We start from the raw sequence: 70,895 nt of genomic DNA on the forward strand, positions 1-70,895 counted from the left end.
AAGGTGAGGCTCAGCTTGCTGCTGCCTCACCGTGCGTCTCTTCCCCGTATTTGAATGCGAAAATTGAATGCGAAAATTCAGCGATTTTTAATAAAAAACAATCCAAATTGTTTAAGTTAAATGGAAAATTAGTTTATAGTTCAAACCATTTGATAAATATAACAATTAAATTTATTTGTTTATTATATATTTTATTTTTTCCATGATGACAGGTGAGGCTCTGCCTTCCCTGCCTCTCCTGACCGCACGTCACTGATATATATGTATATGTATATATATGTATATATATGTATATATATATATATATATATATATATATATATTTATATATATGTGTGTGTGTGTGTGTGTGTGTATATATGTATATGTATATATATATGTATATATACATATATTGGATTAAGTTTTGACATTCGGAAATTGAGCATATCACTAGATTTACATCTATTTAACTGATAAACCATTTAAATTAGATTTAAATATTTTTTTTTAATCAGTATAATTATTGTCCCTGTAACAAAGAGACTGTAAGGGATGATGAGAAAGGAATTCCTCCCTGTGTCTATTTAAAGATTGAGTTGTGGTCCCCTGGCTGCTTGAGGATACCTATGATAAATCACCACACTGCATGGAGCTCCTAATATGGCCTCGTCAGGAGACGCCATCACTGATAAGACTCTGACCCGCTGATTTCTATATTGCTCTCCACCACTCATTAACCCCCTCCCTTCATGTAACCCCAACCCAACTCAGACACAATAACATTCCAGGACCCTGAAACGCTCCTCCATATTTGGCAGAGAGGCTTTGTTTAAAAAGAGAACTCATGGTGAAACCCCCAACTGGTCACCATTCTATCTCAAGGTAAGGTGCAGGAACAATGGCTTACAGATCAACAACTGCCCTTAGATATTACAGCATTACCTGTGTTGCTGTGAGCGGCAGACTTGTCTCATCCATTCTTTCTTTCCTCAGGACCATTACACCTCAGTCTCCTCAGCAGGGATTGGTAAGGTAAGTGCATCTGAAAAATGAAAATGTGTTTGATTTAAAAACATTTTAGGGCAGGGGAAAGGAAAAACAATATATTACCAATGTAATAAATTCATTAAAAAAACTGACTATACACTGGCATTTGCATTCTTTATCCTGCAGTTGCCTTATAAGATAAACAGGCAACATAAGCGAATTTCAATTGAGATCCCTTTTTTCTGTAGACACGGTGAAAAATGGGTGACGCCGCCATGAGAGAGTTCGGGCCAGCAGCCACATACCTGAGAAAGTCAGACAGGGAGCGTCTGGAAGCCCAGACCCGTCCCTTTGACATGAAGAAGGAGTGCTTTGTTCCTGACACTGACGAGGAGTATGTGAAGGCTTCCGTCGTCAGCCGTGAGGGGGACAAAGTCACTGCTGAGACTGCGAAAGGGAAGGTCAGTGAGCTGGCAGGCACAGCTGCCTTGGATGCAACTGGTTTCCTAACTAAGACACAGTGGTAATGCAAGGGATTATTCAGGTCCATTTGTCCTTTGGTCATACGTTGCAGGGAAAGAAAAAAAAAGCCAGAGACTCAGAGGCATGACGAGCCTGTGCTTCTTCTTACAGTACATTCATAGAATAAGCACTTTTAAAGTAGCTAAAATTATGAATGATTAATAATTGTGTATTAATTCTGACTATTTCCATTTTCAGACTGTCACAGTGAAGGACTGTGATGTACACCCTCAGAACCCACCAAAGTTTGATAAAATTGAAGACATGGCGATGTTCACCTTCCTCCATGAACCCGCTGTGCTGTTTAACCTCAAAGAGCGTTATGCAGCATGGATGATCTATGTGAGTTGGAAGCTTAAAAAAAACATGATATGGCAAAAAAACATATACCCTTCATCTATAAACTGCATACTACATGCATATACCAGAGGCTAATACAATCTTTCCTTAAACAGTTTACTTAATTTTTCTCATTATCATAGACCTACTCTGGGCTGTTCTGTGTGACTGTCAACCCCTACAAGTGGCTGCCAGTCTACAATCAAGAAGTGGTTGTTGCCTATAGAGGAAAGAAGAGGAGTGAAGCTCCTCCTCATATCTTCTCCATCTCTGACAATGCTTACCAGTACATGCTAACTGGTAATTTGCCTTCAATTATCGTATAATCATAGAAATGTAAAGCTGAATTTTGCTAAAGAATCCTCCAATATCTAATTTCTTCTCTCTCCCAGACAGAGAAAATCAGTCAATTCTCATCACGTAAGTTATGTTCATTTGACTTTTTTTATACTTTGACTTGGAATTATATCATGCTGTGAGAACTTCAGAAAGTGGCATCGTACAGCCTTTCATGAAAGATGTTTTTGCTTATATTATATGTTAATGTCACATTGGACTAAAAGACCTGAACACAAACAATAACTTTTATCATGGTTTTAATGACAAAAAACTAAATAATTAAACAACAGTAAGTATATATTCTTTTGGGCAGTTTTAAACACAATGTGATTAAGTTACAAGCAGGAAATTTATACAATCACTACTGTAATAATTTGCGACTGTTTTTGTAGTTGCAACAGGCCAAACACAGAATAACAAACATTACAAAGGATAAATATTATAGTGAGTAGGATAATAACAGTCATCGTGGTGGCTATGTAACTTATTTTTTGTTGATTGATCAAAAGCCTGAAAAGGTGTGTGAACTGCATGTTGCCCATTTGTCTACTTATCAAAACAATTAATTTTGTGTCATCAGTGGAGAATCTGGTGCTGGGAAAACTGTCAACACCAAGAGAGTCATCCAGTACTTTGCCAGTATTGCAGCTGCTGGCGGGAAGAAGGATGCAGGCTCTGAGAAAAAGGTTAGAATGCATATACAATTGCTAAATAGACCCTTTAATGGCACACTGCATCATTTTCTTTAGTGCTTACAAGTTTCCATGAATGTTGCACTCCTGTATATTTTAGGGTACTCTAGAAGATCAAATCATCCAGGCTAACCCAGCTTTAGAGGCCTTTGGTAATGCCAAAACCATCAGGAATGACAACTCCTCTAGATTTGTGAGTATCTATCTGTAATGAAATAGCCCTTTGTGCCATTTCTATTTTAATGTTTTGTTGTCATACATTTTAGGGCAAATTCATCCGAATTCACTTTGCAGCCAGTGGAAAGCTGGCCTCAGCTGATATCGAGACATGTAAGCAGTCTTTTCTCTAAACTTTTCATCTTCGTGATGATCACCTTTCCACTTACATGATGCAAATGTCTTTACAGATCTGCTGGAAAAGTCCCGTGTCACCTATCAGCTTAAGGCTGAGAGAGATTATCACATCTTCTATCAGATTCTGTCTCAGAAGAAACCTGAGCTGCTTGGTAAATGAAATGAATTGATCTTTGGACCACTAACAACTAGCAGTTGTAATGTTGCTGAATCACTCTGTTTTTTTCTCTGTTTTGCTTTCCAGAGATGATGCTTATCACCAACAACCCCTATGACTACGCCTTCATCTCCCAAGGAGAGACGACAGTAGCCTCCATCAATGATGCTGAAGAGCTGATTGCCACTGATGTGAGTAGGGCTACAGAATCATGTATTCATATAGTAATTTCAACAGCCACTCACATGACAACTTAAAGTAAAATGTGTTAATGTGTGGCAAATTAAAATCCATCTGATTTAAAGATTCTAGATTTAAACCTTGTACAGTTTGCTGAAAAATATGTTAATAATGCAGTTGTTGAAATAGCCAGATCTATTGCTATTGTTCTAGCTTTCCACATGTTATTTTGTATCTAGCTGTATAGCATTATGAATCTTGATGACATTGATGTCACTTGATGTAAACCAGTATTGCTGTGTCCCTAGATGAGAGTGAAAACTATTTGCTTGGATTGGATTAAATGTCTGATGTCAAATGTCATTTATGGTTTGATGTGGAATCCTGTTGGGCTCAGAGAGCACATACATCTTATCTCTCGGATCTCTCCTGTTACTCTACTCTGTAGCCTGATATGATAAAAAAAGTTGATTACATAATATGATATATGATATATATGATACCCCTTTTCTCATTCAGGATGCCTTTGATGTTCTTGGCTTCACTCAAGAGGAGAAGAACGGCATTTATAAGCTGACTGGTGCCATCATGCATCATGGTAACATGAAGTTTAAGCAGAAGCAGCGAGAGGAGCAAGCAGAGGCAGATGGCACTGAAGGTGAGAGAAACTCTCTGAAGCCCTGGAATATGTTAAATTGGACATAAAACATCAGGATGTAAGGCATTTACCATGATATTAAGCTTTTTTGAGAGATTTCACATGTACATGTATTTTCTCAGATGCTGACAAAGTCGCATATCTGATGGGGCTGAACTCTGCTGACCTCATCAAAGGGCTCTGTCACCCAAGAGTCAAAGTAGGAAATGAGTGGGTCACCAAGGGACAAAATGTCCAGCAGGTAGGATTAGAACTTGAGAGTTGAATTCATTGCAGGGTGTCACTTAAAGTTAAATTGATGAAGTGGCACAACAAGGGGTATTTACTATAACTTTTACATTTTTATATTTTTCGTTAGGTGTACTATGCGATTGGTGCACTGTCTAAGTCGGTGTATGAGAAGATGTTTCTGTGGATGGTGGTGAGAATCAACCAGTCACTGGACACCAAGCAGCCCCGCCAGTACTTCATCGGTGTGCTGGACATTGCTGGATTTGAGATCTTTGATGTGCGTTTCTTATACTTATGTTTATATAATCTATACATTCTACAGGCAAAGATATTTATTCAGCTCCTTTGTTTTCAATAATGCAGGTAAACAAAGTTTTGACTTTGAAAATGACTTTAACTCTTGTTAATTTACATTACAGTTCAACACCTTTGAGCAGCTTTGCATCAACTTCACCAATGAAAAACTGCAACAGTTTTTCAACCACCACATGTTTGTGCTGGAGCAGGAAGAGTACAAGAAAGAGGGCATTGAATGGACTTTCATTGATTTTGGTATGGACTTGCAGGCCTGTATTGACCTGATTGAAAAGGTGAGAGACTATGTCATATTCTGCCATACATAAAGATTGATTTAAAATGCTATGATTTAAAAAAATATATGTTTTTGTCACCTCAGCCTATGGGTATCATGTCCATCCTTGAGGAAGAGTGCATGTTCCCAAAAGCCTCTGATGCCACCTTCAAAGCTAAGCTCTATGACAACCATCTGGGTAAATCAAATAACTTCCAGAAGCCCAGAATTGTCAAAGGGAAACCAGAGGCCCATTTTGCCCTGATGCACTACGCTGGAACTGTTGATTACAATATCAACAACTGGCTGGTGAAGAACAAGGATCCTCTGAATGAGACCGTTGTAGGACTATACCAGAAGTCTAATCTCAAGCTATTATCTTTCCTCTTTGTAAATTACGCTGGAGCAGAATCAGGTAAGAATAAACTGAATGTACTGCATTAACCTCCACTGAGAATTTCAACATTTTAGAAAATTTGTCATGACACTGAGTTATTTCTTCCTGTGTCTGTCAATGCAATCTAATAAATTATACACTGGTTTATTAGCTGATGGTGGAAAGGGCAAAGGAGGAAGCAAGAAGAAGGGTTCATCCTTCCAAACTGTGTCTGCTTTGCACAGGGTTAGTAAAAACACATAATTATGTGTGAATCGCTACCTCATAGGGAAACTATAGATTGTGATGTAGACTTAATTTTACATTGATATGCATCATAATAATCCCCTTAACTGGGTATTAAACACAGAATTGAATAACCTCCACAGGAGAACCTGAACAAGCTGATGACCAACTTGAGGTCTACTCACCCTCACTTTGTGCGCTGCATCATCCCCAATGAGACCAAGACTCCTGGGGCCATGGAGAATCCTCTGGTGATGCACCAGCTGCGCTGTAACGGTGTGCTGGAAGGCATCAGGATCTGCAGGAAGGGCTTCCCCAACAGGATCCTCTATGGAGATTTCAAACAAAGGTACTGTCTCATAAGACACATTTTTAGTCACATTTACAATGTAAATGTTGTTCTCTAAGATATTCTTTCTTTTTTTATTTTCCAGATATCGAATCCTAAATCCCGCTGCCATCCCCGAGGGCCAATTCATTGACAGTAAGAAAGGAGCTGAGAAACTTCTTGGCTCTCTGGATATTGACCACAACCAGTACAAGTTTGGACACACGAAGGTTAGTAATACAAGAGAAATTTCTAAAGCACATGTATTATGAATTTCAAATCTATATCCAGTATAAAATGGTAAAACAGTAGCACAAGTAAAAGAGTCATCAAGTCAGTAAAGCTAACTGACTTAAGAATAATGCCAGTTATACAGCAATATTTATCTTAGATTTGCAAACATTAGCTAGTATTTACCATTATATAAAGTGACTACTTAAACTAGACCACATAAGCCAGTAGCAACAATTGCACTGAGCAAGGGTACTTTTAAGTCCTGAGGAATTCAACTTTGAATGGATTTTGTCATTCCTTTTATGTAGATTGAAGCCAATACCTGCTGTTAATAGTCTTTTCATTTAAAACCAAATTGCGAAACACCCTGTAAAGTTTCAATATGAGCTTTATAGATTGATCACTGAGCATCCATCTGACATTTAATAATGATGATGAGATGTTACTGTGATAATGGTTTACAGGTATATTGTCATGAAGTAGTGGTACTTTGACAGGTCTAAAAAAATGGTGGAGCAGGCACGAGTTTCCATAAGCAATCAGATGTTTAAGGGTGTGTTTACATCCATTAATGCATAATTAGTTTCCATAATGACTGAGAGAGAGTTTTATGCATCTGGCACTTGGTGGATATTTACATGCTGTGCCATGCTCCTAAAGGTGTTCTTTAAGGCTGGTCTTCTTGGACAACTGGAGGAGATGCGAGATGACCGTTTGTCACTCATCATTACTGGAATCCAATCTAGAGCAAGAGGTCTGCTGGCAAGAGTGGAATTCCAGAAGATTGTGGAAAGGAGGTCAGATGAATTTAAAATAAAATAATACCAAGTAAATGATAATGATTGTTTGATATTGTTTTGTGTTAAGTGTTAGTAATAACTTTGGTTAATCTCCGACAGAGATGCATTGTTGGTGATCCAGTGGAACATCCGTGCCTTCATGGGGGTCAAGAATTGGCCCTGGATGAAGCTGTTCTTCAAGATAAAACCTCTGTTGAGATCTGCTGAGGCAGAAAAGGAGATGGCCAACATGAAGGAAGAATTCCTGAAGCTTAAAGAGGCTTACGCAAAATCTGAAGCTCGTAGAAAGGAGCTAGAGGAGAAAATGGTCACTCTTCTCCAAGAGAAGAATGATCTACAGCTCCAAGTCCAGGCTGTAAGTCCAATGACAGCATTCTTCATTTTTTGATGTCATTATTTTACCATACAGTATATGACACATCATGTATATTGCAACATATCACACCTTATCAAATTAATGACCATTTCCATTTAGGAGCAAGATAATCTTGCAGATGCTGAAGAAAGATGTGAGGGGCTGATCAAACACAAAATTCAGATGGAGGCAAAAGCCAAAGAGCTGACAGAAAGACTGGAGGACGAGGAGGAGATGAATGCTGAACTAACTGCTAAGAAGAGGAAGCTGGAGGATGAGTGCTCTGAGTTAAAGAAAGACATTGATGACTTAGAGTTAACTCTGGCTAAAGTGGAGAAAGAGAAGCATGCCACTGAGAATAAGGTACGACAATAACTTAACTATTTATATATTGCATGTTTCTAACCTTTACACTTAAAGAATTTTTAATACTTATTACTCATTTCACAGGTAAAGAACATGACTGAGGAGATGGCCGCTCTTGATGAAATCATTGCCAAGCTGACCAAGGAAAAGAAGGCCTTACAGGAAGCTCATCAGCAAACACTGGATGATCTGCAGAGTGAAGAAGACAAAGTCAACACTCTGACCAAGGCCAAGGCGAAGCTGGAGCAGCAAGTGGATGATGTAAGAATTCTTCTACTTGTTGTCTCCACCTTAGTTTAATATGTCTAGTAAGATCATATGTTCCCAGCATATTGGGGAAAATAGTTTCACTTTATGTAATGGTATTGTTAACAGCCATCGCCGGTGCAATCAATAATTTAACAGACTTACTTGCACAGTACAACAATTCAGAGATGATAATACTAGGTGACCTTAATCTCAACTGGTTGACATCTGATTCAGATTGTTTAAAAGAAATGTATAGTAATGTGAATCTGACACAGATAATTAATGAGCCAAGTAGACCTAATTTGAAGGATCCCTCAAAATCAACTTTAATAGACTTAATTATGTGCAACAGGAGTGAAAAAACAACTGCTTCTGGTGTTTTCAGCATCAGTATCAGTGACCACTGTCCTTTAGCCTGTGTCAGAAATGCTAAAATGAAAAAATCTCACTCTAAAATTATTATCAAAAGGAATTTCAAACAGTTCAACCTGGACCTGGCTATGCACCCTTTAAAAAGCTTAGGGTTAAAAACAGATCAAGCCCCTGGTTCTCCACTGAGTTATCATTGATGCTGAAGGCAAAAGACAAAGCCTGGGCCCAAGCAAGGTTTACTGGTGAAGTAGCTCATTGGTCAACATTTAGACAACTTAGAAATAAATGCACTTCCACATTAAGACTAAGATTAAAACTGATTTCTAGCTCCCTAACAGATCCATCTACATTTTGGAAAGCAGTTAATGTAAATAAAAACAAGTCCTGTGGATCTTTCCCTCCCTCCATCACACTCAATGACCACCTAAGGTCATAAACCCTCAGAAATTTATGATGCATTTAATGCTCTGCTGCTGCTGAAAACCAGTTCGATATGGTATATCCTGGCCTTGCTCATAACAGCCACCCATGACATCACTTGTCCTCAAACCATTCCTCTCTGTTTTCACTGCAGCCTCCTCCACCATTAAAGAGGCTCTTTAGAACATAGACCACAGGAAATCAACTGGTGAGGATGAAATAGATCCCTATTTCTTAAAACTTTGTGCTCCTTACATTGCAGACCACATTACATATCTGTTAAATCTCTCAATTTACTCTGGAGTCATACCCATAGTCTGGAAAAGTGCACATATAGTCACTCTTCATAAGAATGGTGATAAATCAAATCTTAATATCTATCGACCAATTTCCAAATTACCCGGTCTAGCAAAGGTCCTAGAATCTCTAGTCAATAATCGGCTCAAAGCATTCCTTTCACATAATGATGTGTTGAGTCAACCAAACATAGCACTACTACTGCAATTACATCAGTTACAAATGACATCATGTGTGCTATGGACAAGGTCAAATACTGTGCAGCCCTATTTGTCGACCTAACTAAAGCATTTGACACAGTTGACCATGCTCTGCTCCTACAAAGACTGAAAGATATCAGATTCAATTCCAATTACCTAAAATGGTTTCAAAACTATCTATCTTACCGACAGCAGTGTGTAAACCTCGAAAACTATCAATCTGCTTTTTTACCATTAACAAAGGGGGTTCCACAAGGCTCAATACTGGATCCTGTCCTGTTCACCATTTATATCAATAACATTACATCCTACATAACAGATTGTCGCGCCCCTCTCTAAGCAGATGACACAGTTCTGTACTGCACTTCCAACACTCCACACTCAGCAATTAAGATCCTCCAGCGAGCCTTTGACACTTTAGAACGGTCACTTCTCAACCTGAAATTACTCCTTAATCCAGATAAGACCAAATACATGGTATTTTCAAGAGCAAGAAACTTCACAGATGATGGTTTACATATCACCACACTATCAGGACACAATATTGACAGAGTTACAGAGTACAAATATCTAGGCATCTGGTTGGATCAAAAACTCTTAAATTTCACATTGATACACTGACAGGGAAATTAAAACAAAAATTAGGATACCTACACCAGAACAAAACCAATTTCCCCTTGCTCTGCAGGAAACAGCTCATCCAAGCAGTCTTTTAATCAGTTCTAGATTATGGTGACATCATCTTTAGACATGCCTCTGTCTGCACTCTAAAACCACTGGACTCAGGATTAACACTGAATTTGGTAAAACTGCTTTCATTTACTCTGCTGCATCATCCTGGAATAATTTATGTATTACATACATTCAAAACATTACATACATACATACAAACATTCAAACTCAACACAATCGTTTCCATGGACCAATTTAAAAATATGATTTCCAGCTAGTCTGCTTTTGAATGTAACTGTTTTTAACAATGTTTGTTTTTGTTGTTGTTTGTCTCTTGTTCCTCTGTGCTCTTGACATCATTGAAAATGAGGGCTTGCCCTCAATGATCCCCTTGAGATTTAAATAAAGGTTAAATAAAAAATAAAATTTCCCAGCTTGAAGGTTCACTGGAACAAGAGAAGAAGGTGCGTATGGATCTTGAGAGAGCTAAGAGGAAGCTGGAGGGAGACCTGAAATTAACTCAGGAGAGTGTAATGGACCTGGAGAATGACAAGCAACAACTTGAAGAGCATCTGAAAAAGTAAGAACATTATTCTACTATATACCCAATATGTCTCATACATGACACAGCTGTACAGATACAAGACGAATAGATGACCAGCTATTCTAATTCTAACTGTTGTTTTCATCACAGGAAAGATTTTGAACTTAGTCAGCTCAACAGTAAAATAGAAGATGAGCAGGCCATAACCATTCAGCTTCAAAAGAAACTGAAAGAGCTCCAGGTAATCACCATTTAAGTTTAATAATGTTTCAAAAATTGAAAAAACAACAACAAAACAAAAACTCTATTGTAAGTGGCAACTAAATAATTCTACCTTTAAAGGCCCGCATTGAGGAGCTGGAGGAAGAGCTGGAAGCAGAGCGAGCTGCCCGAGCCAAGGTGGAGAAGCAGAGAGCAGACTTGTCCAGAGAGCTGGAGGAGATCAGTGAAAGGCTAGAGGAGGCTGGTGGAGCAACAGCTGCCCAGATTGAAATGAACAAGAAGAGGGAGGCTGAGTTCCTGAAACTCCGCAGAGACCTTGAAGAGGCCACTCTGCAGCATGAAGCCACCGCTGCAACACTCAGGAAGAAACAAGCAGACAGTGTTGCTGACCTGGGAGAGCAGATTGACAACCTGCAGAGAGTTAAACAGAAACTGGAGAAGGAGAAGAGTGAGCTCAGACTGGAGCTGGATGATGTTGTCTCCAATATGGAACATATTGTGAAGATAAAGGTTGGCTAAACTGACGAACAATTTCTTTCTAAGTAGTTAGTAGTACACAGATGTTGGTATTTTGGGTAAAATGGGTGTATTTTATTTTAAATCTAGACAAATCTAGAGAAGACATGCAGGACTGTGGAAGATCAGATGAATGAATACAAGACCAAATTTGAAGAAGCTCAACGCTGCATCAATGACTATAATATGCAAAAAGCAAAACTCCAAACAGAAAATGGTATATTTTTTCCTTCAATACAAACTGATATCTACTTCTGTGTGTGATAGCTGAAAGTTTCCATGTATAAAATGTTTTTTAAAAAGTAAAAAACACCTTTTGCCTAAATACTAGGTGAGCTCTCAAGGCAGCTGGAGGAGAAAGATTCTCTGGTTTCTCAACTGACAAGAGGAAAAATGTCATACACTCAACAGATTGAAGACCTAAAGCGACAACTGGAAGAGGAGACCAAGGTGAAATAAATTTTCAGTGCACAGTGACAGCACTGGATGGTAAATTTGTAACAGATGTACAGTTTATTACAGTGTCACTTATTCATATAATTTTGTTTTGACAGGCAAAGAGTGCCCTGGCTCATGCAGTGCAGTCTTCTCGACATGACTGTGACCTGCTCAGGGAGCAGTATGAGGAGGAGCAGGAGGCTAAGGCTGAACTGCAGCGCAGCATGTCCAAGGCCAACTCTGAGGTGGCTCAGTGGAGAACTAAGTACGAAACTGATGCCATCCAGAGAACCGAGGAACTGGAGGAGGCAAAGTAAGACAGTTTGAGGTCCAAATTCATGATTTGCTTGTGTAAAGAGACATTTTACTTCGTCTAGCAGATCAGCTTTTTGTTTGTGTTATGTTCCTACTAAAATGTAAGACGAACAAAAAGTTTGTCTGTTAGATGATCAAGCAACCAGTCATATTAGTTGAATTTATAATAATTTATAAAGCAAGTACAACTGCAGGGGAATTAAATCATTTAAATGACTGCTTTCTAAAGGAAAAAGCTGGCTCAGCGCCTGCAGGAGGCTGAGGAGGCTGTTGAAGCTGTGAATGCTAAATGTTCCTCTCTGGAAAAGACCAAACACAGGCTGCAGAATGAGATTGAAGATCTCATGGTGGATGTGGAGAGGTCTAATGCTGCTGCTGCTGCTCTGGACAAGAAGCAAAGAAACTTTGACAAGGTGAAGTACTACATTTTAAGTAGTATTTAAGTAGCAGAAGGATCAATTGGCATTGCAGCCTCTGAACCTTTGGACCAGCAAAAATACCAAGAATCATTTTTTGGTTTGACCTCTTACCCTGATATTTCAATAATTAGGGGTTGTTGGAGACACAGTGGGTAGAATCTTAAAAAAATCTAACCTTGGTGCCACCCAGTGGTAGCATCGGTAAAAGATACACATGGCAGTATAACTCTCCATTACGCAAAATATGTCTATTTAACACCTATTGAGCTGGCTTAGTGTAAACCTTTTATGTTCTCCACCTCAGTGCACTGTTTTCAATAATGGGAGAAATTCATATAAGGACAACTCCCCCAAGCCTGTAGTACTTTTTTCATTCAGCTGGCACATGTACACTTATTGCTGGCCTTTCTATTCACTGCAGGTCCTGTCTGAGTGGAAGCAGAAGTATGAGGAGTCTCAGTGTGAGCTGGAGAGCTCCCAGAAGGAGGCCAGGGCTCTGAGCACTGAGCTCTTCAAACTGAAGAACTCTTATGAGGAGTCTCTGGATCATCTGGAGACAATGAAGAGAGAGAATAAGAACTTACAGGGTAAGGTGTACTGCCAGTTTCTGCAGACACACTTTACAAATTAAATTGTAAACCCATCTTAATCACAGTGCTTGACCTTCCACAGAGGAGATTTCTGATCTCACTGAGCAACTTGGTGAGGGTGGAAAGAGCATTCATGAACTGGAGAAATTACGGAAACAATTGGAACAGGAGAAGAATGAGATCCAGTCTGCCCTTGAGGAAGCTGAGGTGCAGGCATGCTTTGATGAATGAAACATTTTTTTAACAAAACTGTCTGTTTTTATCTATAACTGTACCATCCTGTCCACCAGGCCTCCCTGGAGCATGAAGAGGGTAAGATTCTAAGAGCCCAGCTAGAGTTTAATCAAGTTAAAGCTGATATTGAACGCAAACTAGCTGAGAAAGATGAGGAGATGGAGCAGTGCAAGAGGAACCTGCAGAGGACAATTGACACCCTGCAGAGCTCTCTTGAGGCAGAGTGTCGCAGCAGGAATGAGGCCCTGCGTCTGAAGAAGAAGATGGAGGGAGACCTCAATGAGATGGAGATCCAGCTCAGCCAGGCCAACAGGCAGGCAGCTGAGGCCCAGAAACAACTTAAATCTGTTCATGCACATCTGAAGGTAAACTAGAAAAAAATAGCTTTCTTTGTAAGATGTTTTTAATTCAAACTCATTATCAACATAAATATGGTTGTGGTCATCCAATTAAGGATTGCCAAATTCAGCTGGATGAGTCTGTTCGGTCCAATGAGGATATGAAGGAAAACATTGCCATTGTTGAGAGACGCAACAACCTGCTTCAGGCTGAACTGGAGGAGCTCAGGACAGCTCTGGAACAAACTGAGAGAGGTCGTAAACTTGCTGAGCAAGAGCTGCTGGATGTTAGTGAGAGGGTGCAGCTACTGCACTCACAGGTAAGACCTGATCATGTATTGCATCCACCACAGATGACTGACTGGTTTTCTTGGACATTACAAAGAACTCAAAAGCATGACTATTTCTATGTGGAGTAACAGTTAAACACATTTTCTAATTTTCTTAAATCTCACGTTTCAAAAATATGTAGAACACTGGCCTGATAAACCAGAAGAAGAAACTTGAGGCTGATGCATCCCAGCTTCAGACTGAAGTGGAGGAAGCAGTGCAGGAATGCAGAAATGCTGAGGAAAAGGCCAAGAAGGCCATTACTGATGCTGCCATGATGGCAGAGGAGCTGAAGAAAGAGCAGGACACCAGCGCTCACCTGGAGCGTATGAAGAAGAACATGGAGCAAACCATCAAAGACCTGCAGCACCGCCTGGATGAAGCTGAACAGATCGCCATGAAGGGAGGCAAGAAGCAGGTGCAGAAGCTCGAGGCCAGGGTAAGAGAAATGTTCCAATATACAAATATCACATGTAAAAATGGTGGTGACCAGCATTACTTTTGTATTTTTAAAGGTGCACTTCTTGTACTCCAAAACAAGCTGATAACCCTGATACATTACTGCCTTATACATTTGATAAGGGTTATAACAGCCTTTCTTGTACATCCAGCAGACACCGAACAACATTATTATCCAATCAAACTTTTGTTTCAAAACACTAAACAAATACAGTATGTTCATCAATCCTTGGCTTTTTAAATCTGGTTTGGGCTCCACCAAATCCTGAGCAAAAATAAATGTGTAATTAATTTGCTAGATGATCCAATTTATTCACCAAGTAGTCATTGACTTTGTGTTGATTGCTATAAAACCAAAACAGTGAACAAAAAAGCTCAGCAGAACTGCAGAGTTGATTGATAATTTTCTTAGAGTTTGCCCCCTTTCACATCTTACAGTTATTTCAATAAATGTTACAATATATTGAATTGAGTGAGAGGTTTGAGCTTAGCTCATTATGGATTGGTGAATTTCCAAAAAAATGATCTTTTGATGTTTTCAGGTGAGGGAGCTGGAGAATGAGGTGGAGTTGGAGCAGAAGAAGAGCAGTGAAGCAGTAAAAGGAATCCGTAAATATGAGAGACGCATCAAGGAGCTCACATACCAGGTTTATACCAGTATACAGTATATACAGAAATATATAAGCGTCATAAATATGCAAATTGAAATAATGCTTAATTAAACTTGAGAGTCTCTTTCCTATTCCTCTGATTTATTCAGACTGAGGAAGACCGCAAGAATAGCGTTCGTCTGCAGGATCTGGTTGACAAGCTCCAGCTGAAAGTTAAAGCCTACAAGAGAGCTGCTGAGGAGGCTGTAAGTGTGAGCTAGAAAAGTTGTCTCTGGTCTGTTATGGGTGTACAGCCTTCATTCATAATTTACTTCCCTTTGAAGAATGTTAACTGTGGCTTAAAAGTACTTTTTAATCCGTGATAGTTCATAGTAGCAGTTCATAGTATTAACATTATGCAGTCATACTTTGTCTATGCTATAATACAACCTTACATTAGCGGATTTGAGTTTTACCCAGGAAACATGTCAGCCTCCCCTTTGACTTGTTTTAGACCTAGCTGGTAAACTACAAACCACTGTAGAATTTTTTTAATAATGCAAAGGGACTGGTTCTACTGTAGCTGTTTCTGCCCTTTCAATTGCAGACCATGTGGCCTGAAGTCAAATTTCCTTGGTGGGTTGTCTCCTAATGTAAAGTTATATCATATTTTGGTCTGTGTTTTGTTGAATTTTGTAGGAAGAGCAGGCCAATACTCATCTGTCCAAGTTCCGTAAACTGCAGCATGAGCTGGATGAGGCTGAAGAGCGAGCTGACATAGCTGAGTCTCAGGTCAACAAGCTGCGTGCCAAGAGCCGTGATGTGGGCTCAAAGGTAAGAGGCTCCTTTAGATTTCAACACAACAGTTGATATACACTCCTATTGCCTTTATAAGCATTGCACACTATTTTATAAATCCTCATAATTTTCATAGAATTTCAATGTAATTCGTTTTAAGCATGTTTTATTCGTAATGCATAACCAGTAATTACAGAACTGCTCATCATTTTATTGGGAATAAATGAAACAGACCAGTCTTTGTATAGATCATTTTATTATCATTTTTTATTTTATTTTGTTTTATAAATGGATTTGGTAAGTTGTATTAGAGTAATTTAATAGGTTAGTAGTAATGCAATCTTTTTCACTCAGAAGACACCTTGATAATTTAAGTAAGTTAATCTCCAAAAAAGATTTAAATTTTAATGATTTTTAGTATTTTTATTTTTTGAGTTGGCAGTACTTATGAAAGAAAATGAGGACAGAGAGAGATGGAGAACAACATGCAACAAAGGTCCCCTCCTTGATCAGACTCAAACCAAGAATGGCTCATGATTAATGCTCAACCTCTTGCAATTCAGACATCAATAAATGCTGTCAACTAGTCCAATTTAGTTTATCTAAACAAAATAATATTCATAGTTCCAATTATAAAGACACAAAAAATGCCTTGATTCAGTTTCTTAGATCTTTTTAGAGCATTTACTTTGTGTTAGTATATGTACCCGCTTGTGGACAGTTTGTACTGTATTATTAGCCTTTATGCAGTGACTGGCGCATGCTACTGTAATGTTGTGTCTGTATACTGTCTATTTTAATATGATTTTTGAAGAATAGTAGCTATCCTTAAAAGAAAAATAACACTACATTGTTTGGATTCAACCAATCCTAGAAAAAAATATGAATTTCAAACATTTCAAGTTATTTGTTATAAGCTTATGTACTGTACAGTAAATTAATGCTGCTGATAAAATGAAGCTTATTCATGTACAATTACTGTCACTATCATTTACTTGCCCCATCTTGAATGTGAAATGTAATTTGTAACAAATTAATCATTTGCCACCCAATTCAGTACAAAATGTAGTTTCCATGTATACCTTGTGTGACACTAGTTGAGTCTTGAAGGTCCTCTGTCACTGATTTGTCTCTCTTCGTCTTTATCATTCTTCATCACAGAAAGGACTAGAAGAGGAGTGAAACTCACAGACAGCCACCTAAGACCTTTGGGATCCCCTGTGCTGTAGTCCCCTTCAAAGTACTCTAATTCTGTAGAATAAAGCAAAGTGCATTCAAATTAATGTGTAGATACTTCTTTTTTGGGGGGCAAAGGGTAGACCTGTCATATGCTTATGTCAATATGTTAAATTCAAAAGCTTTCACTTTATTACCAATGAAAAATATCACCCAGTTGATAGATGCATTTATCACCAATATATCAAATGTATGTCTGATGAAGACATGAGAAGGGTTAGCTAAAACACACACACACACACAAACACACGCACACACACACACACACATACACACACACACACACACACACACACACACACACACACACACACACACGCATTTCAACAAAAACTTACTTTAATAACAATGTGTGCAGCCAATCAATACCTGACATAGAACTTATTTAAGTAGCTTTCTATGGGTCACAAATGGAGAAGGGTTATTAATGTAAGTCTGCCACCTTGTGCTGACTTTCTATTGTTGCAGGGCTGTTTTTATTTTTTATTTTTTACTGTCAAGACACCCATGAATCTTGATAGTGTCATTACTTGCTAGTTAGATTGTATTATTTTGTAAGTATTTTTCTTTTTTCCACAGTACATTAACATGAATCCAACATATTAGCATAGATTAATAAAATAAAAAGAACACTTAATTAACACAACAATAACTAAATCATTATAATTAAAATAAATCATTCATAATATTCTACCCATTATTTCTTGTGCAATCAAGTGAGCAAGGTAACATAACCATATGCTTAATCACTGTGTGGCACATATCCATAATGGAAAACTTATCAGTTAACTAGGCATTATTGAAACATATTGACCAGTTATTTGTATTATAAAGTGGACAGACATTTTTATGAACCACAATGGATCATAACATAACTTATTATGCAAGAGACCCTGACACCACCAGAGAAATTGCAGAGGGTGAACAAACATTAGCACAAACATAACATCAGTGTAGGTTTAATATAAATATGGGATATATATATATATATATATATATATATATATATATATATATATAAAATATATATATATATATATATATATATATATATATATATATATATATATATATATATATATATATATATATATATAAATATATATACATATATATATATATATATATATATATATATATATATATATGATACATGATATATGATACATCAGGTTGATAATATATGGAACAATATTGGCATTTTTTTAATATTGTTAATCAGTTAGCAAAGGTCCTATAAAATGTAATTTTAAAGACACTGACATTGTGAATGTTTTGTAAAAACAAACAGTTGATGAATGCAGTCCAAAGTGACTTTACCAAGTCAAAACTGTAGAATAGATTTTAAATGAAAAACATCTTTCCTTTATGGTGTTGTATTAGATACTGCCATTAACAGAAATTATATTTATAGGTTTTTGCCAAATGTTCTGGGGTGTCATGATAGTCTGTGCAGAATGAACAGGCCTGAAAGTGTAGTAATAACACAAACACTGCTGTTGCAAGTTGTACAGTTCTAAAAATCTTTTTAAAGCTTCTGATATTGCCAGTATTATTGTATACCTGTTTTTTAGTCAATTGTCGTTTTCTTGCGTCTATCTTACTTTATTCTGTCTTGTGTCACCATACTGACACAAAAAACTCAGATTGTTCATATCCAATTCACGAACAAATGTCAAAAAGGCTTAGAAACAACAAAGTATGACATTTCTGAAAGAAGAGCCTATCTCTGTTTTACAGGTTTGAAAAATAGCAACTTTTTAGATGTAGCTGTAGTTGATGTCGTAGTAAGTAATATGAAACTAATGTGACTAAAATGTCTTAAGATACTTGGTCTGTGTCATCATCCATTCATTCAATAATTCAATTGGATCTGGCAAATGAAAAACGGGTGAGAATTTCATGTTTTCATCTATCTTTATCCAACAAAGATTAAAAATTCATTTGAATCGTTTTAAGGACCCCACTATAGTACAGGTGACACATTCTATCTCTACCTGTGTGTTCGGTTACATATTGGAATATTAGATTAGACACATACTTTAAAGGTGCAAAGAGCGATTCTGAAGAAAGATAGTTAATTGTTTAGCTGCATTCCCAGGTCGTCAAATACTTGGTACTTTGTAGGTTGGGCCGGCTAACCTAATCTATCATATTGCCCTTTAATGGTGATACAGCTGAGGAGAGGTTTTGATACAACTCATACATATTGTTCACCAACATCATTGCTCCAGCCACTTCCAGGTGTTGATAATTCAATATTATTGATAATTAAATTTCAGCAGTATTTTATCAGAATGATGTAATCTTCCCATGTCATTGTTCTACAAAATTCTGTCAGCCAAATTGTTGATTCAGAGCAGTGGAAAATAGTTCACTGATTTCAACAGTAGCTTACTAACCATTTCCCATACTGTATTCATATACATATATCAATTTTGTAAAAAATATATATTTGAATAATGACAAAATAATTTCAAACCATGCTGCCCAGCTGCATTATGTAACATGCAGTACACTTGTGCATGCAATCTTTATAAACTATAAACTGTTTTTTATAGTGAAACAGATTTAAAATGTGGCTTTTAATGAAAATACATGTAATTTAATCAGCATTGTTTCACACTAAATATGCCTGCTAGGTGAATATAGCTGATTTCGGCTTACCCTACCTCATTCTTCCGCAGCAGCAGGAGGGACTGAGGCTTCAGTTGTGCTACTGGCAAAGGGAGCCTGGTGATGGGTGGATATCAACTTGACACTCATCTCACACTGCATGTTGACCTTGATCTCACATGGTCTGTCCTTAAAGGGTTACAGTAATTTACACAGAGATTTTAAGATTATAAATACTTTGCAAAGTGTTATTTTTGTTATTCACATAGTAACACTGACTAAACTATGAAAGTTTTATTCTCTTCCTGCTGACCCTTTAAGACTTAAAAACCTTCTTACATTATTATCTTTGTGCTATAGGCTCCTGTGTGTCAACTACTTAAAATGAAGAACTGTTATGTTTAGAAATACTTTAGGATTAACAGACACCACCAACAATAGCATATCAAGGTGACACCATTAGTTCTTTCCATCAAAGATTTTAGCCACCAACAAATGGCCTCACCTTAGAGGAGTCTGGTTACAACTCTGTGCCCATACACCAAAAAGGGGATGAAATCCAGGAAGGGAACTCAAGGCAGATGGCAGAAGATTCCTGCAGCGATTTAGACAGCTGAAAATGAAAATGAGTCCAGCAATGTGAAAGCAAATTCTGATCAACTCACGCAAGGTCCATTGTAAAATTGGTCAGCAATCCTCATTTTACAAACAAAATTTGAAATTATGGCCTCATTTGCTAAGGGATGACAGTGGATAGCTGGCTATCTTCCAGAAAAAAAAGACAAAACCCCAATCCATTTTCTTTGTTTTCTCCTCGAAGCACTTGTATGTATTTTCGATTGATGTCTCATTAATTAGATTGAGTAAAGGCTATGGTCTCCCTACCACAGCCTTTTCAGATGGAAATCTATTTTTAAATCTGCATGGATTCGGACCACAAACAGATTACTATGAATTATCATATAACCCAATGGAATAAAAATGAAATGAAAAAAATCGATGAAACTTGTCCTCTAGAATAAAGGGGGGTTTCTTGGTAAATTTGCACCTGTTACCCCTCATCCATCATGACATTGGCGACTCTGCTCTTCAGCTATATTGCTGCCCTTCTCATTCAGAGAGAAAGAATTTCACAGGGTTATCTTTGTCCTCAAGGCCAAAAGAAAGGGAACAATGCCATGACGACACCATGAGACAAAGGGTGTAGACCTTGCTTGGCAGAACAGTGATGAGTGATAATTTAAAGTCCCTGACCTTAGCTCACTCAACAACAGCTGCAACACTTTATTGTCTCAGCAGAGGCTACAGAAATGCTTTCATCACCCTTCACATGACTGACCTTCCCTGAACTTTATCTTTTTGATTAGGAATCTTAACAAGTCCAGAGCTGTTCTCAAAGTAAAATGAAGAACAAATTAGTGTTATTAAGTCATTAATCTTTCTGTTCTATCACTGCTCTGTTTGGGATTTAGAACAGACACTGGGTTGAATAGAGCTGTAGAGAGAAAGTAAATAATAATGGAAAAGAAAGCGGATCCTGTTGATTCTCAGTAATGCTTTAACATTTTGTTTTCACATGTAAATATGAATTTAAATCGATAGTTCTAACCCCTTCCATGGTCGAATTTTTCCAGCTTTTCAGTAGTGGTTATCAAAAAATGCAGATGCTAGATAACTAAAACAGATTATTTGCCTAGGATCATCCTTCTTAAGTTGAAATATACAGTTTAACCATAATAGGAAATTAATTTGCCAGTTCATTAAATCTATCATAAACACAAGACATTGGTTTAAAGGGTATACAGTTAAAGGTAAGGTAAACATATAAACCCTTTAAAATGTCTAAATATTTAATGTTGAAAATTAAAGTATTTGTTTTGGTAAAAGTAACCAAAAGCTAAATATTGAAACTAAGAAATCACAGTCAACAGATCTAATTTAATCAAGTCAATAGGTAGTAAGACATAAACATAACATATATATTATAACCTGTTATGATTTGTATAAAAATAACATAAAAGTCACTTGATATCAAGCCTGTCCCTGATCCCCACCTCTTGCCCTCCCCTTTCTTTGTACCATGTATTGTCCTAGCCTTGTTTGTCACAAGGTGAAAGCAACAAATAGCAGCAGGACATTCTGCCCAATTAGAAGAACGCCTTTTTAATGTACCACCTTTCTCTAAAAATTCATCCCATATTTGGTGCATAAACAACCTTTATTAATGGATGGATGGCTGCTGTCAGCTATGGAGTTCATCACTTCACTTGATTAAAGGTTGAGACTGAAAGGTAAGCAAGACATTTATATCAGTGGTACGTAATAGAAATGTGACAGACATTTGCTGCCTTGGCTGTAACATGTTTTGGGGTAAAGTTTATTGATATACTTCACATGTATATCGTATTAATTGCAATGAAATAATGTTTTGCTTTGTTATTGGGTTTTAATAGCAAGACCCCGGTCACGTTTGGACTCCAAACCCAAGGTAAAAGCTGAAAGTCTTTAATCTTGACTATAGCACCTGCTACATCAGAAGAGACTTACACTAAATTGTTGCTATTTTATGTACAGTTTTTTTATGTGCAGCTTTATGTACATAAGGGGTCAAGGTCATTTGCATACAATAGAGAGTTTGCACAGATGATATTGTGAAAGTACTAGCTACCTTATCATTATTGCAGGTGTTAACCTAACACTGCTAATGCTAATGTAATGCATGAAAAGTGGTGACAAAAGTGTATTCAAAATAATTCTGATATCTATATCTGATCATCATTAATAGCTCACCGTTTGTAAATCCATAACAGGTTGAAAAATGGGCGATGCTGCCATGGCAGAGTTTGGGGCTGCCGCTTCTTTTCTGAGAAAGTCGGATAGGGAGCGTTTAGAAGCCCAAACCCGTCCCTTCGACATGAAGAAGGAGTGCTTTGTTCCTGACCCGGAGGTTGAGTATGTCAAAGCTACCATTACCAGTCGTGATGGTGACAAAGTCACAGCTGACACTGAATTTGGAAAGGTAAATTAATTGTAGGATTTGCAGGAGAGTACTAATGTACATGTTTCTACTGGGGCCTTTGGTTAAATTTGGTCAAGTGTGACTGTAAAATGTGTCATTTTTTTCCGTAGTCTGTCACAGTGAAGGAATGTGATGTACATCCTCAAAATCCACCAAAGTTTGATAAAATTGAAGACATGGCGATGTTCACCTTCCTCCATGAGCCCGCTGTGCTGTTTAACCTCAAAGAGCGTTATGCAGCATGGATGATCTATGTAAGGCAATAAAATGTGTACATAAAACCTTATCGACATTGATAAAGCACGTTAGTAAGCAACATGCTTATGACTAAGTAACACATGATGTTATCATCCTATTATCTGTACTCCTCTTACCATGCAGACCTACTCGGGGCTGTTCTGTGTGACTGTCAACCCCTACAAGGGGCTGCCAGTCTACAACCAGGACGTGGTTGTTGCCTATAGAGGAAAGAAGAGGAGTGAAGCTCCTCCTCATATCTTCTCCATCTCTGACAATGCCTACCAATACATGCTGTCAGGTAAATAATCTATTTCAGCCTTCATCTTGTTTAAATATTCAATTCTGACATCATCCCATTTTTTTTACTGATAATTTGAAAAATCACTCTCGCTGACAGATAGAGAAAACCAGTCAATCCTTATCACGTAAGTCACAGCCAACAAAAACTTCTTCAGTATCTACGGGTTATAGGTCTTGGCCTAAATATCTCTGTCTTTCTTCTGCTCAGTGGAGAATCCGGTGCTGGAAAGACTGTCAACACCAAGCGCGTCATTCAGTACTTTGCCAGTATCGCAGCTGCCCCAACCGGAAAGAAAGATCCAGCTGCTGAGAAGAAGGTCTGTATTACAGAATATATTTCTGAATATTTTACAAAGCGCAATTACACTGTTTTACTTCTTCACTACGCAGTTTTAATCTTATATACTTGGCACTGAACCTGCAGTTGTGTCTGTATTTAACAAAATCAGGGTACCCTGGAGGATCAAATCATTCAGGCTAACCCTGCTCTGGAGGCCTTTGGCAATGCCAAGACCATCAGGAATGACAACTCCTCCAGATTTGTGAGTGTCTGTGGAATTGCAAATGGTAATTTCTAAAGTGAAGTGAATCAACTGAACTAACATGAGCAGCTCTCTCCCTCTTAGGGTAAATTTATCCGCATTCATTTTGATAACCGAGGAAAGCTGGCCTCTGCTGATATTGAAACTTGTAAGTAACAAGGTTTATGTAACACATTTAAAGGTATCACCTGTCAACTTATCAGTTTACCACTATAACAACCTTTTTCTCTTACAGACCTTTTGGAAAAGTCTCGTGTGACTTACCAGCTCAAAGCTGAGAGGGACTACCACATTTTTTACCAGATCTTGTCTCAGCAAAAGCCTGAGCTTCTGGGTATATATCTGACATAAATGCTTTATTTCTCAAGAGCCATCAACACTGAGAGTTATTACTGTATTTGAACACAGTGGGTTATTTTGTAACACATTTTTTTTCATTCCCTCCTTAGAAATGTTGCTTATCACCAACAACCCCTATGACTACGGCTTCATCTCCCAAGGACAGACAACAGTAGCCTCCATCAATGATTCTGAAGAGCTGATGGCCACTGATGTGAGCTGAATCTTCAAATCCCAGTCAGTACAAATCAATTTTCATAATACCAAAAATGCATTTTGAGCTTTTTTTTCCCAGGATGCCTTTGATGTTCTTGGCTTCACTCAAGAGGAGAAGAACGGCATTTACAAGCTGACTGGTGCCATCATGCATCATGGTAACATGAAGTTTAAGCAGAAGCAGCGAGAGGAGCAAGCAGAGGCAGATGGCACTGAAGGTGAGAGATGGTTTTTGATTACAAAAAAAAAAAGAAAATACAGCTAAAGGAATCAGGGATATAGGAATGACACTGACATTGAAAGGCAGTGATGACACTGATGAATAAATACCACAATGTCAACAGATGCTGACAAAGTCGCATATCTGATGGGGCTGAACTCTGCTGACCTCATCAAAGGGCTCTGTCACCCAAGAGTCAAAGTAGGAAATGAGTGGGTCACCAAGGGACAAAATGTTGCCCAAGTAAGAGAAAAAGATTTTTTGTATTGATGTTCAAGTTTAAAAAAGGTGTAGTAAGATTTACTAGGATGTTTATTTGGATTTTCTTGTAAGGTGAACTATGCTATTGGTGCACTGTCTAAGTCGGTGTATGAGAGGATGTTTCTTTGGATGGTGGTGAGAATTAACCAATCCCTCGACACCAAGCAGCCCCGGCAGTACTTCATCGGTGTCCTGGACATTGCTGGATTTGAGATCTTTGAAGTGAGTTTAAAAATAACACACAATCTCAATGAAGTAGACTTTCTTTGATGTGAAATTATTAAGCCTGGTTGTACTGTGCACCATTTTATTACAGTTCAACACATTTGAGCAGCTTTGCATCAACTTCACCAATGAAAAACTGCAACAGTTTTTCAACCACCACATGTTTGTGCTGGAGCAGGAAGAGTACAAGAAAGAGGGCATTGAATGGACTTTTATAGATTTTGGTATGGACTTGCAGGCCTGTATTGACCTGATTGAAAAGGTAAAGTACTTAAAACTACTGTATCACTGTCATTTAAGTATGTTACTGCATTGTTCATTTCATTTTTAAAACAGTGCCATGACATTTGTCTTTATACTATGATGACCTTACAGCCTATGGGTATCATGTCGATCCTTGAAGAGGAGTGCATGTTCCCAAAAGCCTCTGATACCACCTTTAAAGCTAAACTCTATGACAACCATCTGGGGAAATCTGCCAACTTCCAGAAGCCCAGAATTGTCAAAGGGAAACCAGAGGCCCATTTTGCCCTGATGCACTACGCTGGAACTGTTGATTACAATATCAACAACTGGCTGGTGAAGAACAAGGATCCTCTGAATGAGACCGTTGTTGCACTGTATCAAAAATCTACCGTTAAGCTACTCACTACACTCTTTGCAAATTATGCTGGAGCTGATTCAGGTTTGTATTTAGAAAGGGGCTAGAATCTTAGTTTGAAATGATTATCAATGTAATATGTAGTACTGTTTAAAAAAAAAAAATGGTAAAGGTTGAACCATAAAATGAAGAAGCTTTTAATGTAAAAGCAAAATTTGACATGCATCCTTGTCATTTGTTTTTCTGAGTGTAATCTGTACAGTTTAAAACATTCTTAAACATATCTTTGATATATATATTCTTTTGAAAGTCTAATGATTCATATTTTATTTAGTTCAAGAGTCTGGTGGGAAGGGCAAAGGTGGTGGCTCCAAGAAGAAAGGCTCATCTTTCCAAACTGTATCAGCCTTACATAGGGTGAGATCAATATAATTCAAAGTGTGTGACACATAGCAAATTGACAGGTTCTTCGCAGACTTAAGACAATATCCTCAACCATATGTCATCATGCTGTTTATATTGATAATGGTACACTTAATGACAATGGCAAATGGCAACCAATTCTGTTATCTGGGGTGCACTCACAGGAGAACCTGAACAAGCTGATGACCAACTTGAGGTCTACTCACCCTCACTTTGTGCGCTGCATCATCCCCAATGAGACCAAGACTCCTGGGGCCATGGAAAATCCTCTGGTGATGCACCAGCTGCGCTGTAACGGTGTGCTGGAAGGCATCAGGATCTGCAGGAAGGGCTTCCCCAACAGGATCCTCTATGGAGATTTCAAACAAAGGTTTGCATGTGATGAAAAAAACACACATTTAAAACTAACAATGGGAACAAACGATTGACTCTGTCAAATACAGATGGGTGACAAATTAGAGGAAAATACATCAAGTCTCTAAGACTCGGGGCAACCATAACTGGCCAAAGCAGGTTTAAGTTGACTTGTCATAGATTGTCCAAGTTTTGGGCATTGTGCTGATGGGATGGACACCATTCTGCAACAAGATATGCCCTCATTTAGAGTTTGACAATGAAGACCACCGTCTGACATGCTGTTCCAAAATCTCCAAGGTGTTCAATTGGGTCTAGATCTGATAACTTTGAAGGCCATAGCATATGATTCACATCATTTTGATATTGACCAAACCATTCAGTAAGTCTTCATGCCCTTCATGCATTTGATATGTTTGTCCACTGATTTTTAATTTTTTTTTGAGTTTGCTATTTTATATAACATGAAACTAAAATCATTTCTTATCTGTGTTACAAAGATACCGAATTTTGAACCCAAATGCTATCCCTGAGGGACAGTTCATTGATAACAAAAAAGCTGCAGAGAAGCTTTTGGGCTCCTTGGATTTAGACCATAACCAGTACAGACTGGGGCACACCAAGGTAAGTATTGGTGAAATACATGTAATGTATACAATAGGTGGATAGCTGGATATCAATTTGTTCAGCTAATCCTACTTTCATTATCAATATCTTTGTGATAGTTCACACCTGCCTTCAGCCTGTGTGTGTTGTGCTTGCAAATGTTGATTTAAACTGTTGTCAAAAATCAGGTATTCTTTAAAGCTGGGCTGCTTGGTCTCCTGGAGGAGATGCGAGATGACCGTTTGGCTCTAATCATAACCAGGATCCAGGCGAGGTCAAGAGGTGTTTTGGCAAGAATTGAATTCCAGAAGATTGTTGAACGCAGGTACATGCATTAACTAATGCCTGAGGCATACAGTAGGAGATAAAGATTCAACATGTGCATTAAATAACAAGCAGAGCACATGAATAAAATGGACTCAAAATACAGACTTAGTGTCTAGGAAATACATACTTGTATTATTTGAGTCAATATCTTTATCAATCAATACCCACAGGGATGCACTACTAGTGATCCAGTGGAACATCCGTGCCTTCATGGGGGTCAAGAATTGGCCCTGGATGAAGATGTATTTCAAGATTAAACCTCTATTAAAGTCAGCAGAAACTGAGAAGGAGATGGCCAACATGAAGGAAGAATTCCTGAAGCTTAAAGAGGCTTATGCAAAATCTGAAGCCCGCAGGAAGGAACTAGAAGAAAAAATGGTCACTCTGCTCCAAGAGAAGAATGATCTACAGCTCCAAGTCCAGGCTGCAAGTCTAAGCATTGTTATTTTAATGTCATAAAATTAAAGTACATACCGTATAAATATTTATAAATAACAGAGACATTTATTGTGTATATTGCTGGTGATGATATGTTATCAAATTAATGACCATTTCAATTTAGGAGCAAGATAATCTTGCAGATGCTGAAGAAAGATGTGAGGGGCTGATCAAAAACAAAATTCAGATGGAGGCAAAAGCCAAAGAGCTGACAGAAAGACTGGAGGACGAGGAGGAGATGAATGCTGAGCTAACTGCTAAGAAGAGGAAGCTGGAGGATGAGTGCTCTGAGTTAAAGAAAGACATTGATGATTTAGAGTTAACTCTGGCTAAAGTGGAGAAAGAGAAGCATGCCACAGAGAACAAGGTAACAAAAGACAAAACTTGACTGTGCAATCACTCCATGTGTCCCAATGACCATTTGTCCTTGATAAAAATAAACCTCTGCTGGCCATAGGTTAAGAACCTGACTGAGGAGTTGGCAGCTTTGGAAGAAATCATTGCCAAGTTGACCAAGGAAAAGAAGGCCTTACAGGAAGCTCATCAGCAAACACTGGATGATCTGCAGAGTGAAGAAGACAAAGTCAACTCTCTGACCAAGGCCAAGGCGAAGCTGGAGCAGCAAGTGGATGATGTAAGAAAAATAGCAAATGAGAGTGTGTTTGCATGTTTTAAAAATAATTAAGAAATGTAATATTCAATATATATATATATAAATACAATATATATTTAATATTATATTTAATGTATATAATAAATTCAACTGAAATTCTTTTAATCACACCCATCACAGCTTGAAGGATCGCTTGAGCAAGAGAAGAAAGTGCGTATGGACCTTGAGCGAGCAAAGCGGAAGCTTGAGGGAGACCTAAAGTTAGCTCAAGAGAGTATCATGGACCTGGAAAATGACAAGCAGCAACTTGAAGAGAGGCTGAAAAAGTAAAATCAAACCTGCTCTGGTAAAAGCACATATGTATTCAAAACTTTGTGTCAGTTGGTACATTTCACATCTTTCTATCCACAGAAAAGATTTTGAAATCAGCCAACTCAATGGCAAAATAGAAGATGAACAAGCAATGAGTTCCCAGCTCCAGAAAAAACTGAAGGAGTTGCAGGTAATGAAAATAAGATGAAGAAGTAGGGATGTGATATTTAATTAATACAACAACCTGTAGGTATTTAATGCAAAAATTCACTTTTATTTCAAAGGCCCGCATTGAGGAGCTGGAGGAAGAGCTGGAAGCAGAGCGAGCTGCCCGAGCCAAGGTGGAGAAGCAGAGAGCAGACTTAGCCAGAGAGCTGGAGGAGATCAGTGAAAGGCTGGAGGAGGCTGGTGGAGCAACATCTGCTCAGATTGAGATGAACAAGAAGAGGGAGGCTGAGTTCCTGAAACTCCGCAGAGACCTTGAAGAGGCCACTCTGCAGCATGAAGCCACCGCTGCAACACTCAGGAAGAAACAAGCTGACAGTGTTGCTGACCTGGGAGAGCAGATTGACAACCTGCAGAGAGTTAAACAGAAACTGGAGAAGGAGAAGAGTGAGCTCAGACTGGAGCTGGATGATGTTGTCTCCAATATGGAACATATTGTGAAAGCTAAGGTAAAATACTTAAACTAAAAAATAACTTAAAAGTTACTTAAAATAAACTGTATAAATGTTTTTCTATTAGTAAAGTAGTTTATGTGCTATTGTTAATATTATTTGTTTTCAGAATAATTTGGAGAAAATGTGCAGGTCTCTGGAAGACCACATGAATGAATATAAAACAAAGTCGGAGGAGGGACAGCGTACCATCAATGACTTCACCATGCAGAAAGCAAAGCTTCAAACTGAGAATGGTATGCATTTGATTTGAAAAGTATTTTGTTCGGGACATACATACATTTTATTTTTATTCTTTTATCAAAACTAGGTGAACTTACAAGACAGCTTGAGGAAAAGGATTCTCTGGTGTCTCAACTCACCAGAGGAAAACAATCCTACACTCAGCAAATTGAAGACCTAAAGAGACAACTGGAGGAGGAAGTCAAGGTAGCAAACACATTCCAATGAGATGCTCATTAAGGGCAGATGAAATGTTGATACATGAGAGGCATTGAGATATGCTTTCATTTCAGGCCAAGAATGCATTAGCCCATGCAGTGCAGTCTGCTCGTCATGACTGTGACCTGCTCAGGGAGCAGTTTGAGGAGGAGCAGGAGGCAAAGACTGATCTGCAGCGCAGCATGTCCAAGGCCAACTCTGAGGTGGCTCAGTGGAGAACTAAGTATGAAACTGATGCCATCCAGAGAACCGAGGAACTGGAGGAGGCAAAGTGAGTAAAATATGTTTTGGTTCAAACAACACTGCATAGTTTAAAAGCAATAAACCCTCATAAATTCACCATAAATCATTACAATAGAATAACAAAAGTATAATAATTCTTACTCAAAATTCAGAAAGAAGCTGGCTCAGCGTCTGCAGGATGCTGAGGAGGCTGTTGAAGCTGTGAACGCTAAATGTTCCTCTCTGGAAAAGACCAAACACAGGCTGCAGAATGAGATTGAAGATCTCATGGTGGATGTGGAAAGGTCTAATGCTGCTGCTGCTGCACTGGACAAGAGGCAAAGAAACTTTGACAAGGTTGGATTTAAAATGCAGACTGTAAGGTGATTTTCATCTCTTAGATATAGATCAGATACTTGATATAAATGTGAACTGTTTCTTAGATTCTGTCAGAATGGAAACAGAAGTACGAGGAGTCTCAAACAGAGCTGGAAAGTTCTCAGAAAGAAGCCAGGTCTCTGGGCACTGAGCTCTTCAAACTGAAGAATTCCTATGAAGAATCTCTGGAACATCTGGAGACCATGAAGAGAGAGAATAAGAATCTGCAGGGTAAGGGTAACACCAGCTTTACAGTATACTGCAGAATTTGCTCTACTGACTAAACCATTGATAATATTGCCCTTTTTGTTCCTCAGAGGAAATTTCTGACCTCACTGAGCAAATTGGTGAGGGTGGAAAGAGCATTCATGAGCTTGAGAAGATTCGAAAACAGTTGGAGCAGGAGAAGTCTGAGATACAACAAGCCCTGGAGGAAGCAGAGGTATGTTGAATGTTCTGATGATGGACTCTGCTTTTGTAATATTGAAATAACTAGCTATCTATTTGATTTTCAATCTTCATGGCAGGCCTCACTGGAACATGAGGAAGGGAAGATTCTTAGAGTTCAGCTTGAGTTCAACCAGGTTAAGGCTGAAATTGAGCGCAAGCTGGCTGAGAAAGATGAAGAGATGGAGCAAACGAAGAGAAACCAACAGCGAATTGTGGACACTCTTCAGAGCTCTCTTGAAGCTGAGACTCGCAGCAGGAATGAGGCCCTGCGTCTGAAGAAGAAGATGGAGGGAGACCTCAATGAGATGGAGGTCCAGCTCAGCCAGGCCAACAGGCAGGCAGCTGAGGCCCAGAAACAACTTAAATCTGTTCATGCACATCTGAAGGTATGTACTTTATCAAAAAAGGGACACCTTTGACATATATCATCAATTGATTTAACCTGATTTACAATAAATATCGCACTCTTCCTCAGGATGCTCAGCTCCAGCTTGATGACTCTCTGCGAGCCAATGATGATATGAAGGAAAACATTGCCATGGTTGAAAGGCGCAACAACCTGCTTCAGGCTGAAGTGGAGGAGCTCAGGACAGCTCTGGAGCAAACTGAGAGAAGTCGCAAACTTGCTGAGCAAGAGCTGCTGGATGTTAGTGAGAGGGTGCAGCTACTGCACTCACAGGTAAGACGCAGTAATTATCGATAAATTCTGGCATGTTTGTTTTAGATTAACTTTTTTTTACAATTACAGTTCTTCTCTATTTATGTCAAACTAGAATACTAGCCTGTTAAACCAAAAGAAGAAGCTGGAGGCAGATGCATCCCAGCTTCAGACTGAAGTGGAGGAAGCAGTGCAGGAATGCAGAAATGCTGAGGAAAAGGCCAAGAAGGCCATTACTGATGCTGCCATGATGGCAGAGGAGCTGAAGAAAGAGCAGGACACCAGCGCTCACCTGGAGCGTATGAAGAAGAACATGGAGCAAACCATCAAAGACCTGCAGCACCGCCTGGATGAAGCTGAACAGATTGCCATGAAGGGAGGCAAGAAGCAGGTGCAGAAGCTCGAGGCCAGGGTGAGTATAAGTTGGCTCTTTGGCTCTTTGCATGATTTAAATATGGAAAGCAAATAGCTGTTCGATGTCAAGTTGGCTGAATTTTGTTGTCAATGCATCCTTCATCCTGCAGGTCAGGGAACTTGAAAATGAGGTGGAAGGCGAACAAAAAAAGGCCAGTGATGCTGTAAAGGGAGTAAGAAAGTATGAAAGACGTATCAAGGAGCTTACCTATCAGGTAACTACTATCACATCACAAATCTGGCAAAATAGGCCAGATTCACAACAAATGTGACACTCTTTCAGGATGATCACCTCAAGGTTGATGAGATAAAGTAATCAATTATCTGTAGATTACCTTTGGCTAGAGTTAAAGGTCAGAGTATTACATTCAGAATCAAAATACATGCATTTTTTATTGTTTTTGCACGATTTAGACTGAAGAAGACCGTAAAAATCTAGCACGTCTTCAAGATTTGGTGGACAAGCTGCAGCTAAAGGTCAAGTCCTTTAAGAGGACTGCTGAGGAGGCTGTGAGTACTGCTAAATTCAAATGCCAATCTTGTATCTCACCAGTGAAAATAAGCATTTTCTGAGCAGATATAATGTGTAACACATGTGGTGTGTCTGTTCTACAGGAAGAACAGGCTAACAGCAATCTTACAAAGTTCCGTAAGCTTCAACACGAGCTTGATGAAGCTGAAGAGAGAGCTGATATTGCAGAGTCTCAGGTCAACAAGCTACGTGTCAAGAGCCGTGATGTGGGGACAAAGGTCAGCATACACATATTGCACATACATTTAAAAAAGAGAGATCATCTGATTCTTTGCTGTGTCCACACACAGAAAAAACTGTTGCCTAGCAGTGCCAATCATCTTGCTTCTATACTGTTCAACAATGTGGCACTAGTTTTCCACTGATATCTCCGTTGTCTTCTCGCATCTTTTATTACCACAATTAGAAAACTCCTATTGAGGGGCCCAAAGGGTGAAATGTGACACAAGTAGCTCAAATAATACACATGATGAAACATTTATTATTGTATTTTCTGTCTTTTTTTGTTTCAGAAAGGACTTGATGAAGAGTGACGCTCCTTCAAAAATGATCTGAGAATCTGAAAATTTCTGAGGCACCGTTACCTGTGTAATGGTGTCTCCCTAAACATGTTTTTGTTTGTTCATTAGAATAAATGTATGTGCATCTGAAACCGTTTCTAGACTTTTTATTGATTTTTTATTCTCTGTATTGACAATTACATAGAAATAACTTCAATAAATTACTTTTAGTAACTTCAGTAAATTACTTTCTAAAAAAAAAAGAGAAATAAAATAAATGTCACACTAGTATAATGATAAGTCTAAAAATGTATGTATCTCTTAGTATTATCTAAAAAATGTTCTTTAAGTAGGGCTGTCAAGCGATTAAGAAAATTAATCTAATTAATTACAAGCTTTGTGATTGATTAATTGAAATTAACTGCATATGCTTATATTGGCGATAAGCATTTTAAAAACATTTCAATGTAAATGGATTTTGGTAAATGAATGAATCAATGAATAAATGGACATTCTAAACTTTAAAAGGAGAAGATATTTTAAGATCGTAGTTCTTCGATGGTTAGAAGGTTCCTTGCTGCATAAGTTGCACAAACCGGTACTCCTGTCAACAGTTCCATCTGGGCTTTTTTTGACACCCCACTCCAGTGTGTTTTGGTATTTTTATGGTCTTTCCTGACAATGTTTTATAATTTTTGACAAACAGCTTTATTTTTTGCTTAAAATTAAGCTGTCTATAAAATGGAATGGACTACAGTAGAATCCAGGACTTTAAAGTCATCCACCAAGCTTGGTTTCTGGTGTCTTAAGAGTGACGTAGCTCCTTTAAGAACAGGGCAGTTTGTAGAAACACTGGCTGGCTGGAGTGGGACTTTTCCATTCAGTCAGCTCAGCAGCATTGAGTTATCTGCCTCCATCATGTTTACAAAGCTGCTGTGGAACTGGTTCAGTGATGTAAGGTCAATGGGTGTCATAAAGCGCGATCCCTCTGTACAGCTGTGTTACCTGCAAATTTTTCCCAAGGGGGATCAATAAAGAAAAATCTTAATCTTAATAAATCTGCATTATTTTATCTGTAATTAATTTTGTTATTGGTTCACGTTTGATTTAAAGTATAAAGATGGACAGAGCAATGTTAGCAGCTACTGTCTGTATGCTTTAACGAGAAGCAAAAGAGCAGGCTGCTGAGCTAGGGAGGCAACTGCAAGTGAAAAGAGCCAGGCAAAGGAGGAGGAGGATTTGTCTGCCCTTGTACTACAATTATCTTATTAAGTTTACCTAAAGCAGTGATTGACTAATGGAAATTAAACCGAATAAATGTGATACGGTATAGTCTGTGTTACTGGTGGATAGAGGGGTCTGTAACCTGACCAGTGAGGCAGTTAGCCGGCTGTCTAGCCAGCTACCCCTGTAGGCACTTGCAGAGCCACTCAAATACAAAAACAGTGGAGCATATTTTCCATTTGCCATCAATTTTCATAAAACTGACCTGCCATCGGACAATCTGAGGAGACACAATGCATGTTTGAGGCACATGAGTATGTGCAGTAAGCTGTCTCAGAAATTATTCTCACATACAGAAAATCCAGGTACTTTGCAGTCGAAACGCACTACATACAAAATTTGACATCATCGCTAGTACAAGTAGTACGTTAGTATGCAATTTCAAGCACATGTTAAATAAGCTATAGGCCAACTTTTCACTTTACTAACCCACATTCAAAAATAAGGTGAATAGGTCGCTTGGCATTCGAAATTAACAAATCAGTGTCTCCTCATCTAATTGAATGGCTTACCAATGTGTTTAATAATTCTAACAATGTGTGTGGTAATTTTATGAATAAAACAGAATGAATTATAAATTCTGCTAAATAATTAATCCTGATCCTAAAATCTAAAAAAGGGGTCTACATGTAGATAGCTAATTAATGAATATAGTCATTCATGTATTTTTGCTTATTCATTTCCAAAAACATAATGTGTGGGACTGGATAAACCATAACCTAAGAATAGTAAAACCTTGTCAAATACGCTGAACTGCTTCAAACGCTAGATTTTGAAACAATACGAGATGGGGAAAGACATCTTTTCAAATGTATTATTTGTATATTTATTATTTAATTCTGTATGTTTGCCAGGGACTGACTACTGAGTAAAACTGCTGGTGCTTTTAAATGAAATAGTCTACCTGAAGACAATGGTGGCAATGTAATACCATGTTTACTCAGGCTGTTTTCATTATATGAGTCTCTAAAAAGAAAACTACTTTCTAAATAATGCATTGTGGTTGTAAACTATTTGTCTCTTTGGAATGTATTTAAACCATGTTCACTTACTTCATCAACTGCATCATAAGCCAAGTGAAATCTCATTTATGTAATGCTTGTCTTGTTAAAGTACAACAGTTAACCCCTATTGAAAACACCTTTATGTTCTTTTAATACTGATAATACTACACAGCTGTTAAATAATAAGTAGGGCACATATAGTTTCATTACAACTTATCTTTCGTTGCCACATGCCAATTTGAATAAACGCAAATACAGTATTTAAACAAAATGATAAACAAAATGTTTAATGTTGGATTACAGTTATGCAAGGAAGTTGCAACGAAAACATAACCAGCTACACATTTTTTAATTCTTATTGTGGACATACACAACTGGACATTATCCTGGTGTGAGCCAACCTATGCTTTTAATATTAATGTATCTGATAATCTTTCCCTCCATTTTGATACCATTAAAGACTAAAACATCTAGAAATCAATACAAGTAAAGTTGAAACTACTAACCTTCATATTAGTAGTGGAGGTCAGTCTTACTCTAGTAACAAGCATCTTCTTTTCAAAGCCAGCCGAGGGAGGGCCATCTGGAACGCAGAAAAGAGGCAGACTTGACGAAGATGCCTTATTGACAGCAGATAATCTGGATTTGGTGTATTCAGGGGTAAAGTCCTCCAAGATATAGCTAGACTTAAAGAAACACAATTTCTTATCAAAATGAGACACTGAGTGAGTATTGTTGTATTGTAACTGAATTAAATCTTCATCATTTTTCAAACTAATCAGATTTTTTAATAGATCTGAAGTTTTGCATCCAAAAAGTAGACAATAAAATCTTGAAATTGTCAACTGTACCTTTCCAACATTTTGCCATGTCCTGGTCATATCCTCATCAGAAGACAAGCAGTACTCAGTACGAGTGTCCTGATAGAGGTCCACAGTCTGAATAAAAGGGGAGAAGACGATGCAAGAGAACAATCAACTCCAAGCCTCCACCATAGATCAACACCCGCTTAGATGTGACCTTTCACAAAGGCAAAGAACAAATACTAACTATAGCTATGTTGGCTCTAGTGTCAAACTTAAGTGAGGCAAGGTGTCTCAAACCTTCCCTTGTGTGTTCATGTGATTGTAAAAGTCAGAGACACAAGTGCTGTGGACAGCTGGGAATGAGACCTTTGATGAACGGCTGAGTGCCCTGCTAGAGCAATTGTAGTACAAGGGCAAGCAGGGACAAGACCCTATAAGATGGGATCTTACAGAAAAGACAACAGCTGAGGTTATGGTTGGATCACTGATGAGCATGTTTTGTAAGGAGTCATTTCTACCATAGAATTTCATTGTACCTGGGTTAAAATTCTGTGTCACGCCAAAAAAGAATGTATGCTAGTTTCTGGTTGGTTTGCCTCATTATGGACAGAGTATGACACACCTGAGTTGTTTTAAAATTTGCTCTATACAGATTTATTTAGACTATTCTTGTATATAGATGATTGAGTACCAACATTACACTACATAGAATACATAGAGTACTTAATTGGGTTCTCGTGGGCTTTTTCACCTGTTGCTGTGGGTCAAAGAAAAAATAAAAACCTGTCCTGACTACCTGCGTCACAAGCTGTCCCCAAGCTGTCATCTGAACCATCAAGCCCCCAAAGGCAGCCAGCAGGAATTTCACAAGTTATCTTTGTGCTCAAGGATAAAGAGAAGAAAACAATGCCATACCAATAGAAGCAGGCCAAGGGCACCCGCGGCAGGTGACATTTGGATAGAAGCTAAGAGTATAGGTTACAACATCCTGAATTTGTTTCAGGGCAGAAACATGTGTAAGTAGGTTTTCTCTATTTTTCTAAAAACGAAATTATGTGCAGGTCGGCACCTTGCATGGCTGTCTCTGCCATCAGTGTACGAATGTGTGTGTGAATGGGTGAATGTGACAAGTGTTGTAAAGTGCTTTGAGTGGTCAGTAGACTGGAAAAGCGCTATAGAAATGCAAGTCCATTTACCATTTTACCATTTTGACACACACACACACACACACACACAGAGAGAGAGAGAGAGAGAGAGAGAAAACGTGTCCCAATAGCATTTACTGTTCTGGGCTTCCATGATGTCCTATTATTTCTGTCCTTATGTTCAGTTCAGGGGCCATCATATTGTTGATAACATTGGGACAGGCTGGGTAAAGTTTTATAAATGACAGCATATGCTGAGGTATAAATACAACATCTAAACCTCCATCAATGACACATCACATACTGTCCAATTACAAAAGGCAATATGATTTTTCAGATTCAGATCCAACCCAACATGGATTAAGAATCAAAATAATGCATGTGTGAATAAATACACAGGTACAACAAAACCTGTGCAGTTACACTTACTTGATACATCATAGCTAATAACTCATCCCAATGCAGAATGCTAGGAGAAATAAAATACTTCATGGCTTTTTTACTACCAAACAGTGGTAACCATCAGTACCCACCTTTTATCAATTCTCAGGACTAAGGATATGTTTAGTTTTACCCCAGGTGTATTATCTATTGAAATTTTCTACCTTTTTTTGTTGTTTTATGCACTATTTACCAATTAAATGTAATACAAAAGGCCTTAACCACAATGCTACAGTCTACCTAAACAAGACAGAGAGGGTAATTGTACTCTATTCCTTGCTACATTATCAGTGAAAGGTCCTACAGATTTATGGTTTTTAATTATTTGAACTGTCTCATTACCAATCTGTATTGGGTATCGAGCATTTGGGCTTTTTACTTGAAAATTAAAGAAATAGTTAAAGCTATTTATTATTCAGGTGAAGAAAGAATTTGCCTGATTCCAGCTAATTAAAAAGTGAAATCTCAGTGGGTGAGCTTAGGTTAATATGAACATAAGTTAGATTGCATAGTCTCTGAACATTTTTTATCGTCGGCAAAGAAAAAACAATGCCAGGTGACTAGGGTTAGACCAAGGGCATATACTGTATCTGTGAATAGTGGTGAGTGATAATAAAGGGATCTCACAGCTGTAACTTTGGCCATGTCTTGCTTCTCTGTAGACAACAGCTGCAGCTCTTTTTGCTCCCTCTTGAAATGTATTTCACACCCTATCACTTTTGGCAGGCTATTGTTGAACTTTAGACATGAGATAGTTGATGTCCCATAAATCTGGCTTGCCTTCTATCCTACTTTATTTAGTTTGAGTAGAGTCACAGTCCATGGTATAGTGTGTCCACCTTGAATATGACAGTCATCATCATAAAGCACAGTAGATCTATCTTCTTAGCAAAAAAAGGTCATTATTTATTCGGATTAATGTGTTTCCTCTTGAGATTTTCAGTGCCAAGAAAATAAAGAATACATGCCTATAAGTGTTGTTATACAGCATACAATATAGTAGGTCAATCCTATCATATGTTGATATAGATGACTAATTAATTGAATCAGGTTTGATTTAAGCTTATCACCAAGTGTTAGTAGTTGGAATGAATACTATCTCTTCTATAATCACGGCGAACAAGGTTTGTCCTTCATGGACTTATGTAGTACACTCAACAGACAAATAAACTTAAGATAATTAGATTTCCAGCATTAAGTTAGCCAGTGCTACACTGATAGTTCATTGTTATCTAAAAACTACTTCATATAACTTGGACTAAAGGGAATTACTTGATAGACTGTAGCCTAGGAGAAATAAAATACTTCATGGCTTTTTTTACTACTACAGTGGTAACCATTAGTACCCGCCTTTTATCGATTCTCAGGACTAAGGATATGTTAAGTTTTACCCCAGAATTTTTATCTATTGAAATTTTCTACCTTTTTTGTTGCTTCATGCACTATTTGCCAATTATATGTAATACAAAAGGCCTTAACCACAATGCTACAGTCTACCTAAACAAGACAGAGAGGGTAACTGTACTCTATTCCTTGCCACATCCAATTACCTTAGTCAGTGCGAGGGCTGCAGGTACCTTGAGCCTTGCAGATGGTGTCTGTATTGACATTCTAGGAGTACGTCATAAGTGAAAGGTCCTACAGATACACAAACCAAGAAACTTGAATGTAATTTATTCTAGTTGACTATTTACCCAATTACATAGACTTTTTTTTAGTTCACATTGGCTCTTAAACTCAAAGGTAAAACATCTGGGATTATTCGAGGAGGATCTTGGGTAGCTAGCATGAGCAACATGCCTGCCTACAGAACAGTACTGGACATACTGTTTGTGTATGAGAAGAATTATCAGAAGTTTGTACAGAAAAACCACAGCAAAAGGCCTGACCACATACACGAGATACATATGTAGTGGATAACTACTTGTCTCAATTTAAAACTTATCTATACTGTTTGACTATAAAACACACTCACAGTGGGAGTCTTGACAATAAGGATGAAACAGCTGGTCTTCAGGTCAAGGTCATTTATTACACACAACAGATACATGCAGTGAGCTCTCCCGGGAGGAACTGAAGCACTATTCTGATCACTCAGTTTATATACCTTTTGGTTCTGCGGTCGCCCCGCCCCTGAACCTTTCTTCATTTACCATGATCAATACAGTTTTCCACTATTAGCTTTTATATTAACATCATACCGGTGGATTGTCTATGTCAGGATGTATTTTTAAAAACTCAGGAGTCTAACTCAGGCCCCCACCCTCCTGTGGGCCTGCGTGTTCTCCTGATGTCACTTTAACTCTTTATTATATACATATCAAGGAAGTACAGTTCTATTTTAAACATTGTACATCCTTTGTATGGTGTCAATTCCCTCAGTGGGGCCATCAGGTACTTTCCAATTGCTCATTTGAGGACAGCTGCTTTCTCTCTCTCCATACATGGTGATATGCATGTGAGTGTACCTTCAGACCCCAACTTAAGGACAGATTTCAGTCACTACACATAACACAATAGAGTAAGAATCTTACCAATTACCTCTTTAAAATGTATAAAATAGAGCTGTAAAGAACGCTGTCGTGAAACATAACCATCTACACATTTTTTAGTTCTTATTGTGGAAATATACAACTGGACATTATCCTGGTGTGAGCCAACCTATGCTTTTAATATAAATGTATCTGTAATGTTTCCCTCCATTTTGATACCATTAAAGACTAAAACATCTAGAAATCTATACAAGTAAAGTTGAAACTACTAACCTTCATATTAGTAGTGGAGGTCAGTCTTACTCTAGTAACAAGCATCTTCTTTTCAAAGCCAGCCGAGGGAGGGCCATCTGGAACGCAGAAAAGAGGCAGACTTGACAAAGATGCCTTATTGATAGCAGATCATCTGGATTTGGTGTATTCAGGGGTAAAGTCCTCCAAGATATAGCTAGACTTAAAGAAACACAATTTCTTATCAAAATGAGACACTGCGTGAGTACTTTTGTATTGTAACTGAATTAAATCTTCATCATTTTTCAAACTAAGCAGATTTTTTAATAGATCTGAAGTTTTGCATCCAAAAAGTAGACAATAAAATCTTGAAATTGTCAACTGTACCTTTCCATCATTTTGCCATGTCCTGGTCATATCCTCATCAGAAGACAAGCAGTACTCAGTACGAGTGTCCTGATAGAGGTCCACAGTCTGAATAAAAGGGGAGAAGACAATGCAAGAGAACAATCAACTCCAAGCCTCCACCATAGATCAACACCCGCTTAGATGTGACCTTTCACAAAGGCAAAGAACAAATACTAACTATAGCTATGTTGGCTCTAGTGTCAAACTTAAGTGAGGCAAGGTGTCTCAAACCTTCCCTCGTGTGTTCATGTGATTGTAAAAGTCAGAGACACAAGTGCTGTGGACAGCTGGGAATGAGACCTTTGATGAACGGCTGAGTGCCCTGCTAGAGCAATTGTAGTACAAGGGCAAGCAGGGACAAGACCCTATAATATGGGATCTTACAGAAAAGACAACAGCTGAGGTTATGGTTGGATCACTGATGAGCATGTTTTGTAAGGATTCATTTGTACCATAGAATTTCATCGTACCTGGGTTAAAATTCTGTGTCACGCCAAAAAAGAATGTATGCTAGTTTCTGGTTGGTTTGCCTCATTTTGGACAGAGTATGACACACCTGAGTTGTTTTAAAATTTGCTCTATACAGATTCATTTACCCTATTCTTGTATATAGATGATTGAGTACCAACATTACACTACATAGAGTACATAGAGTACTTAATTGGGTTCTCGTGGGCTTTTTCACCTGTTGCTGTGGGTCAAAGAAAAAATAAAAACCTGTCCTGACTACCTGCGTCACAAGCTGTCCCCAAGCTGTCATCTGAACCATCAAGCCCCCAAAGGCAGCCAGCAGGAATTTCACAAGTTATCTTTGTGCTCAAGGATAAAGAGAAGAAAACAATGCCATACCAATAGAAGCAGGCCAAGGGCACCCGCATCAGGTGACATTTGGATAGAAGCTAAGAGTATAGGTTACAACATCCTGAATTTGTTTCTGGGCAGAAACATGTGTAAGTAGGTTTTCTCTATTTTTCTAAAATTGAAATTATGTGCAGGTCGGCACCTTGCATGGCTGTCTCTGCCATCAGTGTACGAATGTGTGTGTGAATGGGTGAATGTGACAAGTGTTGTAAAGTGCTTTGAGTGGTCAATAGACTAGAAAAGCGCTATAGAAATGCAAGTCCATTTACCATTTTACCATTTTGACACACACACACACAGAGAGAGAGAGAGAGAGAGAGAGAGAGAGAGAGAGAGAGAGAGAGAGAGAGAGAGAGAGAGAGAGAGAGAAAAAGTGTCCCAATAGCATTTACTGTTCTGGGCTTCCATGATGTCCTATTATTTCTGTCCTTATGTTCAGTTCAGGGGCCATCATATTGTTGATAACATTGGGACAGGCTGGGTAAAGTTTTATAAATGACAGCATATGCTGAGGTATAAATACAACATCTAAACCTCCATCAATGACACATCACATACTGTCCAATTACAAAAGGCAATATGATTTTTCAGATTCAGATCCAACCCAACATGGATTAAGAATCAAAAAGAATCAAGCATGTGTGAATAAATACACAGGTACAACAAAACCTGTGCAGTTATACTTACTTGATACATCAAAGCTAATAACTCATCCCAATGCAGAATGCTAGGAGAAATAAAATACTTCATGGCTTTTTTACTACCAAACAGTGGTAACCATCAGTACCCACCTTTTATCAATTCTCAGGATAAGGATGTGTTTAGTTTTACCCCAGGTTTTTTATCTGTTGTCCATTATCAATGAAAGGTCCTACAGATTTATGGTTTTTAATTATTTGAACTGTCTCATTACCAATCTGTATTGGGTATCGAGCATTTGGGCTTTTTACTTGAAAATTAAAGAAATAGTTAAAGCTATTTATTATTCAGGTGAAGAAAGAATTTGCCTGATTCCAGCTAATTAAAAAGTGAAATCTCAATGGGTGAGCTTAGGTAAATATGAACATAAGTTAGATTGCATAGTCTCTGAACAAAGAAAAAACAATGCCAGGTGACTAGGGTTAGACCAAGGGCATATACTGTATCTGTGAATAGTGGTGAGTGATAATAAAGGGATCTCACAGCTGTAACTTTGGCCTTGTCTTGCTTCTCTGTAGACAACAGCTGCAGCTCTTTTTGCTCCCTCTTGAAATGTATTTCACACCCTATCACTTTTGGCAGGCTATTGTTGAACTTTAGACATGAGATAGTTGATGTCCCATAAATCTGGCTTGCCTTCTATCCTACTTTATTTAGTTTGAGTAGAGTCACAGTCCATGGTATAGTGTGTCCACCTTGAATATGATAGTCATCATCATAAAGCACAGTAGATCTATCTTCTTAGCAAAAAAAGGTCATTATTTATTCGGATTAATGTGTTTCCTCTTGAGATTTTCAGTGCCAAGAAAATAAAGAATACATGCCTATAAGTGTTGTTATACAGCATACAATATAGTAGGTCAATCCTATCATATGTTGATATAGATGACTAATTAATTGAATCAGTTTTGACTTAAGCTTATCACCAAGTGTTAGTAGTTGGAATGAATACTCTCTTTTCTATAATCACGGCGAACAAGGTTTGTCCTTCATGGACTTATGTAGTGCACTCAACAGACAAATAAACTTAAGATAATTAGATTTGCTACACTGATAGTTTATTTGTATCTAAAAACTACTTCATATAACTTGGACCAAAGACTGTAGCCTGTCCCTGCTCCCCCACCTCTTGCCTTCCCCTTTCTTTGTCATGTCCTGTCTGGCGTATTAGTCTGTTGTTCACAAGGTGAGAGCAACAAATAGCAGCACTAGGCTCTACCCAATTTGGAGAATGCTTTTTGTGATAGGCAACGTGCATGCCATTTCTCTGATATTCATCCCCATATTTGGTTGACTTACAACCTTTATTAATCGCGAGGCAGCCTGGTGTTGGCCACTGGATCCATCATCTCACTTGACAAAGGTTGACAGTCAAAGGTAAGAAAAACATCTACTTTCCAAACTTTGTTCATTAAATAATGACGTAATATGATATTTGGTTTACTTCTGTCCACTTAAAATAAATAGCACAGATTCCAATTTCCTGTGGAGTGAAACATCTCAGGTAACATTCTTAGCTAATTTAAGTGACAGTGATTTCTTTTCATTTTTTTTTAAATTAAGTTGAGCTATTTATTATTGACAACATCTTGCTTTTTGGTTGTTACATGCATATGTGTGCTACTAATTAATGCCTTTTTGATTCTGCCATTTTGGGTTTTTTTATGTTCATGCTTATGCAAATAACCTCTGCATGTCTCTAGAACTCTAGATAATTAACACAATTTTAAATAATCCAGGCAAAAAAGGTCTATTTATTCGGATTAATGTGTTTCCTCTTGAGATTTTCAGTGCCAAGAAAATAAAGAATACATGCCTATAAGTGTTGTTATACAGCATACAATATAGTAGGTCAATCCTATCATATGTTGATATAGATGACTAATTAATTGAATCAGGTTTGATTTAAGCTTTTCACCAAGTGTTAGTAGTTGGAATGAATACTATCTTTTCTATAATCACGGCGAACAAGGTTTGTCCTTCATGGACTTATGTAGTACACTCAACAGACAAATAAACTTAAGATAATTAGATTTCCAGCATTAAGTTAGCCAGTGCTACACTGATAGTTTATTTGTATCTAAAAACTACTTCATATAACTTGGACCAAAGAGAATTACTTGATAGACTGTAGCCTGTCCCTGCTCCCCCACCTCTTGCCTTCCCCTTTCTTTGTCATGTCCTGTCTGGCGTATTAGTCTGTTGTTCACAAGGTGAGAGCAACAAATAGCAGCACTAGGCTCTACCCAATTTGGAGAATGCTTTTTGTGATAGGCAACGTGCATGCCATTTCTCTGATATTCATCCCCATATTTGGTTGACTTACAACCTTTATTAATAGCGAGGCAGCCTGGTGTTGGCCACTGGATCCATCATCTCACTTGACAAAGGTTGACAGTCAAAGGTAAGAAAAACATCTACTTTCCAAACTTTGTTCATTAAATAATGATGCAATATGATATTTGGTTTACTTCTGTCCACTTAAAATAAATAGCACAGATTCCAGTTTCCTGTGGAGTGAAACATCTCAGGTAACATTCTTAGCTAATTTAAGTGATAGTGATTTCTTTTCATTTTTTTTTTATTAGTTAAGTTAAGTTTAAGTTTAGTTAAGTTAAGCTAATTATTATTGACAGCATCTTGCTTTTTGGTTGTTACATGCATATGTGTGCTACTAAGGAATGCCTTTTTGATTCTGCCATTTTGGGGTTTTTTATGGTCATGCTCATGCAAATAACCTCTGCATGCCTCTATAATTAACAAAATTTTAAATAACACAGGCAAGTTAATCAATCAAACAATCAATCAATCAATCTGTATTTGTATAGTGCCAATTCACAGAAAAAGGCATCGCATGACACTTTCCAAATTGAGCAGGTCTGGACCATACTCCTGTTTATAATGTATTTACAGAGACCCAACATTCCTCCCAACTATGGGAACTATGGGAGGGATGGGAGGAGGGGGGATATAGCAGCCACATTAGTAATAACAGCTTTACTAATTGATATATGAATATTAAAAATACTAAAAGTATAATAATAATAATAATAATAATAATAATGATAGCAGGACTCAAGCAGGACCACCATCCATGGGAAACTGCGAGACGAGTATATAGAAACATGTAAGACATGAATGTGTACAGATAGAGAGAAAGAGAGAGGAGCTCAATGCATCATATGAAATCCCCCGGCAGTCTATAGATCAGTAGTAAGTAAACATAAGTACTGTATAGTCTTTACATTTAGGGCATTTAGCAGATGCTTTTGTCCAAAGCTTACAGCAATTTATACACTGATGGCAGTGGCTGCCATGCAAGGTGCCAACCAGCACATCAGAAGCAGTTTGGGGTTCAGTATCTTGCCCAAGGACACTTTGACATGCAGACCAGGGGAATTGAACCAGCGACCTTCCAATAACAAGACACTGGCTCTACCCCTGAGCCACAGTTTTAAGTCTACTCTTAAACATAGAGTGGATGTCTGCCTCCCGAACCTACATTAGAAGATGGTTCCACAGGAGAGGAGCATGATGGCTGAAGGGTCTGCCCCCCATTCTACTTTTGGAGACTCTAGGAACCACAAGTAACCCTGCATCCTGCGAGTGCAGCGTTCTAGTGGGGTAATAGGGTACTATTAGGTCTTTAAGATATGTTGGTGCAAGGTCATTAAGGACTTTGTATGTGAGGAGGACTTTGTCTTGTGTGTGTTTTGCTTCGATCCTAATTGAATGATCAGTGGTTCACATGTATGTGTGCAAAGATGGCTACAGGCTAAAAAAGATGTTCTATTCTTAAAAGGTTAAAAAATGGGTGATGCTGCCATGGCAGAGTTTGGGGCTGCCGCTTCTTTTCTGAGAAAGTCAGATAAGGAGCGTTTAGAAGCCCAAACCCGTCCCTTCGACATGAAGAAGGAGTGCTTTGTTCCTGACCCGGAGGTTGAGTATGTCAAAGCTACCATTAGCAGTCGTGATGGTGACAAAGTCACAGCTGAAACTGAATTTGGAAAGGTACGTGGATCATATCAGTTCAATTCAGTTCAAATGAATTATTTTACGATTCTTGACCAGTTTTTAAGAGTGTTATCTCTTTCTGCAGACTGTCACGGTGAAGGAGTGTGATGTACATCCTCAGAACCCGCCAAAGTTTGATAAAATTGAAGACATGGCGATGTTCACCTTCCTCCATGAGCCCGCTGTGCTGTTTAACCTCAAAGAGCGTTATGCAGCATGGATGATCTATGTAAGGCAATAAAATGTGTACATAAAACCTTATCGACATCGATAAAGCACGTTAGTAAGCAACATGCTTATGACTAAGTAACACATGATGTTATCATCCTATTATCTGTACTCCTCTTACCATGCAGACCTACTCGGGGCTGTTCTGTGTGACTGTCAACCCCTACAAGGGGCTGCCAGTCTACAACCAGTCCGTGGTTGTTGCCTATAGAGGAAAGAAGAGGAGTGAAGCTCCTCCTCATATCTTCTCCATCTCTGACAATGCCTACCAATACATGCTGTCAGGTAAATAATCTATTTCAGCCTTCATCTTGTTTAAATATTCAATTCTGATATCATCCCATTTTTTTTTACTGATAATTTGAAAAATCACTCTCGCTGACAGATAGAGAAAACCAGTCAATCCTTATCACGTAAGTCACAGCCAACAAAAACTTCTTCAGTATCCAGGGGTTATAGGTCTTGGCCTAAATATCTCTGTCTTTCTTCTGCTCAGTGGAGAATCCGGTGCTGGAAAGACTGTCAACACCAAGCGCGTCATTCAGTACTTTGCCAGTATCGCAGCTGCCCCAACCGGAAAGAAAGATCCAGCTGCTGAGAAGAAGGTCTGTATTACAGAATATATTTCTGAATATTTTACAAAGCGCAATTACACTGCTTTACTTCTTCACTATGCAGTTTTAATCTTATATACTTGGCACTGAACCTGCAGTTGTGTCTGTATTTAACAAAATCAGGGTACCCTGGAGGATCAAATCATTCAGGCTAACCCTGCTCTGGAGGCCTTTGGCAATGCCAAGACCATCAGGAATGACAACTCCTCCAGATTTGTGAGTGTCTGTGGAATTGCAAATGGTAATTTCTAAAGTGAAGTGAATCAACTGAACTAACATGAGCAGCTCTCTTCCTCTTAGGGTAAATTTATCCGCATTCATTTTGATAACCGAGGAAAGCTGGCCTCTGCTGATATTGAAACTTGTAAGTAACAAGGTTTATGTAACACATTTAAAGGTATCACCTGTCAACTTATCAGTTTACCACTATAACAACCTATTTCTCTTACAGACCTTTTGGAAAAGTCTCGTGTGACTTACCAGCTCAAAGCTGAGAGGGACTACCACATTTTTTACCAGATCTTGTCTCAGCAAAAGCCTGAGCTTCTGGGTATATATCTGACATAAATGCTTTATTTCTCAAGAGTCATCAACACTGAGTTATTGCTGTATTTGAACACAGTGGGTTATTTTGTAACACATTTTTTTCATTCAATCCTTAGAAATGTTGCTTATCACCAACAACCCCTATGACTACGGCTTCATCTCCCAAGGACAGACAACAGTAGCCTCCATCAGTGATTCTGAAGAGCTGATTGCCACTGATGTGAGCTGAATCTTCAAATCCCAGTCAGTACAAATCAATTTTCATAATACCAAAAATGCATTTTGAGCTTTTTTTCCCAGGATGCCTTTGATGTTCTTGGCTTCACTCAAGAGGAGAAGAACGGCATTTACAAGCTGACTGGTGCCATCATGCATCATGGTAACTTGAAGTTTAAGCAGAAGCAGCGAGAGGAGCAAGCAGAGGCAGATGGCACTGAAGGTGAGAGATGGTTTTTGATTACAAAAAAAAAAGAAAATACAGCTAAAGGAATCAGGGATATAGGAATGACACTGACATTGAAAGGCAGTGATGACACTGATGAATAAATACCACAATGTCAACAGATGCTGACAAAATCGCATATCTGATGGGGCTGAACTCTGCTGACCTCATCAAAGGGCTCTGTCACCCAAGAGTCAAAGTAGGAAATGAGTGGGTCACCAAGGGACAAAATGTTGCCCAGGTAAGAGAAAGATTTTTTGTATTGATGTTCAAGTTTAAAAAAGGTGTAGTAAGATTTACTAGGATGTTTATTTGGATTTTCTTGTTAGGTGAACTATGCTATTGGTGCACTGTCTAAGTCGGTGTATGAGAGGATGTTTCTATGGATGGTGGTGAGAATTAACCAATCCCTCGACACCAAGCAACCCCGGCAGTACTTCATCGGTGTCCTGGACATTGCTGGATTTGAGATCTTTGATGTGAGTTTAAAAATACCACACAATCTCAATGAAGTAGTCTTTGTTTGATGTGAAATTATTAAGCCTGGTTGTACTGTGCACCATTTTATTACAGTTCAACACATTTGAGCAGCTTTGCATCAACTTCACCAATGAAAAACTGCAACAGTTTTTCAACCACCACATGTTTGTGCTGGAGCAGGAAGAGTACAAGAAAGAGGGCATTGAATGGATTTTTATAGATTTTGGTATGGACTTGCAGGCCTGTATTGACTTGATTGAAAAGGTAAAGTACTTAAAACTACTGTATCACTGTCATTTAAGTATGTTACTGCATTGTTTCATTTTTAAAACAGTGCCATGACATTTGTCTTTATACTATGATGACCTTACAGCCCATGGGTATCATGTCCATCCTTGAGGAGGAGTGCATGTTCCCAAAAGCCTCTGATGCCACCTTTAAAGCTAAACTATATGACAACCATCTGGGGAAATCAAACAACTTCCAGAAGCCCAGAATTGTCAAAGGGAAACCAGAGGCCCATTTTGCCCTGATGCACTACGCTGGAACTGTTGATTACAATATCAACAACTGGCTGGTGAAGAACAAGGATCCTCTGAATGAGACCGTTGTAGGACTATACCAGAAGTCTACTGTTAAGCTACTCGCTACACTCTTTGCAAATTATGCTGGATCTGATTCAGGTTTGTATTTAGAAAGGGGCTAGAATCTTAGTTTGAAAGGATTATCAATGTTACATGTAGAATTGTTTTTAAAAAGAAAACGGTATATGGTTTCTTTTGAAAGTCTAATGATTCATATTTTATTTAGTTCAAGAGTCTGGTGGGAAGGGCAAAGGTGGTGGCTCCAAGAAGAAAGGCTCATCTTTCCAAACTGTATCAGCCTTACATAGGGTGAGATCAATATAATTCAAAGTGTGTGACACATAGCGAATTGACAGGTTCTTCGCAGACTTAAGACAATATCCTCAACCATATGTCATCATGCTGTTTATATTGATGATGGTACACTTAATGACAATGGCAAATGGCAACCAATTCTGTTATCTGGGGTGCACTCACAGGAGAACCTGAACAAGCTGATGACCAACTTGAGGTCTACTCACCCTCACTTTGTACGCTGCATCATCCCCAATGAGACCAAGACTCCTGGGGCCATGGAAAATCCTCTGGTGATGCACCAGCTGCGCTGTAACGGTGTGCTGGAAGGCATCAGGATCTGCAGGAAGGGCTTCCCCAACAGGATCCTCTATGGAGATTTCAAACAAAGGTTTGCATTTGATGAAAACAAAACACATTTAAAACTAATAATGGGAACAAACGATTGACTCTGTCAGATACAGATGGGTGACAAATTAGAGGAAAAAAGATCAAGTCTCCAAGACTGGGGGCAACCATAACTGGCCAAAGCAGGTTCAAGTTGACTTGTCATAGATTGTCCAAGTTTTGGGCATTGTGCTGATGAGATGGACACCATTCTGCAACAAGATATGCCCTCATTTAGAGTTTGACAATGAAGACCACCGTCTGACATTTTCCAAAATCTCCAAGGTGTTCAACTGGGTCTAGATCTGATAACTTTGAAGGCCATAGCGTATGATTCACATCATTTTGATATTGACCAAATCATTCAGTAAGTCTTCATGCCCTGCATGCATTTGATATGTTTGTCCACTGATTTTTTAAATTTTTTTGAGTTTGCTATTTTATATAACATGAAACTAAAATCATTTCTTGTCTGTGTTACAAAGATACCGAATTTTGAACCCAAATGCTATCCCTGAGGGACAGTTCATTGATAACAAAAAAGCTGCAGAGAAGCTTTTGGGCTCCTTGGATTTAGACCATAGCCAGTACAGACTGGGGCACACCAAGGTAAGTATTGGTGAAATACATGTAATGTATACAGTATAAAGGAAATATATTTCTGCCTCAGTGTGATAAGGAACTGCACCATGTGAAAGTGTACTTTTGGTTGCTGTGGTTTTCTATTGACAACAATTCTTTAAGTACAGAAAAAATGCGAGTGTATCTTCAACATACACACTCACACCTGCCTTCAGCCTGTGTGTTGTGCTTGCAAATGTTGATCTAAACTGTTGTCAAAAATCAGGTATTCTTTAAAGCTGGGCTGCTTGGTCTCCTGGAGGAGATGCGAGATGACCGTTTGGCTCTAATCATAACCAGGATCCAGGCGAGGTCAAGAGGTGCTTTGGCAAGAATTGAATTCCAGAAGATTGTTGAACGCAGGTACATGCATTAACTAATGCCTGAGGCATACAGTAGGAGATAAAGATTCAACATGTGCATTAAATAACAAGCAGAGCACATGAATAAAATGGACTCAAAATACAGACTTGGTGTCTAGGGAATACATACTTGTATTACTTGAGTCAATATCTTTATCAATCAATACCCACAGGGATGCACTACTAGTGATCCAGTGGAACATCCGTGCCTTCATGGGGGTCAAGAATTGGCCCTGGATGAAGATGTATTTCAAGATTAAACCTCTATTAAAGTCAGCAGAAACTGAGAAGGAGATGGCCAACATGAAGGAAGAATTCCTGAAGCTTAAAGAGGCTTATGCAAAATCTGAAGCCCGCAGGAAGGAACTAGAAGAAAAAATGGTCACTCTGCTCCAAGAGAAGAATGATCTACAGCTCCAAGTCCAGGCTGCAAGTCTAAGCATTGTTATTTTAATGTCATAATATTAAAGTACATACCGTATAAATATGTATAAATAACAGAGACATTAATCGTGTATATTGCTGGTGATGATATGTTATCAAATTAATGACCATTTCAATTTAGGAGCAAGATAATCTTACGGATGCTGAAGAAAGATGTGAGGGGCTGATCAAAAACAAAATTCAGATGGAGGCAAAAGCCAAAGAGCTGACAGAAAGACTGGAGGACGAGGAGGAGATGAATGCTGAGCTAACTGCTAAGAAGAGGAAGCTGGAGGATGAGTGCTCTGAGTTAAAGAAAGACATTGATGACTTAGAGTTAACTCTGGCTAAAGTGGAGAAAGAGAAGCATGCCACAGAGAACAAGGTAACAAAAGACAAAACTTGACTGTGCAATCACTCCATGTGTCCCAATGACCATTTGTCCTTGATAAAAATAAACCTCTGCTGGCCATAGGTTAAGAACCTGACTGAGGAGTTGGCAGCTTTGGAAGAAATCATTGCCAAGTTGACCAAGGAAAAGAAGGCCTTACAGGAAGCTCATCAGCAAACACTGGATGATCTGCAGAGTGAAGAAGACAAAGTCAACTCTCTGACCAAGGCCAAGGCGAAGCTGGAGCAGCAAGTGGATGATGTAAGAAAAATAGCAAATGAGAGTGTGTTTGCATGTTTTAAAAATAATAATTTAGAAATGTAATATTCAATATATATATATAAATACAATATATATTTAATATTATATTTAATGTATATAATAAATTCAACTGAAATGCTGTTAATCACACCCATCACAGCTTGAAGGATCGCTCGAGCAAGAGAAGAAAGTGCGTATGGACCTTGAGCGAGCAAAGCGGAAGCTTGAGGGAGACCTAAAGTTAGCTCAAGAGAGTATCATGGACCTGGAAAATGACAAGCAGCAACTTGAAGAGAGGCTGAAAAAGTAAAATCAAACCTGCTCTGGTAAAAGCACATATGTATTCAAAACTTTGTGTCAGTTGGTACATTTCACATCTTTCTATCCACAGAAAAGATTTTGAAATCAGCCAACTCAATGGCAAAATAGAAGATGAACAAGCAATGAGTTCCCAGCTTCAGAAAAAACTGAAGGAGTTGCAGGTAATGAAAATAAGATGAAGAAGTAGGGATGTGATATTTAATTAATACAACAACCTGTAGGTATTTAATGCAAAAATTCACTTTTATTTCAAAGGCCCGCATTGAGGAGCTGGAGGAAGAGCTGGAAGCAGAGCGAGCTGCCCGAGCCAAGGTGGAGAAGCAGAGAGCAGACTTAGCCAGAGAGCTGGAGGAGATCAGTGAAAGGCTAGAGGAGGCTGGTGGAGCAACATCTGCTCAGATTGAGATGAACAAGAAGAGGGAGGCTGAGTTCCAGAAACTCCGCAGGGACCTTGAAGAGGCCACTCTGCAGCATGAAGCCACTGCTGCAACACTCAGGAAGAAACAAGCTGACAGTGTTGCTGACCTGGGAGAGCAGATTGACAACCTGCAGAGAGTTAAACAGAAACTGGAGAAGGAGAAGAGTGAGCTCAGACTGGAGCTGGATGATGTTGTCTCCAATATGGAACATATTGTGAAAGCTAAGGTAAAATACTTAAACTAAAAAACAACTTAAAAGTTACTTAAAATAAACTGTATAAATGTTTTTCTATTAGTAAAGTAGTTTATGTGCTATTGTTAATATTATTTGTTTTCAGAATAATTTGGAGAAAATGTGCAGGTCTCTGGAAGACCACATGAATGAATATAAAACAAAGTCGGAGGAGGGACAGCGTACCATCAATGACTTCACCATGCAGAAAGCAAAGCTTCAAACTGAGAATGGTATGCATTTGATTTGAAAAGTATTTTGTTCGGGACATACATACATTTTATTTTTATTCTTTTATCAAAACTAGGTGAACTTACAAGACAGCTTGAGGAAAAGGATTCTCTGGTGTCTCAACTCACCAGAGGAAAACAATCCTACACTCAGCAAATTGAAGACCTAAAGAGACAACTGGAGGAGGAAGTCAAGGTAGCAAACACATTCCAATGAGATGCTCATTAAGGGCAGATGAAATGTTGATACATGAGAGGCCTTGAGATATGCTTTCATTTCAGGCCAAGAATGCATTAGCCCATGCAGTGCAGTCTGCTCGTCATGACTGTGACCTGCTCAGGGAGCAGTTTGAGGAGGAGCAGGAGGCAAAGACTGATCTGCAGCGCAGCATGTCCAAGGCCAACTCTGAGGTGGCTCAGTGGAGAACTAAGTATGAAACTGATGCCATCCAGAGAACCGAGGAACTGGAGGAGGCAAAGTGAGTAAAATATGTTTTGGTTCAAACAACACTGCATAGTTTAAAAGCAATAAACCCTCATAAATTCACCATAAATCATTACAATAGAATAACAAAAGTATAATAATTCTTACCCAAAATTCAGAAAGAAGCTGGCTCAGCGTCTGCAGGATGCTGAGGAGGCTGTTGAAGCTGTGAACGCTAAATGTTCCTCTCTGGAAAAGACCAAACACAGGCTGCAGAATGAGATTGAAGATCTCATGGTGGATGTGGAAAGGTCTAATGCTGCTGCTGCTGCTCTGGACAAGAGGCAAAGAAACTTTGACAAGGTTGGATTTAAAATGCAGACTGTAAGGTGATTTTCATCTCTTAGATATAGATCAGATACTTGATATAAATGTGAACTGTTTCTTAGATTCTGTCAGAATGGAAACAGAAGTACGAGGAGTCTCAAACAGAGCTGGAAAGTTCTCAGAAAGAAGCCAGGTCTCTGGGCACTGAGCTCTTCAAACTGAAGAATTCCTATGAAGAATCTCTGGAACATCTGGAGACCATGAAGAGAGAGAATAAGAATCTGCAGGGTAAGGGTAACACCAGCTTTACAGTATACTGCAGAATTTGCTCTACTGACTAAACCATTGATAATATTGCCCTTTTTGTTCCTCAGAGGAAATTTCTGACCTCACTGAGCAAATTGGTGAGGGTGGAAAGAGCATTCATGAGCTTGAGAAGATTCGAAAACAGTTGGAGCAGGAGAAGTCTGAGATACAACAAGCCCTGGAGGAAGCAGAGGTATGTTGAATGTTCTGATGATGGACTCTGCTTTTGTAATATTGAAATAACTAGCTATCTATTTGATTTTCAATCTTCATGATAGGCCTCACTGGAACATGAGGAAGGGAAGATTCTCAGAGTTCAGCTTGAGTTCAACCAGGTTAAGGCTGAAATTGAGCGCAAGCTGGCTGAGAAAGATGAAGAGATGGAGCAAACGAAGAGAAACCAACAGCGAATTGTGGACACTCTTCAGAGCTCTCTTGAAGCTGAGACTCGCAGCAGGAATGAGGCCCTGCGTCTGAAGAAGAAGATGGAGGGAGACCTCAATGAGATGGAGATCCAGCTCAGCCAGGCCAACAGGCAGGCAGCTGAGGCCCAGAAACAACTTAAATCTGTTCATGCACATCTGAAGGTATGTACTTTATCAAAAAAGGGACACCTTTGACATATATCATCAATTGATTTAACCTGATTTACAATAAATATCGCACTCTTCCTCAGGATGCTCAGCTCCAGCTTGATGACTCTCTGCGAGCCAATGATGATATGAAGGAAAACATTGCCATGGTTGAAAGGCGCAACAACCTGCTTCAGGCCGAAGTGGAGGAGCTCAGGTCAGCTCTGGAGCAAACTGAGAGAAGTCGCAAACTTGCTGAGCAAGAGCTGCTGGATGTTAGTGAGAGGGTGCAGCTACTGCACTCACAGGTAAGACGCAGTAATTATCGATAAATTCTGGCATGTTTGTTTTAGATTAACTTTTTTTTACAATTACAGTTCTTCTCTATTTATGTCAAACTAGAATACTAGCCTGTTAAACCAAAAGAAGAAGCTGGAGGCAGATGCATCCCAGCTTCAGACTGAAGTGGAGGAAGCAGTGCAGGAATGCAGAAATGCTGAGGAAAAGGCCAAGAAGGCCATTACTGATGCTGCCATGATGGCAGAGGAGCTGAAGAAAGAGCAGGACACCAGCGCTCACCTGGAGCGTATGAAGAAGAACATGGAGCAAACCATCAAAGACCTGCAGCACCGCCTGGATGAAGCTGAACAGATTGCCATGAAGGGAGGCAAGAAGCAGGTGCAGAAGCTCGAGGCCAGGGTGAGTATAAGTTGGCTCTTTGGCTCTTTGCATGATTTAAATATGGAAAGTAAATAGCTGTTCAAGTTGGCTGAATTTTGTTGTCAATGCATCCTTCATCCTGCAGGTCAGGGAACTTGAAAATGAGGTGGAAGGCGAACAAAAAAAGGCCAGTGATGCTGTAAAGGGAGTAAGAAAGTATGAAAGACGTATCAAGGAGCTTACCTATCAGGTAACTACTATCACATCACAAATCTGGCAAAATAGGCCAGATTCACAACAAATGTGACACTCTTTCAGGATGATCACCTCAAGGTTGATGAGATAAAGTAATCAATTATCTGTAGATTACCTTTGGCTAGAGTTAATGGTCAGAGTATTACATTCAGAATCAAAATACATGCATTTTTTATTGTTTTTGCACGATTTAGACTGAAGAAGACCGTAAAAATCTAGCACGTCTTCAAGATTTGGTGGACAAGCTGCAGCTAAAGGTCAAGTCCTATAAGAGGACTGCTGAGGAGGCTGTGAGTACTGCTAAATTCAAATGCCAATCTTGTATCTCACCAGTGAAAATAAGCATTTTCTGAGCAGATATAATGTGTAACACATGTGGTGTGTCTGTTCTACAGGAAGAACAGGCTAACAGCAATCTTACAAAGTTCCGTAAGCTTCAACACGAGCTTGATGAAGCTGAAGAGAGAGCTGATATTGCAGAGTCTCAGGTCAACAAGCTACGTGTCAAGAGCCGTGATGTGGGGACAAAGGTCAGCATACACATACTGCACATACATTTAAAAAAGAGAGATCATCTGATTCTTTGCTGTGTCCACACACAGAAAAAACTGTTGCCTAGCAGTGCCAATCATCTTGCTTCTATACTGTTCAACAATGTGGCACTAGTTTTCCACTGATATCTCCGTTGTCTTCTCGCATCTTTTATTACCACAATTAGGCCTGTCACGATAATCAATAAATCAATTAATCGTACGATAAATTAAAATGAGCTAGATAATTTTGCCGGCCTAGATAATTTCCATTTGCATGCTTGTTTGCTTCCCTCGTGTCAGTCACTAGCCCCATTCACACTGCCGTTTGCATGCGGGGATCCTGCGCCAATTCTCCGCATCCGCCTTTGTGTGAAAGTTTCAGATGTGGCGAGGGGTGAAATTTCGCTGCGCCTCCGGAGGTATCTGAGGCGCAGTATTGGCGAACCGAGCTGGCGGCGCGGAGCGAGGGTGTGTCGATCTGATGGTGTTGGTGTCTGATAACTGTACAGATCCTTCACTCAACAAAATAAAGATAAATGTCCCACAAAGCAACGTTACAGGACCAAACAACAGTAACGTAGTAACTGGTCGTGTCTTTGGCAACTTCTATGAGGAAAAAAATACCGCAGTTATTCGTGGAGAAGTGTCTGTCAGCCTGCCGGTCCGACCGACTCTTCGTCACATTTCTGGCCGAAAAACAGCGTCTGTCCCCGGCAAAAAACTTTAACTCACCAAGTGTTTGTCGCGGTGAAAAAAATCACTGCGACGGTCGGTTACTGTTGTCATGGTGACGGTCAGCCCTCCCGACCAAGACTTAGTGAACTTCGTGAACCCCGCGAGTGAAATAGTCAGACAGCATCCAGTTTACTGATGGCGATTATGTAATTATGTAAATTATAGAAAAACGTAACTTTGTCACTTTCCAGGATGTTTGGTGGGTCAGGATCTCAATCACAACACATTATAACAGCATCCATATGATTATAAACAGACAGCTGGTACATGTTTAGATTAACAGGTAAACACCGGGGAAACACCTTGAAAAAAAACATACGTCATCATCATGACGTGTACCGTCACGCCTCCACATCACTACAGACAATGGTGCTAACATTGTTGCTGCAATAAGGAATCTTGGCTGGCCATGGCTTAATTGCTTTGGCCACAACCTCCATCTTTATTTATTTTGGATATTTAAAATGTCTTCTTCACATTCCAATATTAAATGTTCTTTAGAAATAAAGGTTTATTGATCTTTGAAAGGGTGTACTTGCATTATTTTGCCATTATCATTATATTAGTTGAAAAATGGTCTCAAAGCGACAATATTATCGTTTATCGCAATAATTTCTAGGACAATTTATCGTCCAGCAAAATTTGTTATCGTGACAGGCCTAACCACAATTAGAAAACTCCTATTGAGGGGCCCAAAGGGTGAAATGTGACACAAGTAGCTCAAATAATACACATGATGAAACATTTATTATTGTATTTTCTGTCTTTTTTTGTTTCAGAAAGGACTTGATGAAGAGTGACGCTCCTTCCAAAATGATCTGAGAATCTGAAAATTTCTGAGGCACCGTTACCTGTGTAATGGTGTCTCCCTAAACATGTTTTTGTTTGTTCATTAGAATAAATGTATGTGCATCTGAAACCGTTTCTAGACTTTTTATTGATTTTTTATTCTCTGTATTGACAATTACATAGAAATAACTTCAATAAATTACTTTTAGTAACTTCAGTAAATTACTTTCTTAAAAAAAAGAAATAAAATAAATGTCACACTAGTATAATGATAAGTCTAAAAATGTATGTATCTCTTAGTATTATCTAAAAAATGTTCTTTAAGTAGGGCTGTCAAGCGATTAAGAAAATTAATCTAATTAATTACAAGCTTTGTGATTGATTAATTGAAATTAACTGCATATGCTAATATTGCCGGTAAGCATTGTAAAAACATTTCAATGTAAATGGATTTTGGTAAATGAAGGAATCAATGAATAAATGGACATTCTAAACTTTAAAAGGAGAAGATATTTTAAGATTGTAGTTCTTCGATGAAGGTTAGAAGGTTAGAAGGTTCCTTGCTGCATAAGTTGCACAAACCGGTACTCCTGTCAACAGTTCCATCTAGGCTTTTTTTGAAGCCCCACTCCAGTGTGTTTTGGTATTTTTATGGTCTTTCCTAACAATGTTTTATAATTTTTTACATGTACTTAAAAAAATTAAGCTGTCTCTCAAGTGGAATGGACTACAGTAGAATCCAGGAGTTTAAAGTCATCCACCAAGCATGGCTTCTGGTGTCTTAAGAGTGACGTAGCTCCTTTAAGAACAGGGCAGTTTGTAGAAATACTGGCTGGCTGGAGTGGGACTTTTCCATTCAGTCAGCTCAGCAGTATTGAGTTATCTGCCTCCATCATGTTTACAAAGCTGATGTGGAACTGGTTCAGTGATGTAAGGTCAATGGGTGTCATAAAGCGCGATCCCTCTGTACAGCTGTGTTACCTGTGAATTTTTCCCAAGGGCGATCAATAAAGGAACATCTTAATCTTAATCTTAATAAATCTGCATCATTTTATCTGAATTTTATGTATTATAAATTCTGCTAAATAATTAATCCTGATCCTAAAATCTAACAAAGGGGTCTACATGTAGATAGCTAATTAATGAATATAGTCATTCATGTATTTTTGCTTATTCATTTCCAAAAACATAATGTGTGGGACTGGATAAACCATAACCTAAGAATAGTAAAACCTTGTCAAATACGCTGAACTGCTTCAAACGCTAGATTGTGAAACAATACGCGATGGGGAAAGACATCTTTTCAAATGTATTATTTGTATATTTATTATTTAATTCTGTATGTTTGCCAGGGACTGACTACTGAGTAAAACTGCTGATGCTTTTAAATGAAATAGTCTACCTGAAAACAATGGCGGCAATGTAATACCATGTTTACTCAGGCTGTTTTCATTATATGAGTCTCTAAAAAGAAAACTACTTTCTAAATAACGCATTGTGGTTGTAAACTATTTGTCTCTTTGGAATGTATTTAAACCATGTTCACTTACTTCATCAACTGCATCATAAGCCAAGTGAAATCTCATTTATGTAATGCTTGTCTTGTTAAAGTACAACAGTTAACCCCTATTGAAAACACCTTTATGTTCTTTTAATACTGATAATACTACACAGCTGTTAAATAATAAATAGGGCATATATAGTTTTATTACATCTTATCTTTCCTTGCCACATGCCAATTTGAATAAACGCAAATACAGTATTTCTCTAAATCAGTTTCTTTAGTTTCTTTTTTTTAAAAACTTTTTATTTATTCTTTTCCATGTAGAGGGAACATGAGATCATCATGGGCACAGTCAAGGTTACAATATTCTTTTACACATACATACTTATATACATACATCATGGTATAATGTCATGCCATTTAAGGTGCATACACAATCCATTTTTCCCAGCGTTCAGTGCATTTCTCCAACTGGAGTCTCAAAACAAAAGTAAGTCTCTCCATGCAATAAATTTCTTGAATGATCCCATGCCACTGGGCCAATGTTGGGGGTTCTGGTTGCAGCCATTTTCTAGTTATAGCTTTGCTGCTACTTGCCAAGAGAATTTTCAATAAGTATTTGTCCTTATGTGGGACTGTTTCTGGGGTTTTGCCGAGATATAAATTAATAAAAGAGAAACCTAGATCCAATCCTATTATTTTATTTATCTCAGTCGACGCCTCCCTCCAGAATGATTGGATTTTTGGACAGGCCCAGAAAACATGAAAGTGGTTAGCCATAGAAGTTCCACATTGTCTCCAACAGAGGCCTCGGTTCTGCGAGCCTGTTTGTAATGCTGTTATCTTAGGAGTTATGAAAAACCTCACTACATTCTTCCAGCCAAACTCTCTTAACGATCTAGAGCTTGCAGTGGTTGCTTGTGTCTCACATATTTCCCACCAGGTTTCCTCTGATATTTGCGTTTCTGACTCCCTCTCCCATTTTTGCTTTATAGATATTGTAGAATGCTTTTTAGAGGCTTGTATACTTTCGTATATTCTCGAGATCAACTTTTTGTTATCTTTTTTTTTATATGCATCATGAAATATAGAGATCAAATTGCATTCCTTCTCCTCCTTGATTTGTATTTTTTTATTGTAATAGTCTCTGACTTGCAGGTATCTATAAAAGTCCTGCTTCTCCAGTCCAAATGTGTCTGAAATCAACTCATAGCTCTGGAATCTACTATTTGAAGTGAGGGAACAAAAGGATGTGATACCCCTCTCAACCCACTGCTTAAAGCCCCCATCCAAATTAGCAGGTTCAAACTCCGGGTCATATGCTACCCAATTTAAGACTATAGCCTGTTTCTCTATTTGTAATTTTTAGTTTAAGAGTGAATACAGTCCATTCATTCAAGCTGTCATAATATTTTTCTGCTTGGTTTTTACTTCCTATTATAGATTGTACTGGAATTCTTGCCTGCGTGATTTCCAAGCCTTTCCATTTAGATTCATAATTTGGAGAACACCAGTATATTAAGGGTTTCAGTTGTGCAGCGTAGTAGTAATCCTGTAGGCATGGTAAAGCCATTCCTCCCTTCTCTTTTTTCAGCTGCAGTGTCTTAAACTGGACCCTGGGTCTGCTACTGCTCCAAATGAACCTTGAGATCCAGGCATTCCACTCATCAAATTGTTTTTGGGGTACTTCTAGAGGCAACGATTTTTTGTTGTTCTCCTATAGACGGTAGATCCAGAGAGCTTAGAAAAGTCTCTATGGTCATAGTTTCTGCCATGGCTGGTTGGGTATACAGATCTTTATAATATAGTTCAAATGCATGTTGAATATCCTCCGGATTGTTGCAGATCTAATTCATCACAGTAATTTCATCGCCCTATGCCCCGTCTCATAGTACCTTTGTTTGGTAAATTTAAGTTGTTTTTCAATTTCCTCATCATATATACCATTTATATCTTGTTTAATTTTGTTTATTCTAGTTAATATCTGAGGGTCTTTTTGTTCCATGTGTCTAATTTCTAATAACTTCATTTCCTCTTGTAGTCCAACAAGTCTTCTTTGTTTTTCTTTTTTCCGAAAGGCCGTGAGGGCAATAATTTTGCCTCGAATAACTGCCTTTGCTGCGTCCCATAAAATGATTGGAGAAACCTCTCCATTATCGTTATCTTGTAAATATGTTCTGAATTCCTGTTGAATCTGTATCTGTACTGTTTTGTCATTTAGGACACTCGTGTTAAGTCTCCAAAGTGTATTTTTCCATTGATTAGTTAGGCGCAGAGTTAGGTAGACCCCTGAGTGATCAGATACGTCCCTAATCCCTGTCTTGCACTCCCTCACCCTGTGCCAGTCTGATTAATACATAAATAAATAATCAATTCGTGAATATACAGAGTGGCATGGGGAATAGTAGGTGAACTGTTTTTCCCCGGGATGAGACTCTCTCCACACATCAATCAGGCCGAGCTCTGCGAGCATCCGCTGGACTAATATGACGTTTGGACTTTTCTTTTGGCGCTGATTAGATGTATCTAACTTGGGTTGAAGTTGAATATTAAAATCACCGCCACAAATTAGAGTTCCCTGTGTTTCCAAGACTATCAAGTCGAATAGTTTCTTAAAAAACATTTTTTTGCTCCCTGGGGGGGCATATACATTAAGTAAAGTAACATCTTGGTTGTCTAATTTACCCTTTACTAAAACAAATCTCCCTTCTTTGTCTTTCACTTCTGAAACAAATTGAAAATTTACTGCATTAGGGATCAGTATAGCCACTCCCCTCCTACGGGCTGATTTGTGAGATAAGTAATAGGTATTTTGAAATCCAAGTTTTTTCAACTTTTCATGTTCTAAAGGAGACAGATGAGTCTCTTGCCAAAAGACTACCTGCAGCTTTTCTCATTTCATTTTTGCTATGATTTTACTCCTTTTAATCGGATTGTGCAACCCATTGACGTTTAGCGTAACTATCTTATAATCCTGATGATGCATATATTCTTTTCAACCTGTGAGCCTTTGTGTAACCTTACCCGTGATGTCTCAAACAAGAACAGTGAACAATGAACAAAGAAGCAAAAAACAAAAAACAAAGACTTCCAAGTCCGAAGTTCAAATAGAACCTCAAGTTGAGAGGAGATCCTCGCGTCCGTTGAGGGCCTCTCATCAGTTTCAGAAAGAATACTCTGAGCCGGTAGCATTCTTTTTAAGTCAGATCCTCCTTAACCGGTATAAAGTTCCATCTTGTCAAGCTCAACAAATAATAACATTTAGTCTCTTTGTAAATTGGCAGAGAGTTGAGAGACAAATGTGTTATCCCCTCAGGAGAAAATTAAATACCTTAGTTATATTATGCTGAAAGTAAAGTTACGAAAGCAATTTCTTTTTAGGTGTAAAAATCAACATAGGTTAATATGGGGGATTTCTTAAACTTCTCATGGTAAGTAGACTGAAATCAAAAGCCTAAGCAGTATCTTCTTATGTAGGCTTAACTCCATTTTAAATAGGTTTATGTGGAAACAGGAAAACTATAGCATTTAACTCCTTAAGGTAGAATTCAACTTAAATAAATCTGGATAGTTATAACATTAACTCTCCTGGTAGATTGACTAATGTATATCAAGGTGATAACACTTTTCTTTTGAAGCCCAGTGTTAAGGATGGGGGTCCATGCTGGGGGGGGGTTTGACCGAGATCACATGATGATATTTCAATTGACAGTCACTGAGTTTCTCTTCAATAAAGATACATGGCTTCTTCACTCACCCCGTCATGAGTGGTGATATTTACCATGAGGCGTTTCATTCGCCACTTACAGGTGCTCCCTGTGGAGCACGTTGAAAACTCCGCAGTCTCTCTCTTATCCGCCCCTGGTCCACCACCTGTCTGCGACGATGCGCACCTGCCTTCTCCCACGTTGCTAATTTCGGCTGTTTCGGCGCTGCAGAGTCTGGCTCTTTAAGATTTTCCAAAGGAAATCCTCTCTTCTTCAGATCTTTAGCTGCCTCTGCTGCGCTCTCGTAGACCTGAGTGCCGCTGTCAAAGAACACTCTCAGCTTTGCTGGATGTGGCGTTTGGAAGCGGATCCCTTTGGCTTTGAGCTATCGCAGTATCCACACATATGCCTTTCTTTTCTTTAGTATCTCGGGGGGATAGTCTTGGTCGAAATATATCCCTTTCCCCTCATAGCGAACTTCTCCTAGCAGTACGCAGTACTTGTTCTTTCACTCTGAACTCGAGGAAGCAAATCACCAGTGATCTAGGCGGTGCGTCTTGGGGAGGCTTCGGGGCGAGAGCCCGGTGGCAGCGCTGTATTCCGAGGTCCATGTCCGCGACCGGGGGCCCAACTTCTGATTTTATTAACTTTGTTACAAACTCCAATAGATTGGACCCCTCTGATTCCTCTGGTACTCCGTATATACGGAGATTGTTCCGACGTGAACGTGCTTCTAGCTCGGTTAGCTTAGCCTGTAGGGCGTCTTGATTCTCTAGCGCCTGGATGAGAGCCTCCTTTGCCGCCGTGTCCCATTCTTCAATGTTGGATATGCGCTGTTCGGCCTTCGCCACTCTTGCTGTGGTAGCCTGTAGCTCACCTATAGCTTTCTGGAGCTTCCTGTTGATTTCTCCTCTAAACTCATTCAACTCCTTCCTCATATCGTCACGAAAGGAAAGTCGAAATTCACTCATTTCACTTTTAAGATCCGACCTGAGTGCACGAGTCTCGTTGAAAATGGGCTGCATGATGGAGCTAGCGTTAGCTCCTTCCTCGTCTGCGTCGCCATTGTCCTCGTAGTTTCCCTTCTCGCTGTGTGTATTTTCGACAGTCTCTCCTCTATCATGGCTTGAACCTTGTTTACCTTTATTCTTTTTTTGTCCACCCCCTTCCATGTTAAGTTTCAGTACAGTTTTTTTTTCTTTTAATGTTCTTCAAAGGGGGTAAATATCCGACCGGTTGGGAGCGGAGTTTTTAGGCTGCCATTCGCTTCAGCGCCACCGGAAGTCCCCTCTAAATCAGTTTCAATAAAATTTTAGGATGTTCTCAATCCCTCCCTGGAAAAAGCTGACTAAATGCAGAGTAGCACAGCAGAGTTTGTACAGCTGAGAAAAAAATCAACATTTTCAGTATCAAACCCACAAACCAAGAAACTTGAATGTATTTTTTTTCTAGTTGACTATTTACCCAATTACATAGACTTTTTTTTTTAGTTCACATTGGCTCTTAAACTCAAAGGTAAAACATCTGGAATTATTCCAGGAGGATCTTGGGTAGCTAGCATGAGCAACATGGCTGCCTACAGAACAGTACTGGACACACTGTTCGTGTATGAGAAGAATTATCAGACGTTTGTACAGAAAAACCACAGCAAAAGGCCTGACCACATAGATAGATGACACAATAGAATAAGAATCTTACCAATTACCTCTTTAAAATGTATGAAATAGAGCTGTAAAAAAACGCTGTCGTGTGAACTAATGGTAAACAAAAAGTTTAATGTTGGATTACAGTTATGCAAGGAAGTTGCAACGGAAACATAACCATCTACACATTTTTTAATTCTTATTGTGGAAATATACAACTGGACATTATCCTGGTGTGAGCCAACCTATGCTTTTAATATGAATGTATCTGTAATGTTTCCCTCCATTTTGATACCATTAAAGACTAAAACATCTAGAAATCAATACAAGTAAAGTTGAAACTACTAACCTTCATATTAGTAGTGGAGGTCAGTCTTACTCTAGTAACAAGCATCTTCTTTTCAAAGCCAGCCGAGGGAGGGCCATCTTGAACGCAGAAAAGAGGCAGACTTGACGAAGATGCCTTATTGACAGCAGATAATCTGGATTTGGTGTATTCAGGGGTAAAGTCCTCCAAGATATAGCTAGACTTAAAGAAACACAATTTCTTATCAAAATGAGACACTGAGTGAGTATTGTTGTATTGTAACTGAATTAAATCTTCATCATTTTTCAAACTAAGCAGATTTTTTAATAGATCTGAAGTTTTGCATCCAAAAAGTAGACAATAAAATCTTGAAATTGTCAACTGTACCTTTCCATCATTTTGCCATGTCCTGGTCATATCCTCATCAGAAGACAAGCAGTACTCAGTACGAGTGTCCTGATAGAGGTCCACAGTCTGAATAAAAGAGGAGAAGACAATGCAAGAGAACAATCAACTCCAAGCCTCCACCATAGATCAACACCCGCTTAGATGTGACCTTTCACAAAGGCAAAGAACAAATACTAACTATAGCTATGTTGGCTCCAGTGTCAAACTTAAGTGAGGCAAGGTGTCTCAAACCTTCCCTTGTGTGTTCATGTGATTGTAAAAGTCAGAGACACAAGTGCTGTGGACAGCTGGGAATGAGACCTTTGATGAACGGCTGAGTGCCCTGCTAGAGCAATTGTAGTACAAGGGCAAGCAGGGACAAGACCCTATAAGATGGGATCTTACAGAAAAGACAACAGCTGAGGTTATGGTTGGATCACTGATGAGCATGTTTTGTAAGGATTCATTTGTACCATAGAATTTCATCGTACTTGGGTTAAAATTCTGTGTCATGGCAAAAAAGAATGTATGCTAGTTTCTGGTTGGTTTGCCTCATTATGGACAGAGTATGACACACCTGAGTTGTTTTAAAATTTGCTCTATACAGATTTATTTAGACTATTCTTGTATATAGATGATTGAGTACCAACATTACACTACATAGAGTACATAGAGTACTTAATTGGGTTCTCGTGGGTTTTTTCACCTGTTGCTGTGGGTCAAAGAAAAAATAAAAACCTGTCCTGACTACCTGCGTCACAAGCTGTCCCCAAGCTGTCATCTGAACCATCAAGCCCCCAAAGGCAGCCAGCAGGAATTTCACAAGTTATCTTTGTGCTCAAGGATAAAGAGAAGAAAACAATGCCATGCCAATAGAAGCAGGCCAAGGGCACCCGCATCAGGTGACATTTGGATAGAAGCTAAGAGTATAGGTTACAACATCCTGAATTTGTTTCAGGGCAGAAACATGTGTAAGTAGGTTTTCTCTATTTTTCTAAAAACGAAATTATGTGCAGGTCGGCACCTTGCATGGCTGTCTCTGCCATCAGTGTACGAATGTGTGTGTGAATGGGTGAATGTGACAAGTGTTGTAAAGTGCTTTGAGTGGTCAATAGACTGGAAAAGCGCTATAGAAATGCAAGTCCATTTACCATTTTACCATTTTGACACACACACACACAGAGAGAGAGAGAGAGAGAGAGAGAGAGAAAACGTGTCCCAATAGCATTTACTGTTCTGGGCTTCCATGATGTCCTATTATTTATGTCCTTATGTTCAGTTCAGGGGCCATCATATTGTTGATAACATTGGGACAGGCTGGGTAAAGTTTTATAAATGACAGCATATGCTGAGGTATAAATACAACATCTTAACCTCCATCAATGACACATCACATACTGTCCAATTACAAAAGGCAATATGATTTTTCAGATTCAGATCCAACCCAACATGGATTAAGAATCAAAATAATGCATGTGTGAATAAATACACAGGTACAACAAAACCTGTGCAGTTATACTTACTTGATACATCAAAGCTAATAACTCATCCCAATGCAGAATGCTAGGAGAAATAAAATACTTCATGGCTTTTTTACTACCAAACAGTGGTAACCATCAGTACCCACCTTTTATCAATTCTCAGGATAAGGATGTGTTTAGTTTTACCCCAGGTTTTCTATCAGTTGTCCATTATCAGTGAAAGGTCCTACAGATTTATGGTTTTTAATTATTTGAACTGTCTCATTACCAATCTGTATTGGGTATTGAGCATTTGGGCTTTTTACTTGAAAATTAAAGAAATAGTTAAAGCTATTTATTATTCAGGTGAAGAAAGAATTTGCCTGATTCCAGCTAATTAAAAAGTGAAATCTCAATGGGTGAGCTTAGGTCAATATGAACATAAGTTAGATTGCATAGTCTCTGAACATTTTTATGGTCGGCAAAGAAAAAACAATGCCAGGTGACTAGGGTTAGACCAAGGGCATATACTGTATCTGTGAATAGTGGTGAGTGATAATAAAGGGATCTCACAGCTGTAACTTTGGCCTTGCCTTGCTTCTCTATAGACAACAGCTGCAGAGAAACTGTGGGAGAGGTGGGAGGAGGGGGGATATAGCAGCCACATTAGTAATAACAGCTTTACTAATTGATATATGAATATTAAACATACTAAAAGTATAATAATAATAATGATGATAGCAGGACTCAAGCAGGACCACCATCCATGGGAAACTGCGAGACGAGTATATAGAAACATGTATTAGTAAGACATGAATGTGTACAGATAGAGAGAAAGAGAGAGGAGGTCAATGCATCATATGAAATCCCCCTGGCAGCACATTAGAAATTGGTTCCACAGGAGAGGAGCTTGATGGCTGAAGGGTCTGCCCCCCATTCTACTTTTGGAGACTCTAGGAACCACAAGTAACCCTGCATCCTGCGAGTGCAGCATTCTAGTGGGGTAATAGGGTACTATTAGGTCTTTAAGATATGTTGGTGTAAGGTCATTAAGGACTTTGTATGTGAGGAGGACTTTGTCTTGTGTGTGTTTTGCTTCAATCCTAATTGAATGATCAGTGGGTCAAATGTATGCGTGCAAAGACAGCTACGGGCTATAAAAGATGTTCTATTCTTAAAAGGTTAAGAAATGGGTGATGCCATCATGGCAGAGTTTGGGCCCGCTGCTCCTTATCTTAGGAAGTCAGATAAGGAGCGTTTAGAAGCACAAACTTGTACATTTGACATGAAGAAGGAGTGCTGCCAGTCTACAACCAGGAAGTGGTTGTTGCCTATAGAGGAAAGAAGAGGAGTGAAGCTCCTCCTCATATCTTCTCCATCTCTGACAATGCCTACCAATACATGCTGTCAGGTAAATAATCTATTTCAGCCTTCATCTTGTTTAAATATTCAATTCTGATATCATTCCATTTGTTTTACTGATAATTTAAAAAATCACTCTCGCTGACAGATAGAGAAAACCAGTCAATCCTTATCACGTAAGTCACAGCCAACAAAAACTTCTTCAGTATCCAGGGGTTATAGGTCTTGGCCTAAATATCTATGTCTTTCTTCTGCTCAGTGGAGAATCCGGTGCTGGAAAGACTGTCAACACCAAGCGTGTCATTCAGTACTTTGCCAGTATCGCAGCTGCCCCAACCGGAAAGAAAGATCCAGCTGCTGAGAAGAAGGTCTGTATTACAGAATATATTTCTGAATATTTTACAAAGCGCAATTACACTGCTTTACTTCTTCACTACGCAGTTTTAATCTTATATACTTGGCACTGAACCTGCAGTTGTGTCTGTATTTAACAAAATCAGGGTACCCTGGAGGATCAAATCATTCAGGCTAACCCTGCTCTGGAGGCCTTTGGCAATGCCAAGACCATCAGGAATGACAACTCCTCCAGATTTGTGAGTGTCTGTGGAATTGCAAATGGTAATTTCTAAAGTGAAGTGAATCAACTGAACTAACATGAGCAGCTCTCTTCCTCTTAGGGTAAATTTATCCGCATTCATTTTGATAACCGAGGAAAGCTGGCCTCTGCTGATATTGAAACTTGTAAGTAACAAGGTTTATGTAACACATTTAAAGGTATCACCTGTCAACTTATCAGTTTACCACTATAACAACCTTTTTCTCTTACAGACCTTTTGGAAAAGTCTCGTGTGACTTACCAGCTCAAAGCTGAGAGGGACTACCACATTTTTTACCAGATCTTGTCTCAGCAAAAGCCTGAGCTTCTGGGTATATATCTGACATAAATGCTTTATTTCTCAAGAGCCATCAACACTGAGAGTTATTACTGTATTTGAACACAGTGGGTTATTTTGTAACACATTTTTTTCATTCTCTCCTTAGAAATGTTGCTTATCACCAACAACCCCTATGACTACGGCTTCATCTCCCAAGGACAGACAACAGTAGCCTCCATCAATGATTCTGAAGAGCTGATGGCCACTGATGTGAGCTGAATCTTAAAATCCCAGTCAGTATAAATCAATTTTCATAATACCAAAAATGCATTTTGAGCTTTTTTTCCCAGGATGCCTTTGATGTTCTTGGCTTCACTCAAGAGGAGAAGAATAGCATTTACAAGCTGACTGGTGCCATCATGCATCATGGTAACATGAAGTTTAAGCAGAAGCAGCGAGAGGAGCAAGCAAAGGCAGATGGCACTGAAGGTGAGAGATGGTTTTTGATTACAAAAATCAAAAATGAAAAACTTCACCAATGAAAAACTGCAACAGTTTTTCAACCACCACCTGTTTGTGCTGGAGCAGGAAGAGTACAAGAAAGAGGGCATTGAATGGATTTTTATAGATTTTGGTATGGACTTGCAGGCCTGTATTGACCTGATTGAAAAGATAAAGTACTTAAAACTACTGTATCACTGTCATTTAAGTATGTTACTGCATTGTTCATTTCATTTTTATGGAGATGGAGATCCAGCTCAGCCAGGCCAACAGGCAGGCAGCTGAGGCCCAGAAACAACTTAAATCTGTTAATGCATATCTGGTATGTATTTCATTCAAAAAGATACCTTGAACATATTAGGTTATCAGTTGGTTTAACGTGGTTTAAAATGAATGTCACACTCTTCTTCAGGATGCTCAGCTCCAGCTTGATGACTCTCTGTGAGCCAATGATGATATGAACATTGCCATTGTTGAAAGGCGCAACAACCTGCTTCAGGCTGAAGTGGAGGAGCTCAGGACAGCTCTGGAGCAAACTGAGAGAAGTCGCAAACTTGCTGAGCAAGAGCTGCTGGATGTTAGTGAGAGGGTGCAGCTACTGCACTCACAGGTAAGACGCAGTAATTATCGATAAATTCTGGCATGTTTGTTTTAGATTAACTTTTTTTTACAATTACAGTTCTCTATTTATGTCAAACTAGAATACTAGCTTGTTAAACCAAAAGAAGAAGCTGGAGGCTGATGCATCCCAGCTTCAGACTGAAGTGGAGGAAGCAGTGCAGGAATGCAGAAATGCTGAGGAAAAGGCCAAGAAGGCCATTACTGATGCTGCCATGATGGCAGAGGAGCTGAAGAAAGAGCAGGACACCAGCGCTCACCTGGAGCGTATGAAGAAGAACATGGAGCAAACCATCAAAGACCTGCAGCACCGCCTGGATGAAGCTGAACAGATTGCCATGAAGGGAGGCAAGAAGCAGGTGCAGAAGCTCGAGGCCAGGGTGAGTGCAAATAATTTGAGAAATCAAATGAACAGTCTAATGAAATCACTCACGATCAAAAGCTGACGTTATATTAAAAATCTAAGACCTGTAAAGGTTGCTTATAACATAAAGGCTTAACAAAATATTAAACATAAAAAAAATATCTATATTTACATCATTCTCTCAACAGATCAGAGAACTGGAAAGTGAAGTAGAAGCTGAACAAAGAAGGTCCAGCGAGTCCATCAAGGGAATACGGAAATATGAAAGACAAATCAAAGAGCTGACCTATCAGGCAAATTTCAATTAATTTACAAAATTGTGGGACACAGTGTAATTTTTACTCAAAATTACAATAATCCTGTTCTTTGTTTTCAGACGGAGGAGGATCGTAAAAATCTTGCCCGTCTGCAAGATCTGGCAGGCAAACTGCAGCTAAAGGTCAAATCCTACAAGAAAGCTGTAGAA

General features: G+C 38.7%; 5 protein-coding genes across 5 annotated transcripts in view; all 5 read left to right on the forward strand.

The window, feature by feature from the left end:
• Positions 1-1,229: 1,229 nt before the first annotated feature.
• On the forward strand, positions 1,230-16,902 carry LOC141016619 (myosin-7-like). Its single transcript, XM_073491092.1, has 37 exons — positions 1,230-1,430; positions 1,690-1,833; positions 1,974-2,130; positions 2,223-2,250; positions 2,750-2,855; positions 2,962-3,054; positions 3,128-3,191; positions 3,269-3,367; positions 3,460-3,563; positions 4,072-4,210; positions 4,333-4,451; positions 4,569-4,718; positions 4,861-5,031; positions 5,118-5,422; positions 5,550-5,634; positions 5,778-5,983; positions 6,069-6,192; positions 6,857-6,993; positions 7,096-7,351; positions 7,472-7,714; positions 7,802-7,978; positions 10,362-10,507; positions 10,622-10,712; positions 10,814-11,203; positions 11,300-11,426; positions 11,541-11,659; positions 11,764-11,960; positions 12,192-12,375; positions 12,803-12,968; positions 13,054-13,178; positions 13,262-13,570; positions 13,660-13,863; positions 14,016-14,312; positions 14,875-14,979; positions 15,093-15,188; positions 15,622-15,756; positions 16,882-16,902. Exons 1-37 carry the CDS (start codon positions 1,230-1,232, stop codon positions 16,900-16,902), a joined length of 5,820 nt encoding a protein of 1,939 aa, XP_073347193.1.
• A 5,488-nt stretch (positions 16,903-22,390) lies between these two features.
• LOC141016617 (myosin-7-like) lies at positions 22,391-32,913 on the forward strand. The gene is made up of 37 exons (XM_073491090.1): positions 22,391-22,591; positions 22,702-22,845; positions 22,973-23,129; positions 23,229-23,256; positions 23,340-23,448; positions 23,581-23,673; positions 23,758-23,821; positions 23,909-24,007; positions 24,123-24,226; positions 24,308-24,446; positions 24,573-24,691; positions 24,782-24,931; positions 25,026-25,196; positions 25,310-25,619; positions 25,870-25,952; positions 26,123-26,328; positions 26,813-26,936; positions 27,107-27,243; positions 27,416-27,671; positions 27,808-28,050; positions 28,141-28,317; positions 28,477-28,622; positions 28,708-28,798; positions 28,893-29,282; positions 29,395-29,521; positions 29,596-29,714; positions 29,801-29,997; positions 30,122-30,305; positions 30,392-30,557; positions 30,644-30,768; positions 30,854-31,162; positions 31,252-31,455; positions 31,550-31,846; positions 31,959-32,063; positions 32,263-32,358; positions 32,464-32,598; positions 32,893-32,913. The coding sequence occupies exons 1-37, from the start codon at positions 22,391-22,393 to the stop codon at positions 32,911-32,913; spliced, it is 5,826 nt and encodes a 1,941-aa protein (XP_073347191.1).
• Positions 32,914-46,061: 13,148 nt separating this feature from the next.
• LOC141016618 (myosin-7-like) lies at positions 46,062-57,712 on the forward strand. Its single transcript, XM_073491091.1, has 37 exons — positions 46,062-46,262; positions 46,351-46,494; positions 46,622-46,778; positions 46,879-46,906; positions 46,990-47,098; positions 47,231-47,323; positions 47,408-47,471; positions 47,559-47,657; positions 47,770-47,873; positions 47,954-48,092; positions 48,218-48,336; positions 48,425-48,574; positions 48,669-48,839; positions 48,949-49,258; positions 49,386-49,468; positions 49,639-49,844; positions 50,326-50,449; positions 50,688-50,824; positions 50,997-51,252; positions 51,389-51,631; positions 51,722-51,898; positions 52,059-52,204; positions 52,290-52,380; positions 52,475-52,864; positions 52,977-53,103; positions 53,178-53,296; positions 53,383-53,579; positions 53,704-53,887; positions 53,974-54,139; positions 54,226-54,350; positions 54,436-54,744; positions 54,834-55,037; positions 55,132-55,428; positions 55,535-55,639; positions 55,839-55,934; positions 56,040-56,174; positions 57,692-57,712. Exons 1-37 carry the CDS (start codon positions 46,062-46,064, stop codon positions 57,710-57,712), a joined length of 5,826 nt encoding a protein of 1,941 aa, XP_073347192.1.
• Positions 57,713-67,898: 10,186 nt separating this feature from the next.
• On the forward strand, positions 67,899-69,605 carry LOC141016486 (myosin-7). The gene is made up of 8 exons (XM_073490872.1): positions 67,899-68,032; positions 68,331-68,439; positions 68,572-68,664; positions 68,749-68,812; positions 68,900-68,998; positions 69,113-69,216; positions 69,297-69,435; positions 69,595-69,605. Exons 1-8 carry the CDS (start codon positions 67,899-67,901, stop codon positions 69,603-69,605), a joined length of 753 nt encoding a protein of 250 aa, XP_073346973.1.
• An 86-nt stretch (positions 69,606-69,691) lies between these two features.
• The window catches only part of LOC141016487 (myosin heavy chain, skeletal muscle-like), a 2,929-nt gene continuing 1,725 nt past the window's right edge, over positions 69,692-70,895 (forward strand). The window contains 5 exon segments of the mRNA XM_073490873.1: positions 69,692-69,769; positions 69,860-70,057; positions 70,149-70,445; positions 70,618-70,722; positions 70,806-70,895. The exon segment at positions 70,806-70,895 is cut by the window's right edge and continues 6 nt beyond it. Of these exon segments, the coding sequence (XP_073346974.1) occupies positions 69,692-69,769; positions 69,860-70,057; positions 70,149-70,445; positions 70,618-70,722; positions 70,806-70,895 (768 nt within the window).

The sequence above is a fragment of the Pagrus major genome, chromosome 21 (genome assembly GCF_040436345.1).
Source record: "Pagrus major chromosome 21, Pma_NU_1.0".
NCBI lineage: Eukaryota > Metazoa > Chordata > Actinopteri > Spariformes > Sparidae > Pagrus > Pagrus major.

What these genes read in the sequence shown, in the direction of transcription:
- LOC141016617 (XM_073491090.1), top strand. Translation starts at nt 22,391, where the DNA reads ATGGGCGATGCTGCCATGGCAGAGTTTGGGGCTGCCGCTTCTTTTCTG. An exon ending in ATGCAGCATGGATGATCTAT is followed by an intron (nt 22,846 to 22,972) that starts GTAAGGCAATAA and finishes CTTACCATGCAG; the next exon opens with ACCTACTCGGGGCTGTTCTG. An exon ending in AACCAGTCAATCCTTATCAC is followed by an intron (nt 23,257 to 23,339) that starts GTAAGTCACAGC and finishes TCTTCTGCTCAG; the next exon opens with TGGAGAATCCGGTGCTGGAA.
- LOC141016619 (XM_073491092.1), top strand. Translation starts at nt 1,230, where the DNA reads ATGGGTGACGCCGCCATGAGAGAGTTCGGGCCAGCAGCCACATACCTG. An exon ending in TGCAGAAGCTCGAGGCCAGG is followed by an intron (nt 14,313 to 14,874) that starts GTAAGAGAAATG and finishes TGATGTTTTCAG; the next exon opens with GTGAGGGAGCTGGAGAATGA. An exon ending in AGAGAGCTGCTGAGGAGGCT is followed by an intron (nt 15,189 to 15,621) that starts GTAAGTGTGAGC and finishes TGAATTTTGTAG; the next exon opens with GAAGAGCAGGCCAATACTCA.
- LOC141016486 (XM_073490872.1), top strand. Translation starts at nt 67,899, where the DNA reads ATGGGTGATGCCATCATGGCAGAGTTTGGGCCCGCTGCTCCTTATCTT. An exon ending in CAGTCTACAACCAGGAAGTG is followed by an intron (nt 68,033 to 68,330) that starts GTTGTTGCCTAT and finishes TCTTCTGCTCAG; the next exon opens with TGGAGAATCCGGTGCTGGAA. An exon ending in CTCTGCTGATATTGAAACTT is followed by an intron (nt 68,813 to 68,899) that starts GTAAGTAACAAG and finishes TTTCTCTTACAG; the next exon opens with ACCTTTTGGAAAAGTCTCGT.
- LOC141016618 (XM_073491091.1), top strand. Translation starts at nt 46,062, where the DNA reads ATGGGTGATGCTGCCATGGCAGAGTTTGGGGCTGCCGCTTCTTTTCTG. An exon ending in AGCATGCCACAGAGAACAAG is followed by an intron (nt 51,632 to 51,721) that starts GTAACAAAAGAC and finishes TGCTGGCCATAG; the next exon opens with GTTAAGAACCTGACTGAGGA. An exon ending in TGCAGAAGCTCGAGGCCAGG is followed by an intron (nt 55,429 to 55,534) that starts GTGAGTATAAGT and finishes TTCATCCTGCAG; the next exon opens with GTCAGGGAACTTGAAAATGA.